This window comes from Adiantum capillus-veneris, chromosome 11, assembly GCF_014529385.1.
Source record: "Adiantum capillus-veneris isolate H3 chromosome 11, ASM1452938v2, whole genome shotgun sequence".
NCBI lineage: Eukaryota > Viridiplantae > Streptophyta > Polypodiopsida > Polypodiales > Pteridaceae > Adiantum > Adiantum capillus-veneris.
In genome coordinates, this window is record NC_140941.1 from 135681271 (window position 1) to 135753359 (window position 72089).

Here is a 72089-nt window from a genome sequence, read left to right on the forward strand (position 1 = left end):
TGGGAAAGCAGCCACTCAATGGCTTTAGTACTTCAAAACAAGAAGTAGGTTACAAAGGTATTATACCCTTTTGGAGCTCCTGCCTTGCTTCACTCTCACCACCTCACACCCACCTTGCTGCATCAACTTCACACTATGAAATGTGTGTAGAAATGGCCTCCTTTTATAGGCCAAAAGGGTTGCCCTCTCTCATGAGAGGCAGCCATGTGTAGCCGCCCTTGTGTAGAATAAGTCCAAATCGGACCCTCCAATCCACCCATGTGTGGCCGCCCTTGAGAAGACAAGTCCGCTTTTGAATTCGGCCACCAGCCACCGGCCATTGACTTTCGACCACCGGCCACTAGTCAATCGGCCAACCGATCAATCGTTTTTCGACCACTTTCCGGCCGCCGTCTAACCATATTATTCCGGCAAAAAGGAATATTCCGGCGAGGCCATGAAAATTATGGTTTTCGGAGAGTGATTTTATTTTCTGGTGAGTTATTTTTCTTCACGCACGATGGCTTCTCCTCATAATGGGGGCCTTACAAATGTGCACTTTTAACACACAAAATTACAAGGGGTAAATCACGCTCCATACTTAACAACAATTTCCTTTGTGATTCCACTTTGACTTTTTGCCCCTGTTGGTCAGTAATTTGGGCTGATCCATCGTCTTTAATTGTAGACAGTAGCTCATAGGCTTTCTGGTAATCTACTATGCACAGTTCCTGGTCGTAGAATTCCCTCAGGCCTAGCCTTCTGTTAGCTTCCTTTATGTCTGGCGTGGTAGCTACATCATATATTTCTTTTGGTAGTATTTGCAGCTCCACTTGGTGTCCTTCTTCACTCTTAAACCTGCCAGTGAAAACTATTGTATTGTTTTCCTCAAGCTGTTCTCTTGACAAGTACGTTGCTTTTGCCTTTCACTGAACTTGGGTCCAGTTGGTAGGGTGGCAACTCTTGCAACTTTTCTTTTTGGGATACCCTTTTCTTGGCCTTTTCCCTAGCTTGCATTGCTCTTCGCATGTCTCATGTGAGACCGTGTTGTAAACGGGCGACTGTGGACTCCGCGAATCACGCATGAAGAAGGTTGAGAGCTCTCTTCTCCAAGGGCAACTAGTGGAAATGAGGTGATTTTAGACTACCTTGGATATCTATACTCGGACTTTCCAAACCACTTTTTCCCAAATTTCCCTGTTAGTCCTACTAGGCCGTGAAATCTATGTTAGACTCAAAAATTTCCTCAATCGGATTCCGGTAGCTCATTCTGCAAGAATTTACGAAAGTAGGTCTTGGCAGCCTAATTTAGGTTTCCTGCTTCCATCTGCCGATTTGATTGAATTTTTTTGTGCCTATCCGCCCTGTCCTTCTAATCATTAGCGTATCTTCAGTTTTTTCATTTAAGCTCATTTGCTATTTATTATTAATTTTTAACCTACTTATTTAAAAAATCAAAGAAAATAACAAAATGAGCTAAAAAAGCAAAGTGAAAATCCAATAATTAGAAACATCCATTAAAAAACATAGCTTTATTGTTTTTTGGTGGATTTCGCCATTTTTAAGTCCCAATATCAAGAAAAATGATGAAAAATTAAAAAAAGACCATTTTTTGATGATTTTCTAATAGTATATACACTATTTACTCTCATCAAGGAGATGTTATCAATTAAAATTCCCCTGTTGATGACTTCTTAAGAACATTATTGGGTAATTTTGCAAAAATCACACGTTAACATCAAACTTTTTCCTCCCTCTTCAAACATTGCCCTTAATTACTTAGTTCCCTTCCACCCCTCCTAGATAGCGTAATCCGGGACGACTGTATGCATAGGTTGAAAAATTGTGTCTATGCATAGCCTTGGTTGGCTCTACCATGCTTTGAAAATCAATGCAGTTAATACCAGTATGTTGTGCAAGAGTTGAGTCTTGATGAATTAACTCAAGGGTTTTTGATGTCGAGGTTTCTTTTTGTTGTCTTCCAAAGAGCAAATATTGTAGCTTGTGTGCTCTTTTGCTTGATTGTACCATCAGGATGCTTTGGCCCTTTAATTTCCTGAGCTACTGGTATCACTAATGGTTGTTGTTGAGCTTTTACCCACCATTGGTATCTTGGTTTGTCTTGGTCAAACTGTTGTGGTTGAGTCTTTTGAAACTTAACTCTCCATTACTTTATCGGTTTTACAGTTTGAGGAGAAGATATGTGCTCTTTTTTCTTCCAAATCCACTTCGTGTTGGGTTCCTTGCTCGGATATGCTCCTCTTTGTGTTTTGACCCTTGGATCTATCTTTGGTACAGTAGATGATGTTTTGGGAAACCCAATTTGAATCGATTTGTCCTTAAGGTGTGCTTTTGGTACCATAATTTGCCTGACTCCTTGCATGCTACTTGTAGCGTTTTCTTGTCTATAGGATGGAGAAGATTGAATGCTTTTTAGTTTTCTCTGCTGGTAACCTCCTTTCCATTCCTCTTTGCTTGGTGCAATTGAAACAATGAGTTGTCCACCTTTAGGTGATAGCTTGAGCTGATTGGTCTCCCAATCTGGTATTGCCTTATAAGTTTGCATCCATGAGATTCCAACAATCATTGTTTCATTCATGCGCTCATCTGGTAAGCATATAAACTGATGAGGGCATGAACATCCATGCAATATCACATTTAAATTGACTACTCCCAATGTCGGTGTTGGGTTCTTGTTGCATGCTTTAATAGTCGATATTCTTGCTGTCAAAGACTAACTTGTTGCTTTCTTGTACGTGGAACAACTCATTGCATTTACTCAAGCTCTTGTATCGACCAATGCATTTGTGCTATGATTATTCAGCTGTACTTTGATGCGAAGGTCCATTCCATCTAACCACTCATCATCCGTTGACACTGCATCTTTCGGTAATTCCCATAGTCGGTCATCTAGTTCCAGAGTGTTGATGGGAATAGGTATTTGTTGATTTTTGAGAGAATATTTCCTTTTGAGTACTCAAAGCCGAGCTTCCTCTGGGCTTCATCAATAACCTCCTGTCATTTTATCTTTCTTTACTTTGTTGTATGAATCTTTTCTAGCAATTCATTGGTTAGTGGCAAATTGTACTTCTTTAAACGGCAGCCACTAATCCAATTAGCTATTGGTTTTCCATCTAGGGTGGAAAACTCAATTGCTCCATTTGGAGATACATATTCAATGATAAACGGTTTGTTTTCCTTTTTCTTAAACTTGGGAATGTGTTTCTTAAGGGAATAGACTAACACTAAGTCCTCTTTTCTGAAGATTTTTGTTGCTAGATGGGAATCACAAAACTGTTTTTGTTTCCGCTTTTGTGCATAGATGTGAGCTACAGTAGCTAGCCTTTTCTCATCAAGCTTTTCTAAATATTCAAGTCTCTCTGACAATTCATTTCCAATACACTCAAGATCCTTAGCTACCCTTAGTGTCAGCAATAGAAATTCTATCGGCAGTATGGCATCAAGACCATAAACAAGGTTAAAGGGTGTAGTATTTAAGGTTGTCTTGAATGAAACTCTATAAGCCCATAGAGCAGCATGGAGATTCATTTCCCAATGTATCTGTCCTGAACTAACCACTTTAGTAAATACCGAGCTAAGAATTTTATTTGTATGCTTAGCTTGTCCATTTGCTTGTGGGTGATAGGGAGCTGATTTGTTATGGATGACCATAAATTCATTAAGCAGATACTCAATTACCTCATTGAGGAAGTGACTTTCCCTATCACTGACAAATTCTATTGGTAGTCCATATCTTGTAAACACGTACTCATATAAGAATGCGACTGTCATTCTGGAATCATTCTTTTGAGTTGCTTTAGCCTCGGCCCACTTGGTCAAATAGTCCGTAGCTACAATGATATATTGAGCTTGGGCTCTATAAGCAGGTGGTTGAATTGGCCCAACAAAGTCTATACCCCATTTTGCAAAAGCTCTTGCCCCCATCATTAGTCTTAAGGGCATGCTATCGACACGGGTTGGCATTTTTTCTTGTTGACATGCATCACAACTTCGAACATATTCTTTGGCATCTGCAAAAAGTATTGGCCACCATATGCCTGCCATTAAGATTGCTCTTGTGGTGGTCTCACTAGAAAAGTGGCCTCCAGCTAATCCAGCATGTGCTTGTTCTATAATGGGAATATATTCGTCTTCATTTGCACAAAGATATAGATTGATCTTTACCTCTCCGATACAATTAGTTTCCAATAAGAGCATAGTCTCTTGATTCTGTTTCAATTTCTCTTTGACAAAATTTACTCATATCCTCAGGAAATGTTCGGCTTGATAAGTAAGTAGCTAGATAGTTACTCCACTTAGGAACAAATGATATTTGGAACAATGTCACATGAGGTATGGGTGCTTGTTTTTGACATTGAGGACATTGTTTTACAAATGAGTGAACATCCCTCCTCATAGTTGGTCAAAATACTCAAAGTCTCAAGATTCGTCGCATAGTTTTGTCTTCTATAAAGTAAAGTCCTACTATAGTAATATGTGCTTGACTTAGGTATTGGGTTTTCTCCTCAGGATTAATACATAAAAGCAATATTTCATCTCGATCTCTTTTGTACAACCTTTCTGCTAGTAATTGATACATAGACAATTGCTCAATTAATCCAATTGTAATAGGAAGTGGTATGTGCGAGTCCACTTGAGCTATGGTCATCAATGATACCATGTTTTCCAACCATCGAGGTATCATTTCAACGAAGAACAGATATGCATTTGGTAGATCATCGTCTACTCCCTTTGGTGGTTCTCCTGAAACAATCCTTGACAAATGATTGATTTTTGATGAGTGGTGCCCTTTTTCACAACTATAGTGAAATCAAATTCCAAAAGAATGATGAACCATCTCACTATTCTTCCTGTGCATGGCTTGTTGACCAAGTACAATAAGGCTTGGTGGTCCACAATGAGCACAAATTTGTTATCTAATAGGTAATGTATATACTTTTTCACGGCATATATCATTCCTAATCCTTCTCTTTTGGTGTGGTTGTATAGTTTTTCTATGCCATATTCAATTGTCAACTAGCATAAGAAATAGGAAAATCAATTTTCCCGTCTCTTGGTTGAGCTAGGATACGCCCAATGGAAAAATTAGAAGCATCTATATGTATGTGGAATATCTTATCCCAATCTGGAGCTTTCAATATTGGAGCTGAAGTGAGAGCTTGCTTAAGCTTCATGAATGATTCTTCACACTCATCAGCCCATTCAAAGAGTGTAATCAAGCTATACATGGGTTTTGCAATTATAGCGTACATGTAAATGAACCGTCTGTAATATTCAATATGTCCCATGAAGGCTTGAACCCCTTTGCCTATCATTGGTCTAGGCAAATCAGCAATAACATGAATTTTATCCATATGGTAGCTATGCCATTTTTTGACACTATATGTCCAAGAAATGTTGTTTGTCTACCCATAAATGTTCACTTTTTAGGATTTAAGCAAATCCTATAAAGTCTACATTTTTCAAATACCTTTTTGAGGTGTTCAGAATGATCAGCCCGGATTGATGAATGTACACATAGATCATCCATTTTGAGAATATTCTTTAAAAGCATGGCTCATCAATATTTGAAAGTTGGCAGGAGCATTAGTTAACCCAAAATGCATGACCCAATAGGAAAAAATACCCCATTCAGTTGCACAAGCAATTTTATGATGATCTTTGGGATCAACCAAAAGTTGATTGTATCCCGAAAATCCATCTAAAATGCTGTAAGTCTCTTTTCCTACAATTTGTTCTAAAACATGCTCAGTGATTAGAAGAGGAAAGTTGTGTCTAATGGTAGTTGTATTAACTTTTTCAAGATTGACACACACTCTTAATTTTCCATTTTTCTTGGGTACTACCACAATGGAGACACCCAATCCATGTGTTCAGTTTCATAAATGAATTCAGCTTCCTTTAGCTTTTCTATCTCTTCTTTGATCTTCTTGGAAAATGTTTCATTATAAGTGTATGGCCTTTGTCTACTTGGTTTTGCATCATCTCTCATGGGTATGGTATGTTGAAAGATTTCTGGATCAACACCCTTGAGATCCTTATAAGACTAAGCAAAGATATCTCGGTATTCTTTCAGTAAGCTTAACAAAATCTCTTCTTCTTCTTCCGTCAGGTCATTTGCAATGTAGGCAGTTCTAGGCTCTTCTCCCTGTTCTGTCATATCTATCTTTTTTACATTTTTAGGTCCTTCGTAGGACTCATCGTGTTTTTGTAGTTCCCTGTCTGGTTTTTTGACTATGAGAGTATATTTCTTGTAATGGTATGGAACTCATCACATCTTTACCTCCCTCCTCAGTGGTTTCCATTTCAGTTGTATATATCTCCTTTAGAGCATTTTTCAACTCTTGATATTTCTTTCTCTGTTTAACTCGTGTCATGGTTGGATCCTTGTCCTGGTATTTAGGATATCCTCATCCTCGTCTTTCTCTTTTTTCTCAATTTTTGTATATTTCTTGCTTTTTGCTTAAAGGATATCTACCAATGATTTTGTCCTTGACACAATCACGTGCGTCGATGTGCATAGAAATTGTGTTCTACTGAAGACTGATGGCATAGGTCTAGTTTTCAAGTTTCTCGTGTCTCTTTTTCTTCTATAGTATTTCTGTCTTCTTGGTTTCTGGTTTGGAAAGTCAAAGAACTTTTCCTCCCCTCCTTTGATGAGTAGTTTAGCTCTCACATGTTCTTTTTCTGACCCCGAATAACCTGAGGTAGCTGAATGTTCTTCTAACTCATGTGTTGCATCATAGTAGAGGTCTGAAAAGACTTGTTGAGCTTTCATAAAGTCCTTGGATTCTTGAATTTTGTCTTCAATGTGAACGGTTGAGATCATCTGTATGGGAATTATGTCATAGCCATCCTCATTGCAAAATTGAGCAGGCATAGATGTATTTACACATATATCCATTGTTGCCAAAATTTGAGTCAATTCAAATGGCTCAAACAAATGCTCTAGAAAGGGTTCAGGTACATAGGCTTCATCAGTGCAATCCCTTTCTAAGATACATTTTTCTCGTTTCAAGCTTCCGTTATTTGAGGCTCCGCACATCCAAATAGGTGTGTCTTTGTTCAACCACAATGGAAGCTTAGTTGCAGCCAAAGAGACTGAGTCAAATTCTTGTATGGACGTTTTCATGACATCTCTATAAGTGTGATCTTTTAGATTAACTCTTGTTATTGATCCCACTTGCTTCAAGTATAAATAATTGTTTCCCCAATCATGGATGAGTTGTATCGATTAATATAAAATTTGTTCTGTCGTAAAACTTGAAATATTACCTAGAGTTGTTGCTTGTGTTCGTCTAATGAATTAGATTAGATGATTATATCATCAAAAAACACTTCAGTAAAGGTTCAGTGAGGCCTAAATAGCTTCTCCGTGAAGTTGTTAAATGTGGCTGGTACATTGGTCAAGCCAAAAGGCATGACAATGTACTCGTAAAGTCCAAACCTAGCAAAATGTGATCTTTACAATGTCTTGATCAACTATCCTTATTTGATGGTAGCCACTTTTCAGGTCAATCCTATTGAAGTAGATCGACCCTTGTAGCTTATCAAATAGGTCTTCTACCCATGGAACGAGATACCTATTCTTGATAGTGATCCTATTTAATGCTCTATAGGCGACACACATACGATATGTGCCATCTTTCTTTTGCACTAATAACACTGGTGAACAAAATGGAGATGAGCTAGAACTAACCATGCTTGAGAGGAGAGATAAAGAAATCCTCCAAGTCCACATAGCTTTGGACATGGAGCCTCAATTTCCCAATTAAGGGAGTGAATGAGGCTTCTTGCCCCTTGAAAGCACCATCGACATGTAGGACATCTCCCATCTCATAGGCTTGGATGCCAAGCTTGGTAGACAACTATGTGGATATGAAATTGTGAGTAGAACCAGGGTCAAAGCGAATAAAAACATCATGTGTTATCTTATCTTTCCCCAAGCATGGCATAGAGGATATCCTTTGAGATGAGCATCCTCTTCGTGAATTTCAACCAAGGTAGCTCTAGGAGGCTCATTATGTGTATTCTTGTGGGGGCAAGCACGATAGGCATGCCCTTGCTTCCCGCACTTGAAACAATGGTTATCTTTTTGATAACACTCTAGCTCTTCAGGAGAGAGTTTATTTTTGCCTTTATAAACTCCCTTCTCCTTAGCTTTGTTGTTGTTGTTGTTGGTGTTGCCTTTGGGAGACTTTTGGACATTGTCCTTCCCCTTAGGCTCGTTACGGTACTTGTTTTCCGTGGGCTTAAGATTTCTCTTAGCCCCTTGTTGGAAATTGATTCATGAAGCCACCATGGTATGGTGTATGACCGCATATATGGTGTGTGGCCGTTGGGAGTTAACATACTCCACCATATCCTCAGTTTAACTTGCACAAAATTGTTGTTTTTTTTCTTTAAATCCATCCTTTTTAAGACAGTGGCTTTGAGATGTAAATCCCAAAACTTGTCTACATATTTGTGGATAGTTTCTTAGGGAGAGATCTTCAAGCTTTGCCATTGGGTGAGTATTTTGTCTTTGGCATTGGTAGCCAAAAACTGCTTCATAATCGAAGCTTTTAAAGCTTTCCATCTTCGTGGTGCTTCACCATTTGCTCGTAGGCTACACCACCACTGCCTTGCGGAGTTTTGAAAATGCATAGCTACATGGTGTGGCTTAGAGGACTCTGTGAAGCCCACAACTCCAAACGCCGCATCGAATTGTTGGATAAAGGCCAAGACTTTGTTTGTAACACCAAAAGTGCCATCGTACGTAAGGAAAAGATGTTCTTTCCTTCCTCTTTGAAATTTTTGAGCTTGGATGACCTCTTCCAGGCGGCATAGGATTTCCTATGGCCTCTTCTTTTAGGTGGTTCAAGAGCTGCACCATCACTTCCGTCAAAAGAGGAAGAGTATGAGGAGGATGGAGAAGAGGGTGACCTCTTTCTCGCCTTTTTCTTCCCTTGTTCCTCCTTGTCTACACCATCACTTTCTTCAAAATGGAAGAGGATGAAGAAGATGGAGAAGAGGGTGACCTATTTCTTGCCTTTTTCTTCTCTTGTTTTCTCTCGTCCCTCTTTGAATTATGGTGTAGAGAAGTATGCGATGGTGTTGTCCGTTTAGGGAGTGTTGGAGAGCATTTTGTCTGTCGTCTTCGTGGAGCCATCTCCATCGAGGTGGCAGGAGACTCACTTATTTCTTGTTCTTTTGGTGGGGGCTTTACCGTTGAAACTTGGGTTCTCCTTTGGGAAGGAGATGTGTCATGGAGTAGTAGATTTTGAGCCCTTCGTACAGATCCTCTTCTTCTTCCCTTATCAGAGAGAGTCCTCTTTTGGAAATCTCACTAGGAGACTTACTAGTTACTCTCTCTTCTTGGTGGGGAGTTTGGAGAATACCATGGTCCACAATTGCTATAGCACTTCACCTTGGAGGAATGGGTTGCCCAAGGCTTGTTGTAGCCTAGAAACAAGATATTTTACAAGCATAGGGGCATCATTAGTTTCTCTTTCATTAGAAAAATCAAAGCTATCAACATTCATTTTAATCTCTTTTCCTTTGTCTGGCATACTAGCAAATTTAGAGGTAGACTTTTACTTGTACTTTGGCACTTCAAGCCTTGGTTGCTACTCCTCTTTACCTTCAAAGAGAAGCACTCAAGCATCTATACCCATGGCTCAAATATTATTAATTGCAAGGAATAGAAGAGAGGGTTCAACAGAGCCAAGAGTGCACCGGTTCTTGTCAAGTTTCTAATAGCTCAATAATGGTTAAGTCATAAGCAAGCCCATAGGACTCCATTATTAAGACCATAGCTCTGGACGGTGTCCTCGTTAACTGCATAAATCAGGCATGCTTCAAGGATGAAAAATCCCTATTCTAATTACTCTTTTGCAAGTAATAACACCAACCATTTATAGCAAGCTTGAGGACCTCTCTTTTTGAGCAAGAAAAGAGACACCAATAGCTATAAAACCAATGTAGCTTTTAAGCACTAGTAACTTGTGTGTAGTGGAAATTGATAACATAGTGAGCATTTCATTAAGAACAAGTTCCTAATGAGCATCGATAGAGTACTTTATTTGAAAAAGCAACATAGAAATTTACACCTAGCTAATTTGGCATTGACAAGACTTGAAAAGAGAGAGAAATAGAACAATTGTCAACAATTGAGGACCGGATTTACATGGAGCCGGTCCCCCCTCCATAAAGGCTTTGTATTACAGCTTCTCCCATTAAAGGAGACTTTTGTACAATACAATCTTTGTGTACCTTGATAAAACTAGTTGGTATAATGAAGATGGAAGCTTCATACACCAAATTATACTTGAAACAACACCTAGTATCCCTAGCCTCAGTCCCAAGACCTCACCCACCTTCAAAAATGGTGAGAGCTAGCAAGGAATGAGGATAGATTGAGAGTTGGGAAGAGGTATCTTACAAGAAATAAGTATTCTCCTCACATAATCACTCTAATAGCATAGCTTAGCTTAGTAATTAGCATGGTAGAGGAGATGAGCATGCCATTGAAGCTTGTCTCTTGGTTGGATTTGCATTCCATAGCCAAGAGTTATTGGTGTAGGCCTCTACTTCTCAATGCTTGGAGAAGGAGACGGAGTTCTTCTTGCACACTTGTGTGTGAGTGTAGCATTGTGATAGAGTAAAATACAGTCCCTTCTCTCATCTTGCACACTTGTGTGTGTGTGTGTGTGTGTGTGTGTGTGTGTGTGAGTGTAGCATTGTGATAGAGTAAAATACAGTCCCTTCTCTCATCTTGGTCGACCCCTCTTGTGCTAAATGCTCATGCCAGCCTCCCATTGGCTCCTGTAAAGCTTACCCAATCACAAACTAAAAGCATAATTGATAGCCTTTTGACAAGTTTCCCCCTTCCCCTTTTGTGAGAGCTTAGGTATTTAAATAATTCATCCAAACTCTCATTGGACCTTTTTGTCTTCTGGCCAATATGAATCAGGCAAGCCATTGGGCTGGTGGATGCTCATTGAACCCCTTGGTAGACTATCCAATAGTCTTTTAGGGAGTTTAATTTCTATTGGTTCTTTTATCAAGCATTCTTAAATTGATTAAACTAATTTTACTCTAGCCTATTGGTCCACCTCTATGGCCATCAAATAGAATTTGAGGGAAAGTTGGGGGCTATTGGCCTAGCAGCCTAACATGTGTCCAGTATTCCCTTTGTGTTAAGGGGGAGCTTTGGAGTGTGTGTGTGTATGTGTGTGTGTGTGTGTTTCTCTCTCATCCCCTACTCTCATGGATCGCCCCCTCGTTGATAGGGATGTGGGAAGACTTTTTAGTCTTCCCATGACCATCCAATTTTCCTCTACATTAGCCTTTGGACAATTGAATAAAAGATTAGGAACCTTAGCCTATGGAAGTTTTAATGGAGTTGAACCTTAGGTCTTTTAAGCCCCATTGAAGCACATTGCTCTTTTGCAAACTGTCCCTCTTTGGATCCCTATTTTCTCTCCTTTGGATCCCTATTTTCTCTCCTTTGGATCCCTGACAGAGATCGGTCTGACAGTCTTACGAATATTCTAGCTTTTACTCCCCTGGTACTTCCCCATATTAAATGATCAGTTTAACATGAAAAAATCATTTGGGAGTATTAGATATATATTTTTATGACATTACCTCTCTCTTGAAATCATAGTCGTCCTCGACTATGAAGTAGAGAAGATAAAGCCTATTCACTCATTAGTCCATTTGCTAGCGGGTAGAGGACCCCTATTGTACCCTAAGACATCATCCCAGAATGGATGACTAGTCCATTTGGTGCTTGAGAGCGTTAGCTACCACAAGCATGTCTGCACAACATACCTATCGCATGAAAGGTCTTCCCAAAATGATTTCGTAATTAATTTTCTTTCCAAAGTCTACTATGGCAAAAGTGTGTTGATATTCAATCCCACAAGAATTAACTGTCACTTTTTTAAGCAGTCCTAAGGGTCTTTCAATGTGTCCATTAGCCAATTGCAATTTCATTTGAGTTTGTCTAATGATTGGTTGCCCCCATGATTCCCATACTGCTTTTGTGGCTATGGCTATGCCTGCCCCACTATCCAGTATTGCCATGGTTTCAATATCATTATATCTCACCCGAAAGGGTTGTGTTTCCTTCTTCCCCTTCGTAGTATTCTCCGACTTTGTTCATTGGAATAGATCTAATCTCTTTGTTATCCATTTCGTGCTTCCATTTTCCCAATTTTTTTGAGATTAGCCCTGTTATCACCACCCTCTCTAGAGTTTTCTGTACATCATTCCATAAATATGGTCTGAATTTAAACAGTTCACCTAAAGTAAGAGTGCATTGAATGGGTGTAGACATGATTAAATGGATGTTGTCTACTTCTAGGGTCTGTTCCACTCTCTTCATCTGAGTGGTTTTACACACTACGGATTCATCTTTGTTATCTCCTAAGTAAGAGGGTAATGTTTTTAAAGTCAATGGTTTAGACATTCCTGAAGCTTCAAAACCGCAATCCCCATACAAGGATTGTACATCCATGTCCATATCACGAGGTAGATTGTCTAACCAAACTTCCTCTATGGGAGTTGACTTCTGAGTTAGGCTCCCATCATGAATCTCTCTAAATTTTTTCCATAAGTGTCCAGGCCAGTCTTCTTCTACGAATGGAATTCCATCTAAGGCATCTTCGCTGTCTGGCACTATAAGTTCTAGCTCTTTTGTTTCCAGGTGAGATTCTACACCACATTAGATCTCTCTTTATTGGTTCCTACCACAAGCTCCTCAGGTTTTGCCATACTCTCTAGCTTTGGTTTTTGTTTTTCTAGCACCTCTTGAGTAATTCTTACCAAATTTTGATAAGATTCAAGCTTAGCTGCTTCCATATCTGGAGAAGGATAATTTTTCCATTTTTTTTTCATGTTTTGGCCTGCTTTAAGTCCCGCTTGGTAAGCTTCCAACGCTACATTAATTGGCTCAAAAATTTTGTCTACCAAAATTGATCCTCCAGATTTCACGGTGGTTTCCTTGATTTCGCTCCCAGTTTCTTTCACTTATTCTCGGAATAATTACTTTTCTTTCTCCTCGATTTCATCCCATTGTTTCTGTTTTCTCATCTCATACCTTTGTTTCTGCTTCTATCGGTCTTTTGAGAGGAAATTTTAGTATTCTCCGAATCATCAGAGGAGTTATGTTTCTTTTTCTTAGCCTGAACTCTAGTGATCACCTTGATTGGAACAATCGGTTCACTCTCAGATGAGCTACTAGGTATCACTTGGACTACGTTCACTACTGCTTTACCCTTGTTTAAAGGATTTTTTGGACTATATTCAGGGAAGTGTCCTCCATTTTTGTAACATTGTATGCAATAAGCTTCAACTGGCTTAAGGTTCTTGTCAGGCTCTGGTCTAACATTTTTCCAATGATCATTTGCACCACAGTTATGATAGTTTCCAGTTCTTGGATTAATCATGGGTCCTACCATAAGAGGTCTAACACCTTGATTAGCTACATAGTACATTGGTGCACGCTCTAGTGTAGTATAAGTCACAGGTTCCTCTATTGGTGGTGGATGTGAATTATACCAATCTCCTTCTACCATTGTAGATGGACTAGACTCAACATACGGGATAACATGCACTAGTGCTTGTTCATCTATGAATCCCTCTGAATGCATGTACTTTATAGGCACTACATTATGTCCAAGATATAGACGTTGTTGACCCAACACGGGTTGAGGTATTTCCATACCCATTGGTGGTCTTTGAGCTGGGGCCATATTAGACTGATATCTATACATGGATTGTCCATGTGGCCTCATAGCCACGTATTGAACATTCGCATCATACTTCAGTCAGTAATAGCACTCATTAGTCTCATGGTTGGTCCCTTTAACCTCGATTGCACACCATTTCTGTGGCCTAATTGGTTGTATCTGTTGAGGTATCTCTTGTCCTAGTCCCCTCATAGGTGCTTTTTGCATGTTATTCATCATGTCATTCATCCTTTTGAGCATGTCTTATATGGCTAAAAGTGGTGTTTCAACAATCATTCCCACTTGTGCTGGTTTGGTGGATGCTGTTTTCTTACTTTGATTATCCTTAGGGACATCTTCTTCATTGAAAACATCACAATTGTCAAGTCAATAGCATCTGACACACACTCTTCTAGGGTCATATGATTCTTGCTATACAATATAGCATGAAGTTCTTTGTTTAGCAGTCCCTCTAGAAACAATGATACTAATATTTCTTCTGTAGGTATTTCTAGCTTTGGGCATCTTGCAACGTATTGCTTCATTCTAGTTGCACAATCCCTAACAAACTCACCTTGTTTCTGTTTGAAAGTGATTTTCCTTCTAATGAGAGGCTTCAAATCAACTTGATTGTATCCCTCAAATTCTAAAGTTGGTGGTCCTTCTTTTGTTGCCATATATAGAATTATGGTATTTACTTCTAACCCCCATTTTTCTATCACGTTAGGGTTTTCAACTTGTAATTACTGAGTTCCATTTTTATCCATGTACGTTTTTCCTTGTTTGTTTGCCCTGATTTCCTCTTCAAACTCTATGTCATGGTCATCAATGCGAATGACATACTCTTCATTAGGATCCAGGTAAACCTGAGCTCCATGGCGATTAGTCTTATAAAAGTAAAGTATATGCTTATATCGCACTGTCGTTCCGATTTCTAAATGAGTCGAATAGGAAGACATTTCAGATGTTGATTCTGAAAAAGTGTGAGACTTCTTCAAAGATAGTGTCCAAGTGTTCTCCTTGATTCACACTTTCTTCGATAGATACTCTACTAGGGTCTCGCCAAATATGCCTTGATTTGCTAGTATACAACCAGAGTTTAAGGTGCATATAGACTCGTGAAGCCCTGGATAGCGTACTTACCGTCGGATTGACTTTCTGTCAACTTCTTCCACTTGACTTGATTGCAACTTCTGTCAAGCTTTGAATTCCTTGTATGCAACCTGATTCCTGTATCAATTTTAATCAAGTAAGCTAATCTTTCACAAAGACTGTATAATTCTTGCTAGCTATTGCCGTTGGTCTATGTGTATCACTTCAAATTGAGCTAAGTGAATCAGTACTTGAGACTTTCATATTCTACTTTTGCAAAAATCCAAAGGACTAATCTGAAACCTGCAGACTGAGTGGACATGTACCAATTTAGATCCGATTGAACCCAAAAGTGCCTAGTGACCTTGTATTATGTTGGTCTAACACTGTACAAGTTTAAAAGTCAAAAAGACTCTCTCTGTGTATCAGTAGTAGAAAATAGTTTCACTAAGTTTGAACAAAATTTGTTCAAGTTATCAACTGTTTCGTGTCCGCAGACTCAATTTTCAAGAATCTTTCTTAAGTCTCACTTTTGTGATCCAATTCTCACCAAAATTGATTTGTGTGGTCTACTTGATATGCCTGACCTTGTGGTATACTCAAATGTGCGAAAATATCCAATTTTGTAGCAGATGCAATGATTATTTACTTCTGCTATTTTTGTGCACTTTTTTGCAACAATCTTGACACAAATTTGTTAAGCAGCTTAACTTAAGCTCCCTAGCAAAGTTACATCAAGTTTGGATAATTTTTGTTCAAATGGTCAACAATTCTGTATCTGTAGACTGACTTTGCAAATTTGGCCACAATTTTCAATCCAATGATCCAAATCTTACCAAACTTGATTTGTAGGCTTATTATAACATGCTGACTTGGTCAAAAAAGTTGAAAAATAGGACAAAAGTAAATAACCACGATTATTTAGATTGGTAAATTTTTCCATCTTTTTTATCAAATGAGCATGTACACTTGTTTATCACCTCAGTATAAGCCTCTGAGTCAAGTTTCACTGAGTTTGAACAAAATTTTTCCAATTTACACTCAAGTTCTCAACAGTCAGTACAGATTTCAGTTTCTACTAAGTTTTTGGTCAGTTTGGTGATTCAAATCAAGCTCCCATGTTAGAGTCTTGGACAAGTTGTGTGGGGAAAGTGGGAGTATTTGGTGTCCAACTACTTGCATCAACCTACTTTTGCAGTCGAGTCTAACTGCTTGCAATTGAGTTTGTATTAAAACTTTCTTCCATGGAGACTTGGGGGTTAATGGGACTAAAGTAGTCGAATGCATGGGAGGATTGGCATATTGGTGGCTCTTGCCACCCCTTTGTCCTCTATAGGGTTCAACCCTACTTCTCTTTTGGCCTCTCCCTCTAGGTTGCAAGTCACTAGCAAGGGTGATGATATTTTTGATGAATGCATTCAACTCAATAGAGCTGTTGAAGGAGGGTGCTTGCTACCCAAAGAGCATGAAATTCTTGATGGATTCCTTTAGCTTATTGTTGTAATATATGTGTTTTAGGAGAGCCTTTATCCCTTCTTGGGCTTCTATGAAAATTTGTGGTCTTTTTAAGAGATGATGAAGGAAAGGACACTTACAAATTATACATCATGAGCCATTATACATGGTTAAACCACTAGATATTCCCATCCTTGGAAAATTTCTCCCTCACATATGTGCTCATGACCAAAGTTGATGAACGTTCTATGAGAACTTCATAGTTGTGTTCTAAATGTGGGATCGGACATGGTTTGTGGTTGAATTAAATCCCTTAACATACTAAAAGGGAAAGAAATCAAGTAGGACTCAATGGTTACTAAAACCATTTTCTTCCAATATTTGTTGTAGCCTCACTTCTAGTGCCTCTATTCATTTCTTGATGAGAGTGAAGAGTATTCTTTCATTAAGGTGATCCATCAAGAAGATGTTTCCAAAAGCCCAACACTTATGCAAAGATGCTCCAAATTATTGTTCCAAGACTTTTTGGTATAAATGGATCTATGTAGGTCTATAGGGGTTTCCTAGCTGATGCCTATGGTCAAGTTGTTTTTAAAGAAGTGTTGATTGGCAATGGTAGCTCCCTCATCATCTAGTTCATAATGGATCAATAGAGGTGTAAAAGAGGTGAGTGAGGATAGCATGAGTATCTGGGGCCTTGTAGTAGGTTATCTCTCACACGAATGAGTTATTTTTAAAATTTCTCCCATGAATCTTCTCATGAGAGGGAGAGAAATCTCCAACTAGCTTCTATGTTGTTTGCCATCACGTTGTTGTGGTAGAACAATGGTAATGTAGGATGGGACAAGGTCCTAGGAAGGTACTAAGCCTAGGGGTCTCATAAATTTCCCAAGAAAATAGTCACCTAGGGAATTTTGAAGAGGGTATCATGCCCTACCACTCAAAATAAGGGTAGGCAAAGAGAAAACCCAATGACAAAATCACTAGCTTGATCAGATTGGCCGGCATGGCACAACTTCTCTTAATTGTTTTCTAATTTTGCACCTTGTGAGGTTTTTTGAGTTTTTCTTTTTTTTGAAAATTTGAGATTTTTAAAATTAAAAAATTTGAGCATTTCTCTAAGTTTATATTGCAAGAGCTACTTATTTCCTTCTAGGATCATTTAATATGACTATCGAGGCTTCCACATGTATCATAAAAGCTCTACTGATGTTCTATGATAAAAGTTGGTCTTTTGTGACCAAGTTATCTGTTGGGGTTTGAATCAACACATGAACCTCTCTCTCACGCATGCTCTCAAACAGAGAACATATACTCACTCCATGATCAGACTCGGCAGAAGACACATTCAGATAACTTCAGAGTCAACAAATTGAACATAGAGAAAACATCAGACAGAGCAAAGAACACCATGACTAAAGCTTCTCTCTCATTCCCCTACTCAAAACGCGTCCAAAATACAACTGCAAGATGATAGTTATAACTTTGCAACAACAAGATCTTGGCATAAATATCAGAGTCAACAAAATCCGACCTAGCAGAAGTCTGATTCAACAAATATTCCGATGCATGAGTGTTTTGACTCAGCAAACATCAGACTCAACATCTGATTCAACAATATCTGGATTAGAAATATCTGACTTAGTAAAAATGTGACTCGACAAAACTATAACTCGATAAATCTAGCTCAACAATATCAAACTCAGTAATATTCAGATTCAGCAATATTCAGAGTCAATAATATTCAAAGTCATTATTCTAACTTCAGACCCAACAATATTCAGACCTAGCATATCTGCTAAATTTGGCTCAGCAATAATTGCTAAATTTGACTCAACATCACTATTAGACTCATCATATAATATCTAGTCAACACATGGCACGTCTCGATGGTGGATTTCAAAGAGATTTGACTCAAATCCAGACATCCCTTGATCAAAGTCAAATGCATTTTCCTATTTTCCCAAAAATCCCTAGTTATACTATATAGCATAAAGTATAGTGTCTGGAACCTAATTCAAGATATACAAATACACCATACAGCACTATGACAAACTCAATGCTAGAATCTTCATATGAAGCAAAGTGTAGTGCCTAGTACTTAAACCAAGGTACGCAAAATACATGATAGAGAGAAACTAAACATCGCCCAAACATTCCCCAAAGGATTATATCATGTAAGAGGTCATAGAAAATGAACTTATGAAACCAAAATTGAATAAGTATGTCCATTATCCAGGAGAATGAAGTAAACATTAGCAAAATCAGCATCTGCAACCTCTAAAACATGAGAATCTGACTCTAAAAATCAGGTTTTTGCAATCCAGGCACCAAACCCTGAATATCCTCTTGTATCTTCAAACCTCCTTGAATTTGAAAATCTTCATATTTAGCCTTCGAAAACATGTGCATAAAGACATAATGCTCCCAACATCCAAATAAAACATGATCCACATGATCCATAAATATTTTTTCTTCAAAATCAAGCAGTTTAGGTAAATCGTATGAAAAAACAATTGCTTCCATATGAAACAATCATTTCACTCTGAAAACTCTGTAATTTTTTCATTAAAAACATCCAAAATATCAGATTCCTTTGAGTTCCACTTGAATTTTGCAAATTTAGAGAAAAAACCCTCTTTGCTTGATCACATCAATTTGTGAAATATGATTTATATGAAATACGGATCACTGAGTCATCAAAGGAAACATCTTGCATCTGCAAAATTTGTTTTGCAAGTTTTGCATTAAGAAAATCAGCAATATGACTTAAAAATTTGATCTCAAAAAACTTCAAAATCTTGAATATTTGCAACTTTTGAGTTTGAGAATAAGCTCATATAACTGGTATGCATCTCCATAATCAACCTTAGCCACCAATTTGAAGCAAATAACTCTTCCGACAAATCAGATTTCACATGATAGTGACCTAGAATTGGTTCAAGATGAAAAAATCTCTTTGAAACCATCAAGCAATGCTTCTTCATCTTTGCAACATCTAAGGACATTGATACTTTTCTTCAAAATCTAATTTAGGCTCCAAAAACCCACTTTCTTGATTTTGCGAATTCAAGAAACAATCAATCTAATCTTCCTTTGGTTCAATCTGAATTGATTCATAGCTGTAAAATAGAGTATTAGCATTCTCTTCACACAAATTTTGTAGATCTTTATTAATTTGCTCAAGTTCCTCCTCAAAAACATCATAAAAATCTGAGTTTGGCTGCAAAACAAATAAATCAATAAACTCCTCCTCAATCTGAGCACTTTCAAGATCATTTTCAGTTGTTTGCGAGGAACACCATAAACACTTCAAAAATTTATGAATGAACGCCTTGCATCTCATCTTGCTCTTGTTTGCATTCACGAAAATATGCTTGATCTTCCATTTGAGAGAAAAAAACTTCAAAATCAGCGAACCTAACTTCATTTGGTTTACTATTTTGAACTTGTATTGCAAAATAAAGAAATTTTCAAAAAGAATGGATTTTTGAACATCAAGGTATTCCAATCCTCCTTTGCTGAATTTCAGGTTGAGATGTTTTGCTTGCTAAAAATTTAGATTTCTGCATTTCTGATGAAAGTGTATTACATTTACACACATTCAAAGCATCATTGAGGTTGTAGAATTGAAGAAACTTCTCTTTTGGGTAGTTGCTTGATTTTGGTGTGGGGGTTTCCATGGGATTTTGGTGGCTTCTTTGGCTCACACCCATGTGCACTCCCTCTCCCTTAATCGTGAACACTCCCATTGGATAACTCCACTCCTCTTTGTCATCATCACTACTCTCATCAAACCCAAACTCCTCTTTAAGTTTCCCTATCAAATGCAAACATGCCTTTTGCAAACATCTCATTCCCTTCTTGGTAGAGCAAGATTTCAGTCTTCTACCCTTGTGTTCAAAAAGATACTCCAATGCATCTTCAAGTAGACATTCCAAATCATGGAACTTCTCCTTGGCTACATGAAACTTCCCCCTTGATGATGCTTTATGAAAACGCTTGAAAACTTTCAAGACCTTTGTGCACAAATTTGCCATGCAAAAATACTTGCAAACATCTCTTTTTAGACAAACTTGAGACACCAACAGACAATCATCTCGAATCAGATAAACATCATAATTTTCTTGTTCTTCTTCTTACTAATTTTAGAAAAAGAATCACATAACAAGTTAGCCCTCATATTCAGTGAACCACACCAAACTGATACTACATGTAATCCTGAAGTGGAGAGCATAGGATACGATACCTAGATCCACTCCCATCTTGGCATATAGTTGATTAATCATGTTATACAACTTATAAAATCAGAAATCTAGGTAAACTTTGTGCAAAATTTGAAATAAATCTTACTTGAAACACTCTGAACTCCTCAAAGATTCAAAATTGGATCAATTTTGAGGTTGTAGCCTTCAGAAATACCACATCGAACACTTCCACTTCCTCTTCCATTTAGCATTCAGATACACTTCCACTTCAAAGTTTAGGTAGATTCCTGCTTCAAATTTTGGGTTGAAATTGATTTTTTGATTTCAGTGGCACAAACATATTCTAATTTATCAGCTTCAACTTCTGATTCAACAACATCAAGATGAATACACAGGTTCAAATTCAACAAACTACATGTTCAAATTCAACAAGTTGTAGGCTCAAATTCAGCATACTGCATCTTTAGATTCAACAAAGTGTACGTTTTGATTCTCTCTTTGCTTCCAAGTAACCACATCATCCACCATTTTCTCTCCAACTGCAATCTGTCATGTTGTTCATGGCCCTAAATTTCAGAATACACACATCACTATATCCACTCTTAATCCTCCATTACAGTGAATGCTACAGTTCGGGGGCAGTCTCTTGATTCTCTAAAATTGACAAAAATCTGAATCTGTAGGTGAACTTGCACATTGTTTCATGCCAAGGCTGCTATCAGCAAGAAGATGAATTCCAAAGCAAGTTTACTTTTTCATCTATTGGGGAATACTCCTGCAAAGGGAAAAGAAAAGAACATGCATATTTCTCCAAATTCATCAGTTCTAGGATCACTCCAATGAAATCACAAAGATTGCAGCCTAACAAAGATGTAAACACAACAAGATCTCCAAATGTATTGGGGTTTGAATCAACACATGAACCTCTCTCTCACACATGCTCTCAAGCAGAGAGCACTCCATGAACAGACTCAACAAAAGATACATTCAGATAACTTCAGAGTCAATAAATAGAACATAGAGAAAACATCAGACAGATCAAAGAACACCATGGCTAAAGATTCTCTCTCATTCCCCTACTCAAAACTCATCCAAAATATAACTACAAGATGATAGTTATAACTTTGCAACAAGATCTTCTTGGCATAAAATATCAGAGTCAGCAAAATCCGACCTAACAAAAATCCGACTCAACAAATATTTCGACCCATCAATGTTCTAACTCAATAAACATCAGACTAAACATCTGATTCAAGAGTATCTAGGTCAGCAATATCTAACTCAGTAAAAATATGACTCGGCAGAAATATAACTCAGCAGGTCTAGCTCAACAATATCAGACTCAATAATATTTAGATTCAACAATATTCAGAGTCAGCATCCAACTTCAGACCCAAAAATATTCAAACTCAGCATATCTGCTAAATTTTGCTCAATAATAATTGCTAAATTTGACTCACCACATCACTCTTAAACTCAACATATAATATATAGTCAACATTATCCTCTACACAGAGTTGGTGCATGGAGACTCTAAGGTAGATATAAGTTTGTTGCTCAAGTTTACAAAATAGATTATAACAAGAACATAGATTTTTGCATGCAAGTCATTATTTGGATGGCACCATTGATACTTTCTATCTTGTTTGAGATTGAGGTTTTGGAATAATTTTGACTAGAACATACAAATTCAATCTTGTCATACATGGATATGGTATGGACATTTGTTCAAGGGATATGGTATGGACATTTGTTCAATTTTGGAATCACGTAGGTTATGACCAAGTAAACCACAATGTGGCATTGCGTTAGCACCCCTAGACCACATGGGGGTGTAACAAAAAGTTTCTATGAAAAAGTATATGGGGATTGTAATTTTTTAATGAGATTTTGATTTAGAGAATTTGATGATAGTTTAGAAATTTCAAGGAGAACTTAGAGCTTTTTTGTTTGGAATATAGTGAAGGCTTGCCATTATAGCAAGCACTCTGTGGCTACAAACTAAAAGTGAAATTGATCACACATGCACGCATAGATTGCATGGAAACTAGATTGGAGTTGGTTGAGGGGAAGTGTGGCCGTTTTGCAGGGAGAGAAAGAACTGGAGCCAAAAAGCATGCAGAGAACTTGAGCCATAAAGCAGTGCAAGTTGCACTTGGCAGGCAACTAGGGCCAAAAGGGCGTAGGTAGAAAAAAACAATTGCGGTGGCAATGGGGTCCACTAGAGTAGGCTACCTTTACTTCAGAACCTCTACATGGCAGTCCAAAAGAAGGGGCTGCTTCCACTCTGCATGGACGAGGGGGTTGGTGGGTGGTGAGGGTTACGTGAGACGATAGATAGAGACTGTTTTGGGCGGTTCTGAGAGAAGAGTCAGAGGATTTTAATGGTTGAAGTGTTCACCAGTCAACGAGTGATTCCACACAATCTCTCTCTGTACATGTTGTGAGGGAAGGAGAGAGTGTTGGGCGGCGGTTTGTCCAGTTAGCACCTACGACACAGATTGTGTTGGCATTGGACAACAGTTGTTGCTACCGCTTTGGCCCGTGCCTGCTAGTGGGTGCCGCACGTGCAGAGGTGAGGTATGTTTGTCATGTGTGGAGTAAAGGGTGGCGAGATGGGAAAGGAGTCCAATAGAGGAGGGATCATGCATTCTAGGAAGGTCAGGGTCACCATGACTGCCATAGGTTTGCTGCTTCCTGCTCGCATGTTGGTCGCAGCAAATAATAATGTAGGATTAGTTTGTTTTAATAATCTCTTGTGTTGGTTCTCACCACAACCAATAGCTGATGTTGGTAGCTCTATTAGGAAGAGATCATGAGTGCATTGCACACAAATAGCTATGAGTAGCCTTTGCAGGTCATATACCTTCAAGGCTTAAGGATCAATCCTGATTAATGTAATTGCAGGAGGTTCTTTTTCCTCGTTCTTTTTTTTATATTAATAAATAGCTCCTCTAATGCAGTAGGCCAGTATGGTCTCTCTGGGGAGTTCACATTCATCGGCCACTTCTTGATTCTTCTTCCCCTTCCTACTGGCAATAGAGATCGTCAAGGTCTATTAGAAAAATAAAAATAAAAATTGAACCTTATTTCATCCTCCTACTACCTCCCATGCTCTGTACTCTATAAGCAAGCGTATTATACAGGATTAACAATTATTGTAAACAATCATCTTACAAAGCTTGCTAATAAAAAAAAATAATCATATAGAGCTTGTATGGATTCATTTGACTTGTAATTTAACAGATTCGCATTCCAAGCATCTTTTCCAACAAAATATACACATGCATCCCTATATATTGAAAGAAAGAGTTCAAATAACTTAACTGTATTCATCATAGCTCTTCTTCTCTTGGTAATCATGCTTCCTTGGTAGTAATTGCAATTCCAAGATAGTTTCCATTGCTCTAATACCACTTCTACAAATGGGAGCACGGTGGCCCTGCAAAATACCCCAAATAGCACACTACAAGCCATAAACGAACAAATCTGCATACATGATGACTCGCACAAATCCATGGTCGAGCTAAACGCGAGCAGTGAGACAAACAACAAGATAGAGTGAGAGAGAGAGAGAGCGTGCAGGCACACCTCCTAGAGTAGAGTGCTACATCGGCACGGCGAGAGAGGAGAGAGGAGAGAAGATAAGAAGAAAAAATCACTGGGTGCAATCTCCCCCCGTGCAAGAGTGACCATTTCCCTCTTGCCCGTATTTACTTTATAGATTTCTTGAATGGTTAAAGTGAGTACAAACTGGCCGACCGGTCATAAATGGCCAAAGCTCATAAAAGAGCACTTGAATAATAGAATGTACATAAAATATATATTTTCTTTCACATAGGCATAGATCGGTCAATCCTTTTCCACATGTCAGCTGCAATAAACAGTAAAATATCAATTCTATAATAGTTGCATCGTAAGCTAAGCACACAGCACCTCCCCGACAGTGGCGCCAAAATTGTCATGTTGTTGGGGACTTGCTGTGTGATGCATGTGTGAGCCAGTAAGGTTGGAATATGCAACCTGTGAGTAGGGAAGTGCGGGAATGAAAATGGTGTGTCACTCACCTGTGTCTTCCTTTCATCGCAGGAATCTGGCATTGCCAAGAAGAGGGAGTCCGCCGTCGCCACTGCTCAACCATCTCGCCGTCGTCGATGATGTTGCAAGGCTCAATCTCTCTCTCTCTCTCTCTCTCTCTCTCTCTCTCTCTCTCTCTCTCTCTCTCTCACGCGTACACACGCATACACACATGTTAGGGAATGGGACGTAGCTAAGTAGATAATTGAGCTTACTTAATGGAGAGAGACAAACTTTTACACACAAAAGATTATAGAGTAGAGAGAGAGAGAGAGAGAGAGAGAGAGAGAGAGAGAGAGAGAGAGAGAGAGAAAGAGAGCACAATATACGTGGTCACCCAATGTTGGCTACATCGACGGGAAAGTAGCCACTCAATGGCTTTAGTACTTCAAACAAGAAGTAGTTTACAAAGGGATTATACCCTTAATAGAGCTCCCACCTTGCTTCACTCTCACCACCTCACACCCACCTTGTTGCATCAACTTCACACTTCAAAATGTGTGTAAAAATGGCCTCCTTTTATAGGCTAAAAGGGCTACCATCTCTCATGAGAGGCAGCCGTGCGTAGCCGCCCTTGTGTAGACAAGTCCAAATTGGACTCTCCGATCCGCCCATGTGTGGCCGCCCTTGAGAAGACAAGTTCGCCTTTGAAATCAGCCACTGGCCACTAGACATTGACTTTTGACCACCGGCCACCGGCCATTGACTACCGACCACCGGGTAACTGACTAACCATTTTCCAACAACTTTTCGAACGTCATCCGGCCATAATATTTCGGCGAAAAGGAATATTCTGACTTGTTGTGAAAATTTTGTTTTTTGGCAAGTGATTTTTCTTCACACACAATAGCTTCTCCTCATAACATACTTAACAATCTCCCACTTGGAGACTGATCTCCAAACCAAACCTGTGATTGATTTCCATCCTTGCTTCTTATTCTTGAATGCCAATTGAAGATGATGAGGAGCTCAACTTATCCTTGTTGATCACCTATGTAAACATGTCTGCAGGATTTTCACTTGTATGCACCTTTCCTAGTTTTACCTGTCCCTCTTCCAAATGTGTGCATATGAAGTGATATCTCACCTCAATGTGCTTTGTCCTTGAATGAAAGGCTGAGTTATTCACAAGATGGATAGCGCTTTGGCTATCACTGTACAAGACACAATTGTCTTGTTTGAATCCAAGCTCTTCTAAGAATCTGTGAAGCCACACATTTTCTTTTCTTGCCTCTATCATTGCTACATACTCTGCTTCTGTGGTAGAAAGTGAGACCACTTTCTGCAGCTTTGAAGCCCAGCACACTGTTGTGCCTCCAACCATGAAGACATAGCCAGTAGTGCTCCTTTGACTATCTTTGTCACCTGCCATATCTGCATCAAAATAACCTTGAAGAAAAATATTAGTTCCTACAAAATACAAAACATTTTTTGTTGTCCCTTTCAGATACAACACCAATTTCAGGAATTTTGGGAATCATTCAAGTCCCATTTTACAAAAGTGCAACTTGAATCTTAGCAATGTTAAGCATATTGGGGTATGTTGGATTTCAATCAGGTGCATTTTTAAACCATTGGTCTATGTAAGCTCATTTATTATTCATTAAAGTAAAGGTCATTTTAGAGCATATTTATCTTCGACTTGTGGAGAATTTGAACAAATTACATTGGATATAGTGGTGAGAATTTAAGCATTTACAATAAATCCTTGCATTAACATACAAGTTCTCATCCCTTTCATGACTTCATTATCAATCAAAACTTAGTCCAAATCTAGAGCTCCATCAACCTTGATCCCTAGATCCAATAACCTGTATACCACCAATTCTCACTTCAAGCATACTCACAATGCATGGAGCCTAAAACAAGGATCACAATTAGCTATAAAATGATATACCACCAATTCTCACTTCAAGCATACTCACAATGCATGGAGCCTAGAACAAGGACCACAATTACGAGGACATAACTTGAGATTCCTTTTCTTATTTTTGCAAAAAACCACAAAAGTGAGTGATGTTATATTAAACATATCAAAACATCACAATACTATACCTGCTCACAATCCAATCCAGGTCACCCATAGGACCATAGAGATACATGAGACATCATAGGGTTCAAAGAGAAGCCAACAAAGCAAGCCACAGACTTAGATTAGCCCTAAACTAACGAAACAACATTGATGCCACAATACCATTTGTCAAGGTCCTTTATTTACCAATTGATACAATCAATTCCCTGCTTTCTTGCATGATCTCAAAAATTACCACAAGAGAGACAATTCTTGAAGACCCAACAATTCATGCCCTTCCATACTTGCTTGATCTAGAAAGATCTAACAATTTGCATGCAAATTACTAGCACATGGATTTTCATCCCCATCCCTCCAAGGAGTAGGTTGTTCTTGAAGAACCCTATCTTCTAGGTCTTTTGTACCAATTTGCACGTCTTCCTAGCTAGCCCCACTTATAGTCGGGCAATTATTGAAGAGGTGAACAAGGTTCTCACTAGCATTTTTCTATAATGCCAAACATCTATTATATCCAATCCCTCTAGTAGAGATCTGTACTCCCAACGGCAAGGCCCCCCTATAGCACTTTCCATAGAAAGATCTTCATCGTCAGAGGCCAGTGTGTCTTTCGAATGTTATTTATGACAACCATTCACCTTGCCTTTGGCCATTATTTTCCCTAGAGCTTGTTTAGGGGACATAACCAATAAGATGAGACCAAAAAAATGTGGTAGATGTCTTTGGTCTTTGGTTAAATTGCAAAAATGTCTATCCTTGGGCCACCGTCAAGCCTTTCATTTGAACACAAACTCACACATTGGCATACAATAATTTTCTAGCCCATCCAAAACTTTGTTGGCTAGTATTCTTTCAATCCCATTGAGGTGGAATCGTGTGGCTAGGTGGTCTATCCCTTTTTACCTCCTGTTAATGTTGTCCAAGAAATGGCCCAAATGTCAGAGTCCTTTGTTGTTAATATTTTTAGCCATTTTTTCTCCAAAAGGTGTTAAGCTATATCCTTCCAACTTTAGAGAGCCAAGGGAACCAATGATTTTGGAAGAACCTTGCTCCTCTTCCCATTTTAGGTCCTCTGTAGCTCTTGTACACTTTCATACGATCTCGCCGGTTGTTCCTCCTAGTCTTAAGCTGGAAATAACACTTTGAGCCTCCTCTTACTCCAAGGAAAGGTCAAGCACTCAAGGATCAAGCTTAATTCTGGGTCCTCCACCCCATTCAAGAGAAAAGTATTGTTAGGTCCATCTCAGAGTTTATGGCCAAGCAATGGCTTCAACATAAGTGCGAGCCATTGCCCAATTCATAGCAATAAAATTGATGGCTCCACCGATCCCAAGGAGCACATGTCCAACACTTGAGGCTCGAAATTAAGTTTGAGGGCCTCCACCCTGTTCAAGAAAAAAAGATGTGGCTCCATTGATCCTAGGGGGTAGATCAACGAGTGTTGGATGTTGGAACTTAAGTTCACACCTCCAACTCATTTTGACAAAAACATCATGTGGCTCTGGAAAAAACTTAGGGGGCCAATCGATCATGGAGGCTCAAACATTAGTGCAATCCTCAATCCCATTCAAGACTCGCACTTATGGGTAAGAGAGCAATAATCAAGCCTTAAGACTCAAAATTCACATGTGATTCTAATTTCATTTTGGGCCTCCTATGATCCCAAGGGAAGATCAATCAGTGAAGGATCAAGCTTAAATTTGGTTCCTCCACCCATTAAGTGGAGGGCCAACCAATGGCTTGAAATTAAGTTTGAGCCTTTGCCCCATTCATAGAAAAAACATTGATGGCTTCATTGATGCCAAGAAACATATATCAAGCACTAGAAGCTCAAACTTAAACTTAGGTTCCAGCCTCCACCCTATTAAAGAAAAAAATAATGTGCCTCTACTAATCATAGGGGTAGATCATTATTGGAGGCTCGAACTTAAGTTCGAGCCTCCAACCTATTTTGGCAAAAAAATTATGTGGCTCTGGACCAAACACAGGGGGCTAGCCGAGCATGAAGATGCAAACATCAGTGCAAGCCTCCACCCCATTAGAGGCTCACACTTATGGGTAAGAGATGTAGTACTCAAGCCTTAAGGCTCAAACCACCCGAGATTCCAATTTCATTTTTGGCCTCCTTTGATCCCAAGGTAAGGTTAAGCAACAAAGGATCAACCTTAAATTTGGGTCCTCTATCTTATTTAGAAGAAAAACATTGTTAGGTTCCATCTTAATTCGAGGGCCAAGCAATGGCTCGAACTTAAGTGCGAGCCTCTTCCTCAATTACAACAAAAAAATCAATGGCTCCACCTATTCCAAGGATCATATGTCAAGCACTTGAGGCTCGAACTTAAGTTCGAGCCTTCACCCTATTCAAGAAGACAATTATGTGGCTCCATTAAGTTTGAACTCCACCCTATTCGAGAAAACAATTATGTGGCTCCACTGATCCTAGGGGGTAGATCAACAAGTATTTGAGGCTCGAACTTAAGTTCGAGCCTCTAGCCCATTTTGACCAAAAAATCATGTGCTCAAGACCAAATTTAGAGGGTCAGTAGATCAGAGATATTCAAACATTAGTGCAAACCTCCACCCAATTAGAGGCTTGCACTTATGGGTAAGAGAGGCAATACTCAATCATTAAGACTCAAACCTCACTTTGAGACTCATGTGAACTGATATTGTTGCGGTTGGAACACGCGAGTTTGCTATAACAGCAAAACTCATCGCTAGAAATCCTCATATAAAAATCTTTTACAGCTAAGGTCAAGTTCAGACGAGCCCAACATCAAAGAGTGGCCTTTACATCATCCTTCTCCCCCCTCATTCACAAGAGGAGGTAGCAACATATGCTGTGTATTTTTTTGTTTTGTTATGAGCTAGAGCGCAATGGTGGGTCCAAGCCTTTGCACGCATTGGCATCAATTCAATGCATATGTAGTGCATCTCATGCTAGAAAATAGGCAGTAGCGAAGGTCTTTCCAGGGGGGGGGGGGGGGGGGGGGGGGGGGGGGGAGATGGCGCCAATTTTAAAGTGGGTCCAAAAATGAGCCATCAATGTCAAATAAAACTCTCCACAAAAGACTCACGTCCCTTTTGTTTTTCCTGCCGCTGCCTCATTTGAGCTTGAGAGCAAAAAAAGCCTTGCTATCAACCTACACATTACTAGAAGGGCAAATTGAGCATCTCAAGTAGCAAGAAGGACTACACCATTATCCTCTTCGATCTTCTTCTCCCCAATCTTAGAGAAGATTTTAAAAAGATGAAACGACGAGAAGAGTTTCCGGGGGGTGGGAGAGGGGGGAATGAGGGAATCACCTTCAAAGATTTTTAAAAATCTACCAAAATTCTGGACTCCAGCAAAGGCCTTCGGGCAGAAGCACGAAGAGAGGGTTGTCAAGAGAAGCGAGAAGACCCAAATCCAGCAAGGATTGTCGCGAGCTTTGAGATATTCCTCGACCTGCATTGACGTGACATGTTCCACTTCAACCCGGTTGTCATGGCGGCCTTGCTACGCTTAAACCATGCCTTCTCTCTCTCTCTCTCTCTCTCTCTCTCTCTCTCTCTCTCTCTCTCTCTCTCTCTCTCTCTCTCTCTCTCTCTCTCTCTCTTTCTTGCTGCAACAGATTGAGTATGAGCCGAACGGTATCGGCCTTAGCTACTGTACGTTTTCCTTCTCATGCCTCTGAGTGTTGTGTTGTATTGTTGAGTATGAGCCGAATGGTGCCGGCCTTAGCTGCTGTACGCTTTCCTTCTCATGCGTCTCAGTGTTGTGTTGTGGTTCTGCAAGCACTCTATGTGAGATGCATCATAGCAAGAACATGTTGCCATGGTGTGCAGGTTTAAGATGGAGTATTTGACGATAGACCTTTATTTTGAATTCAAATTTAACGTTGACGATTTGCGCCGTCAAGTTCAAGAGGCCCAATGAGAACTGTGAAAATCTTGATATTTTTTCATAAAGCTGTTTTCAAACTCAAGTTCGAGCCTTTGAGAAGATCCACATCTTGACACATCTTGATTTTATTTTTATTCACCATTGTTTCCACAAGATGTTCTTCATTCACTAGTCCTCCCATATTAGCTCGTGTTCAGTTTTATTAGCTCAAATCTCTAGAGATTTCCTTGCTTGCAACAATACGTGGAGTTAAAAACTGCCCAAATAGTGTGGGAGTCGAACTTGAGTGTGTGATACTCATGTCAAGCTTGTTGGGGTATCGCCTAGCCAACCTCTCTCGCTTAATCTTGCCACATATCTAGCTCTCAAGTCCCTGCCTTGGTATCGCAACACTAGGGAGATAATAGTACCGTAGAATGAGGGCCAACAGAAATTTGATTCCAGTCAAGTTGGGGGTCATGGGATGAGAAGAGTGTAGAGGGGAAGGTTGGCAAATTTTTGACGGTTCATTACCAGCCTCGCATCAAAAGGAGAAGTGAAGCTTAGTCAACTTCATGGGTTGTGTCATAATAATCAATATCTAATTCTCCTAAATGATTTTCTCATATTAAACTGATCATTTAATGTGGGGAAGTGCCAAGGGAGAAAAAGCTAGAATATTGGTTAAGCTAGCAGACTGGCCACAGTAGGGATCCAAAGGAGGGAAAATAGGGATCCAAAGGGGGGGCCATCTGCAAAAGAGCCATGTGAAACAATGGGCCAAAAAGACCCTAAGGTTCAGCCCATTAAGACTTCCAAAATGCTCAGGTTCCAAAATTCAAAGGTTGTGTCCAAAGGTCAACCCTAGGGAAAATTGGATGCTTAGTGTGTGCCCTAAAAGTCTTTTCACATCCCTACATGGGAGGGGGCGAGCCCCAAAGGTAGGGGATGAGAGAGAAAGCCACACACACACACACAGGCTCCCTTTACACAAAGGGAATGAGGGACACATGTCAGCTCCCTAGGCCAGATGCCCACAAGGTGTGCCCAATTCCTATTGGAAGACCCTTGAAGTGGACCAATGAGAATTAATCTAGAGTAAATGTAGTTTAATTAATTTAAAAACATTTAATAAAAGAAACCAATGAGAATTAAGTCTCCTAGAAGACTATTGGGCAGTCTCCCAAAGGGTCCAATGAGCATTCAGAAGCCTCATGGCTTGCCTGATTTCTATTGGCCAGGAGACAAAGGGGTCCAATGAGAGTTTTGTTTAATTATTTAATTACCTAAAGCTCTCACAAAAGGGGAAAGGGGGACACATGTCAGAAGGCTATCACTTATGCTGCTTAATTCCTATTGGTTTGACCTGGGGAGGTCCAATGAGGCAAAAGCCAGACCTAATTAGCAGCTAGGGCTCGCCCAAGAGAGAGGGAGGGCTGATTTTTGCTTGGCATTGACACACACACACTCACACTTGACCATGTGTGAAGGAAGAATACTCTATCTCCTCCCAAGCTTTAATGGAGAGCTCATCACCTACTCCAAGCTTGTGAGATAGAAGCCTACATCAACACTCTCTTGGCATGTGGATGCAAATCCAACCAAGAGCCAAGCTTCAATGCATGCTCATCTTCTCTACCAAGCTAATTACTAAGCTAAGCTATGCTAATATGAGTGATAATGTGAGGAGATGTACATCTTTCTCGTAAGATACTCCTTCTTCCTCTCAATCTACTCTCATACCCTGCTAGCTCTCACCATCTTCGAAGGTGTGTGAGGTCTTGGGTCTGAGAACGGGGATAATTCAAGTTGTGTTTGATTTAGTGTTTTGCTTAGTGTATGAAGCTTCCATCTTCATTGCACTAGCTAGTCTTGAAGGAACACAAAGAATTGTATTGTACAATGTCTCTCTTGATGGGAGAAACTATAATACAAAGCCTTTTGGAGGGGGGACCGGCTCCATGCAAATCCGGTCCTCAACTGTTGTCAATAGCTTAATTTCTCTCTCTTTTGAAAGTATTGTCGATGCTATCTAATTAGGTGTTATGCTTTTTGTTGCTCTCTCCACCCAAGCACTCTTGTAATTCTCATTAGGAATCTATTCTAATGAAATGCCCACTATGTTCATGCTGATTTCCGCTACACAAAAGTTATTAGGCCATTAAATGTTACATTGGTATCAGAGCACAAGGTTTCTCTTTTCTTGCTCAAGAAGGGAGGTCCTCAAGCTAGCTACAAATGGTTGGTATTATTAATTGCCTGTGAGTAAGTAGAATAGGGATTTTTCAGCCTTGCAGTGCGCCTGCCTTTGTGCAGTTAACGGGGCATCACCGTCGAGAGCTATGGTCTTAATAGTGGAGTCCTACGGGGCTTGCCTACGGCTTAACCACTATTGAGCTATTAGAAGCTTGACAGGAGCCGGTGCTGTTTGGTGTCGAAAGACCCTCTCTTCTATTCCTTGCAATTAATGGTATTCGAGCCGCGGGTACAGTAGCTTGAGTGCTTTTCCTAAAGGGGTAAAGAGGAGTAGCAACTAGGGCTTGAAGTGCCAAAGTACACCTAAAAGTTGTTAGAATGGCTGACAATAGTAAAGAGAGTGAAATTAATGTTGATAACTTTGATTTTGCTCATGAGCAAGCTACTAATGATGCTTCAATGCTTGTTAACTATCTTGTTTCTAGGCTTCAACAAGCCATGGGCAATCCATCTCTCCAAAGTGAAGTGCAACGGCAGCTCCGTGCTCACGGGATTCTCCAAGCTCATCACCATGACGAGAGAACACCTAGGAAGCCTCCTTGTGAGACTACCAAAAGAGGTCTCTCTCCGATTTGGGAAGAAGAAGAGAATCCATATGAAGGGCTCAAGAATTTACTTCTTGATGATGCATCTCCTTCTCAAAGGAGAACTCAAGAGCCTCCATCGAAGGAACGAGAAAGAAGCGAGTCTCCCGCCACCTCGGCGGAGATGGCTCCACGAAGACGGCGGGCTAAACGCTCTCCATCACCACCAAAGCGGAGAAGACCATCACACTCTTCTCCACGCCATAATTCAAAGAGGGATGATAAAAAACAAGAGAAGAAAAAGGCGAGAAAGAGGACACCCTCTTCTCCATCTTCTTCATCCTCTTCCTCTTATGAAAGCTATGGTGAAGACGACAAAGATCAAGACAAGAAAAAGGCGAGAAAGAGGTCACCCTCTTCTCCACCTTCTTCAAATTCTTCACCTTCTGAAGAAAGTGATGGTGCAACTTTTGAACCATCAAAAAGAAGAGGCCATAGGAAATCCTATGCCGCATGGAAGAGGTCGTCCAAGCTGAAGAAATTCAAAGAGGGAGGGAAGAGCATCTCTTTCCTTACCTATGATGGCACCTTCGGTGCTACAGACAAAGTTTTGGCCTTTATCCAGCAATTCAATGCGGCGTTTGGAGATGAGGGCTTCACGGAGTCCTCTAAGCTACGCCATGTAGCTATGCACTTTCAAAAGTCCGCCAGACAATGGTGGTCTAGCCTACGAGCCAACGGTGAAGCTCCACGAACATGGAAGGCTTTAAGAGCTTCCATTATGAAGCAGTTTTTGGCCACCGATGCCAAAGACAAAGTACTCACCGAATGGCGAAGCTTAAAGCTCTCTCCCAATGAATCCATCCACAAATATGTAGACAAGTTTTGGGACCTACAACTCAAAGCCACTGTCTTCAAAAAGTTGGATTTTGGAGAGCAAAAGCAACAATTTTGTGCGGGCTTAACCGAAGAAATGGCGGAGTATGTCAACTCCCAAAGGCCACGTACCATATCGGCGGTAATACACCATACTATGGTGGCCTCGCGAATCAATTTCCAAACGGGGGGTAAAAGAAATAATAAGCCCCCGGAAAACAAGGGTTCCAATGAGCCTAAGGGGAAGGACAATGTCCAAAAGTCTCCTAAGGGTAATTCCAACAAAGCTAAAGAGAAGGGATGTTACAAAGGAAAGAATAAACTCTCTCCTGAAGAGCTTGAGCGTTATCGTAAGGATAACCGGTGTTTCAAGTGCGGCGAACAAGGGCATGCGTACCGCGCTTGTCCCCAAAAGAACAACCGCCAAGATCCTCCTAGAGCTTCTTTGGTTGAAATCCAAGAGGAGGAGATTCACCAAACTCACCACAAAGGATCTCCTCTATGCCATGCTTGGGGAAAGGTAAGAGAACATGATGCTTTTATTCTCTTTGACCCTGGTTCTACTCACAATTTCATATCTATGGAGTTAGCCACCAAGCTAGGCATACAATCCTACGAGATGGGAGATATCCTACCCGCAGACAGTGCCTTCAAGGGGCAAGAAGCTTCAGTCACTCCCTTAATCGGGAAATTGAGGCTTCATGTCCAAGGCTATGTGGACAAAGAGGACTTCTTTATCTCTCCTCTCAAGCATGAGGATGTAATCCTAGGGGCACCATGGTTTGACCGCCTGGCTGCCGATGTTAAATTTCCTGAAAGGAGAATCTCCTTTAAGTTCAGGGAAAAGGACATGTATATAGATGCTAAGGAGATGGGTAACACCATCCCCATTGTACATACACCAGCTTTCAACAAGTCAATAAAGAGCTCTATTTCCGTGTACATGATTTTTGTTAAAGATTCTCAAAATGAACCTAATGCTTTAGCAAAAGAAAATAAAAGCAACCAAAAGGAATTAGAGTTATCCAATTTTCTCAAGGGGTTTCAAGATGTTTTTATTGACGACATCCCTTGTGAGCTACCTCCTAAACGAGGTAATGACGACCATGCAATTGAACTTCTTCCAGGAAGTTCACCGCCTAACAAACCTCCTTATAGAGTTTCTCAAGCTCAACAAGAGGAGATTATGCGGCAAGTGCATGAGTTAGTTGAGAAGGGCATGGTTAGGCCTAGCTCATCTCCATTTTGCTCACCTGTGCTATTAGTGCAAAAGAAAGACGGCACATATCGTATGTGTGTCGACTATAGAGCACTAAATAGGATCACTATCAAGAATAGGTTTCCCGTTCCACGGGTAGAAGACCTATTTGATAAGCTACAAGGATCGACCTACTTCAGTAGGATTGACCTAAAAAGTGGCTATCATCAAATAAGGATAGTTGATCAAGACATTGTAAAGACCGCATTTCGTACTACATTTGGTCTTTACGAATACATTGTCATGCCTTTTGGCTTGACTAATGCACCAGCCACATTCAACCGCTTGATGGAGAAGCTGTTCAGGCCTCATCGAACCTTCACTGGAGTGTTCTTTGATGATATTATCATCTACTCTAATTCATTGGAGGAACACAAGCAACACCTCCAGGTAATATTTCAAGTTTTAAGAGAGAATAAACTTTATGTTAATCGAAAGAAAAGTGAATTTTTCTTGCAAGAGATTCAATATTTAGGTCACATTATCTCTCAAGATGGAATCCAAATGGATCCATCCAAGTTAGAGGTAATAAAAGGATGGCCTAAACCAAGGAATCTTCATGAACTAAGAAGCTTTATAGGTATGTGTGCATACTATAGACGCTTCATAGAAAAGTTCTCACAAATTGCGGGACCATTACATGACCTAACAAAGAAAAATGTTAGGTATACGTGGTCTGCTAAGGAGAACAATGCTTTCGAAAAGCTTAAAGAAAAGCTTATCTCTCAACCTGTGCTTACACTACCGGATCTCTCAAAACCATTTGAGGTCCAATGTGATGCTTGTGGTGATTGCCTTGGGGCTGTTCTGCTCCAAGAAGGGCACGCCATAGGCTATGAGAGTCGAAGGCTCGACCCTGTTGAGCAAGCTCTAGGCATATACGAAAAAGAACTCCTTGCAGTTCTACATGCCTTAGACTCATGGAAGCACTATTTATTGGGGACTCCTTTCATTCTGCGAACGGATCACCAAAGTCTTAAGTACTTCATGACGCAAACCAAGCTTTCCGACAAACAAATGAGGTGGGAAAATTTCCTTTCGCAATTTCATTTTCATATTGCTCACATTGCTGGCAAGCATAATCAAGTAGCCGATGCACTCTCAAGACGACCGAGAGTGAATGCGGTTTCCATAGCAACTCACAATGATCTATCTTCAATGATAGATGAGTATGCTATTGATCCCGATTTTAGAGATGTGATTTCAGCCCTTGCATTAGGGAAGAAAGAAGAACCATTTACTTTACAAGATGGTTATCTTCTCTATGGCAATAGACTATGCGTTACTAACTCACTACGTGAGAAAGTAATGTATGAATCTCATGCTCCCCCATATGCGGGGCATAGAGGGATTCAGTCTACCCTAAAGGGAATTGAAACATATTTCTATTGGCCTACCATGAAAGTGAACATACACGAGTATGTTTCCAAATGTGTGGTATGTCAAAAGACAAAATTTGATAGAGGGAAGCAACTTGGATTGCTTCAACCCTTGCCAATCCCTAATTCACCGTGGGAGAGCATATCCATGGATTTTATCTTTGGATTGCCTAAGTCTATCCATGGGGGAATTAGTAGACAGGTTCAGTAAACAAGCTCATTTTATACCTGTCAAAAAGACTATCAAAGCCCATCAAATGGCAACCCTCTTCATTTCACAAATTTTCAAGTACCATGGCTTGCCAATGTCCATAGTGTCGGATAGAGATCCTAGAATGACCAGTAATTTCTGGAAGGGTCTCTTTGAGAATTTAGGAACAAGGCTAAACTTCTCTTCGGCCTATCATCCACAAACTGATGGCCAAAGTGAAATAGCTAACCTAACCATTCTTGATCTACTAAAAGCCTATGTAACGGAAGTAGATCAAAGATCCCAATGGGAGAAGTACTTACCTTTAGTAGAGTATGCTTACAATAACACTGTACATACTTCCACAGGAAAAGCACCTTTCGAGGTAATTGAGGGAAGATCAAAAAGTCCCTTGCTACTTAAGGTACATGGGAAGATCTTCGCTGCAGATGAGTATAGCCGAGACCTACAAGAATCTTTCCAAAAGATTAAGGATGCTATCTCTATCTCACAGCAAAGGCAAAAGGCTGCTGCTGACAAGCACAGAAGAGCCCAAGCCTTTAAAGAAAACGATTGGGTCTTGTTAAAGTTTCCCAAGGCTCGATTAAGGCACACGACGGGCAAGAATCCTACGGGCCACCAAAAGTACTATGCTAAACTAGCAAAAAGGTACTATGGTCCCTTCCAGATTCTTAGGCCAATCAATGAGATGGCCTATTTAATTCGAGGGAAGCAATGGCTAACTTAAGTGCGAGCTTACCTCAATTACAAAAAAATCAATGGCTCCACCTATTCAAGGATCATCTTGTCAAGCACTTGGAGGTCGAAACTTAAGTTCGAGCCTTTCACCTATTCAAGAAGGACAATTATGTGGCTCCATTAAGTTTGAAACTCCACCCTATTCGAGAAACACCATTATGTGGCTCCATTGATCCTAGGGGGTAGATCAACAAGTATTTGAGGCTCGAACTTAAGTTCGAGCCTCTAGCCCATTTTGACCAAAAAATCATTAGTGCAAACCTCCACCCAATTAGAGGCTTGCACTTATGGGTAAGAGAGGCAATACTCAATCATTAAGACTCAAACCTCACTTTGAGACTCATGTGAACTGATATTGTTGCGGTTGGAAACACACGAGTTTGCTATAACAGCAAAACTCATCGCTAGAAATCCTCATATAAAAATCTTTTACAGCTAAGGTCAAGTTCAGACGAGCCCAACATCAAAGAGTGGCCTTTACATCATCCTTCTCCCCCCTCATTCACAAGAGGAGGTAGCAACATATGCTGTGTATTTTTTTGTTTTGTTATGAGCTAGAGCGCAATGGTGGGTCCAAGCCTTTGCACGCATTGGCATCAATTCAATGCATATGTAGTGCATCTCATGCTAGAAAATAGGCAGTAGCGAAGGTCTTTCCCGGGGGGTGGGGGGGGGGGGGGGGGAGATGGCGCCAATTTTAAAGTGGGTCCAAAAATGAGCCATCAATGTCAAATAAAATTCTCCACAAAAGACTCACGTCCCTTTCGTTTTTCCTGCCGCTGCCTCATTTGAACTTGAGAGCAAAAAAAGCCTTGCTATCAACCTACACATTACTAGAAGGGCAAATTGAGCATCTCAAGTAGCAAGAAGGACTACACCATTATCCTCTTCGATCTTCTTCTCCCCAATCTTAGAGAAGATTTTAAAAAGATGAAACGACGAGAAGAGTTTCCGGGGGGTGGGAGAGGGGGGAATGGGGGAATCACCTTCAAAGATTTTTAAAAATCTACCAAAATTTTGGACTCCAGCAAAGGCCTTCGGGCAGAAGCACGAAGAGAGGGTTGTCAAGAGAAGCGAGAAGACCCAAATCCAGCAAGGACTGTCGCGAGCTCTGAGATATTCCTCGAACTGCATTGACGTGACATGTTCCACTTCAACCCGGTTGTCATGGCGGCCTTGCTACGCTTAAACCATGCCTTTCTCTCTCTCTCTCTCTCTCTCTCTCTCTCTCTCTCTCTCTCTCTCTCTTCTCTCTCTCTCTCTCTCTCTCTCTCTCTCTCTTTCTCTCTCTCTCTCTCTCTTTCTTGCTGCAACAGATTGAGTATGAGCCGAACGGTATCGGCCTTAGCTACTGTACGTTTTCCTTCTCATGCCTCTGAGTGTTGTGTTGTGTTGTTGAGTATGAGCCGAATGGTGCCGGCCTTAGCTGCTGTACGCTTTCCTTCTCATGCGTCTCAGTGTTGTGTTGTGGTTCTGCAAGCACTCTATGTGAGATGCATCATAGCAAGAACATGTTGCCATGGTGTGCAGGTTTAAGATGGAGTATTTGACGATAGACGTTTATTTTGAATTCAAATTTAACGTTGACGATTTGCGCCGTCAAGTTCAAGAGGCCTAATGAGAACTGTGAAAATCTTGATATTTTTTCATAAAGCTGTTTTCAAACTCAAGTTCGAGCCTTTGAGCAGATCCACATCTTGACACATCTTGATTTTATTTTTATTCACCATTGTTTCCACAAGATGTTCTTCATTCACTAGTCCTCGCATATTAGCTCGTGTTCAATTTTATTAGCTCAAATCTCTAGAGATTTCCTTGCTTGCAACAACACGTGGAGTTAAAAACTGCCCAAATAGTGTGGGAGTCGAACTTGAGTGTGTGATACTCATGTCAAGCTTGTTGGGGTATCGCCTGGCCAACCTCTCTCGCTTAATCTTTCCACATATCTAGCTCTCAAGTCCCTGCCTTGGTATCGCAACACTAGGGAGATAATAGTACGTAGAATGAGGGCCAACAGAAATTTGATTCCAGTCAAGTTGGGGGTCATGGGATGAGAAGAGTGTAGAGGGGAAGGTTGGCAAATTTTTGACGGTTCATTAGCAGCCTGGCATCAAAAGGAGCAGTGAAGCTTAGTCGACTTCATGGGTTGGACAAGGTTATGGAAAATGCACCCAATTCAAAGAGCAGAGGGGAAGGCTAGCAAATAGTCAAGGTTTCTTAGCGGCTTGACATCAAAAGGAGCGGTGGATCTTAGTCGTCTTCATGGTCTGCAGAATGTTATGAAAACTACACCCAATTTAGAAGAGCATAATGAGGAAGAGGAAGATGAAGAGGACGAGCATGATAGTGATGATTCTAAGGGGATTCAAAGCCAAGAAGCCCATGTCCTTGCCCAACACCTGCCATCTACAATGCCTTCCAATCTTTTACTCAAGAATCCCTAAAGATTCACAAGAGCATAATGAGGAAGAGGAAGATGTACAGGACGGGCATGATATCAAAGATTATGGGGGATTCAAGAATCAAAGCTGGTGAGCGAGCATCCTTGCCCAACACCTACCATCCATGTTTCCTTTTGATCTTTTACTCCCCAAGGCATCCTTGAAGATTCGCTTTTATAAAGGAATTAATAGAATCATTTCCACATACTGGCTCATCTTCACAACTATTTTGTTAGTCATGAATATCCCACCTCATTTTTGATGCTCTTTTCACCTCTAAAAAGGTTGAGTGAACAACAATAGGTAGTAATTGAGCTTTTCACTTTTTGATTCGGGCATAGGTCTTTCACATACACCACCACAATTTGAGAGCCAATCCATTGAGGGTATGAATATGCCACTTTAAAAAACTCTCCTATGCACCTCCTCACGATGTGGCTCCCTCGTCAAGTCCTCCACTTCACGTAGTGTTATTTGCTTGGCTTCATTGTTAGCTACTTGTTGCTCCTCCATCCCACCATCTGCTTTCTTGGCTTCATTGTTAGGCCCACAAGCACCCTTTAACTTTTCTTCATTTGTAATGGGTATCCCCTGGGATATGCACTAATGAACTATTTTCCAAAATGTGTACGAGGTACTTGCTACAAGCTCATGAAGTTGGTCACGCTTTATCATAGTTCTTGGGTTGGTTGTTGGGATGATTGGGACAGCATAGAGATCTAAGCATTGGTTGGATTGAAATAAGAACCTATAGATCTCTCTTTCAAGTAACTAAGAAGAGTTTAGGAATGATGAGCAACTTATAGCTACATTCAAACTAGTATAAGTCACATGTATTGAAGTCTATACTTGGCCTAGTTACTTCATATTGGTTGATACAACTTCTTCATAATGATATTGTCTCTAAAATTGTGTATCCATGAAATATCCAAAATCCATTTTCAATTTTAAGTTTCAAACAAGCTATGAAATTTCTTTATCTTAAAATCTCTCCACTCCTAGTTTCAAGACGTGATGAAATCTCTAACTTCTCAACTAAGAAAAATTGTCCCAAAATTGTGCATCTTTCCCCAAATTCCTAAATAGGTCTTATACCTAAGTATCCACTTCAGATTGACAGTGCTCTTTACCTGGGTTGTCCATGAACCTACTTACAACTCCCACTGCATGTGCAATGTATGGCCTTGTCCATACCATAGTATACATAAGAGAACCTACTGCTACAGCATATGGAACTTTAGACAGATAGGCTATCTCTTGTGTCTTTGGACACATATCCTTGGTTAGTTTAAAGTGACCAACCAAAGGTGTAGAAACCGTTTTTACATTTTGCATTGCAAACCCTTTTAGTGTGACCTTCTTGATGTAATCCTCTCAAGATACCTTTATTGTCTTCCTCATCCTGTCCCTTGATATCTTCATACTGAATATGGCTTTGTGCACCTATAAAGATTGACCTCTCTGTCATCAATGTATCTATATAGTCCTTCATTCTCGTGATTTTTCATCCAAAATCTATCAGCAAGATTGGTCTTTATGAATTGCAAGTTTGGAAGATCCATTGAGAGCTAAGAGCTCTAGCTTGATGCAAGTAGACTTAGTCCACTGTTCAAGTACTTTGGTTAGGGAAAAGTCAAAACTATGTCCAAAACCGTGATCGTTTTCTCAAAATTCTCACTTTTGGACACCCCTAACTTGCGAATGTATTTTGAGCTTTAAACGACGTTTTTTTTAATCCGATACCGAAAGCTCAAGTTACGGTCAAAACGTTTTTTTCTGACTCAACCTATGCCTAGAGACTTTATATGAGTATAATGTCTTTTGACTCAGATTTACTCCAAACTTAAACTGTAGACTTCCCTTGATGTCTTCTACCCATTGCAAGTCTTATTTTGTGATTCTGACATTTATTTTTGACACTTGAGACATTATATGTGTATAATGTCTTTTGTGGAAGAATGACGTGACTTTCATTCCAATGATTCCTTATGACTCAAGTAACTCTCAGCAACTTTCAGAATTCAATTTGGACATTTTTTGTGCAAGTTATGGTCACTACAAGCAGAACCTTATCCAATTTTTTTCTTTTGGCCTTTGCAAGCTCAAATGTGCTCCAAATTCAATGAAATTTTGGCTAGGGACTTCTTTTATGCTCTAGGACACTGAGGTATGCCCAATGTTTGTTTTGACCTAGATCTGGCCACTAAGACATTATACGCGTATAATGTCTTTTGGCTCAAAATGACATGAAATTTTGTGAACAGACTTAAAACATCATATACAACCCTCCTATGTGATCAAAAGTGAAATTTGATTTTCAGATATTGGCATGAGACATTATACGCGTATAATGTCTATGTGGTCAGATTTTGACAAAATTTGGTATGTGAGCTTGTCTTGTGGTGCTTAACACCCTGGTATGCTCAGATCTCAGTTTTGGTCTCTAAAAGTGTCATTTAGACATTATACGCGTATAATGTCTAGCTAGTCAGAATAAAGTACATTTCACTCCAAAGGTTCCTCTCTATACTCACAACTCACAGCAAGTTTCAAAACTAAATTTTGACACTTTTTAAGCAAGTTATGATCACTTTGGTCTTTGAAAGCTCAAAATTGCTTCAAATTGGAATAAATTTGGCCCATATGCTTCCTACATGCTGTAGATGACAAGGGTGCCAAACTTTGACCTCAGATCTATCCTTATACGCGTATAATGTCCAGGTGCTCAGAATGGACTTCTATTTCTACCCTAGGTGCTCCTTGATGCATCCAACAAGAATATGTGATCACAGTAGATTTTTGGATGTCAAAATTGCTCAAAATCACCACTTTTTGACAAGGAAATCCCCTGAAAAAGTAACTTCCCCTTAACTCTCAATCTATATGTTCAAATGACATGAAATTTGGTGGGTGTGCTCACAACATGCAGAAGATGGATATAATGTCAAAAGTTCAAATTTGCTTTCAGAATCACCCTTCAGACATCATATGCTTATGATGTCTGCTGATGAATTTTTGGAAAGAATTCATTCACAGGCATCCCCAAGTCTCTAGCACTGGTTTTTAAGTGCTTCTACCAATTTTCATGCAAAAATGTGCTCAGAATCTCAAGTTTCTCTTTTTCCCATTTTCGACACTCCATCTTTTGTCTTTTGGGTGTCCAAAGTTGGTCAAAACTTTAGTTTCAATGTGCACTAAGGGTACAACCCCCCTTTTGAACACACTGGTGGAGTCATATTTTTCAAATTTGGTCTCCAAATGCCCCTTGAGACATTATACGTGTATGATGTCCAGGCTTACAGAATTGCAGTTTTTGTTCACAGAACCCTTGCACATGCCCTCTTATATGCTCATCATCAATCAGTCACGCAAAAATGTCAACAAAAGCATTTTTCCAAAAAAGAAAACTTTTCGAAGATTCTAAACATAAACGATCACTTCAACAAATAAATCAGTGAAATGAATAAATCAAAATCAGATCACTGACCTAAAGCTACTCCTACACATCATATGGGGTTTTGCATCTATGAGTAGAAACACTTCAAGGCCACACACGCACTAGCAAACAAACAATTTACTTAATCTACAAATCTAACTAGATCTACCTAGTCGCAGACCATCGATAGACACATGCTTCTTGCTATCCACTTGATCTCCGAATAACCTCTTCGGATCGACTTAAGAATAATGATTTCTTTAGCCAAAACTAAATCAAGCAACCATCACATGAGTGTTAATAGGAATACCTACCTAAGTCCTTGTATCCCCGGCAACTACGCCAATGTTGAACGGAGAAAACCAACATAAGTGTAATGCTTAAGCTTGACTTTGAGTGGGAAGGTTGGGGATTGGTATAGGACCTTCAGGATGGAAGAGAACCTAGATCAAGATAATGTCAATTGAGGACACAAATGAAACATAAGGCACACAGAGGAAATCTCTTTAGCTTGTCAGGTTGAGACCATCCTATACATACAACACTCTTGAAGGCCAACTAAACCACATTCTAGAATCTCACTACTCTCAACTACACCACCTACCCACATACACACAAAGGAAGGAAACCCATCAAATCATTCTAGAGTCATTGAAAATTAAGGAACACCATCCCCTCACTAGGAAACACGTGTCCCAAAGCCTCTACACTTAAAACCCTCGCTCTAAACCCATCTACAAAGAACACATATAAAGACAGAGAAAAATTCTTGAATGTGCAAAATTGACATCTATGAGTACCTATGCTAGCTTATGTCGCCATGATTCTAATGACTACTTGCACATAGAAAATAGACATTGTTTGATACACTTACGACCACAAATAGCTCATAGGTATGTCAACAAGTGTGGTTCGTCTCGTATGGAATGCTTGCAATTGTCGTACGTAGCTCTCCTCGAGCCTACATCAATGGTGCAGTCAGATCTCCAATGCGATGAGTGAGCTGGGCGTAGCGTGAGGATGAAGATCACACTTACTCTCTTTCTCTCTCACACACAGTAGACGTCAACGCTAAACTTCAATTATGATTAAGTGTATTTACAAAAGTGACCTAGGTATCTTATATACTAAGGCTACCTTAGGTTAACCAAAAATAAAGTTTGAGGGGTCAAATGGCTTGGTATTTACCCGGGGAGTCCACTATGTAAAAACTGCATATAGCACATGCGAACAAGAGATATTTAAATCATCCCGTACTTGTATATTTCAAGTATTATATGTACCCCTTATGTATGCTTTTTTGTTAAAAAATTAGCTCTTAAGTATGAAAATTTTCACTTTCTCAATTAAAAAACCCTTTATGCAAGTACATTTTTTTGTAAATGTACCTAACTATAAATCCCTTATTTTGTTTGCACGTGCTATCTTACATATTTCCTAGTGGACGCTCCGGGGTATTTACAATCTGAAAGTTCCATTGCACCCTGACTTCTGCAAGTAGACTAACTACTAATTACAAATGATGTTTATAGCCATGCATCATTTCATAACTCGCAAAAGATAAGACTTTGGTAGGGAAGTTGAGTTATACACTCAAAAGGACTACGAGCCTAGTCACATGTGCTTCCATCTAGCTTCTGAGTCAATTACCAATATGTAGCTTAGGGAGAAAGAATGCAATCACATCACCTTATGTTTGGGCTTTGTAAGCTACAAGGTATGCAATCACTGCCTCAAAAGAAGTGAGATTCTCACTAAATAAGAGCAGGCATCCCATTCATGGAACTCCCTCTCTTTCACAATGCTCCCTTTGAAAACTTGCCCCACCTTTTTTACCCAATCATTGTATTTCCCCTTGATCACTAATTGGGTAGCATGATTGTGAAATAGAGTCATGCGACTAGGCCTATACTAATTTCTAAGGCAGTGGGGATACGTGCAGATACTTGACAAGGACGTAGTAATTAGTTTACATATAATCTTCTAGTCTCTCTTGCACAACCCTTCCTTGGGTTAAAGAAATGATCGGAAAATCTTTTTTACCAAAAGCTTGGGAAAATCAACATATGAGAAATTGACTATATTTAAGGATTTTTCCTCTATATTTCTCAAAACTTTGTAGGTTTTCTCACTTGCAAATTTGAAATTGAGAAGTAAATTTAAAAATTTGTAGGTGGGATCACACTAAAGTTTTCGCAGTGGTCAAAGTGAGGGCCGCTGCCTCCAAATGGGATCATGTATGCACGTGCTAATAATAAGATCTATACAAAGCCAACAAGGTACATGTTGATACTTGAGAAGGACGAAGTTTAAGTGTCGTCCAAGTGTTGAGCTTTAGGTTGTGGATGTTCTCTGGGGATGCCTATTTTCTAAGGTCAATGTGAGGATTTCTTTGTAAAGCTTTGGTCGACATGCGTGCCGATATGCTTTTTCAATCACATGAAGAAGCTTCAAGTTTAAAATATGATCCCTTCCAAGAAAATTTTTTGACTGTACGATACCCAACAATGATAGTGCTTGAGAAGAACATTAGGGCTAGGAAAGCCAATGTCTTTTTATTTTTTTGCAAATGCGACATAAGGGTTGATCCTACAATTGTAGCTTGAATAAGGCATGTGACAATATGAAAGGTGTTAAAATTGGTGAATGTATGTGTGTAATAGTTTTGAAAGTGAATATAGATGCCCAATAGGAAAAGGGTAAGGTTGTTATCAATGAATTTAAAGTGAGGGTATTTTTGAAATGTAAAATTTGTATTGGTCAATATGTTTCAATAAAAAGTATTTATCAAAGCCCAACAATACCTAAAGAGCTTTTGGTTTGCATCAAACTTTGATCAAGAGTGCTTGCATGAACCTTTTAGTATGCCCATGCTTGCATTTTGAAGGCATGAGTCATTATGCTACAAGAGGTTAATCTCAGCAATAAAATGAACATGATTCAATTGTTAGTTTGAGACTCTAGAAATCACCATGATTGGCATGTATGTCAATCATGGTGAAAGCATGTTTTCATAAGCTTTTTGTTTGGGATGCGATCTGTTGGAGTGTATGGTATAGTGGATTGTTTCTAGAAAATGTAGAGCCAAAGTTTCTCTCCATAAGTGATCATCTATGCTTGCATGTTGAAGACATGTGGCATTGTGCAAGATATTGACATACGTAAACATAATCATCATGACACTACTATTAAAATTGCGTGCTTGGTGAATCTTTGATTTGCATTAGGATCATCCATAAACTTTGTAAGCTATAAGCTTTGAATTCTACTCTTCAACGGTTGTGTAAGTCGGACACAAAACACACTACCTTGACCTCTTGAGTTATCCTGGTTGAAGCATACATGACTACGGTCAAGAAGTATTGGTAGTATGATTCTAGGTCTCTAGTCCTTTAAGTACAATCAAGAAACTTTTTCATACAGTCAGAGTCATATGCATTGTTTACATAATTCTTTAAATAAATTCTCAATAGGATGGTTAGTCATGGGTCATTAAAAGACAACTTTGTGCTTGGTAGTGCTTTCTTGATGTATATGGCAACTGTAGTGTACCTTTGAAAGGATAAGCTCCTAAAATTTTGATAGCATGATAAGTTCTTAATTGGATTTCTTCTCGAGATGATGTATCTTGGACTACACTTCTCATAGCATATATCAAAAAGAGGCAGCCAAGAAGCTCTAATTTGGTTTTAGCGAATGTGAAGGCATTGCTTCTCTCCAAGTCCAATCATCACGCTTTTGTTTTGAAAACATGTTCCATACTGCAAGAAGTTGACATGGATACACTTTTTTGGATGAGATTTATAATCAAAGGCACTTGGAAAAATGGGTCATGCTTTGTGGAGATTCGATCAACATGTATGTCAACTCTATTCTCTTCACAGATCTTTGCAAGCCATTTGTCCACTGCATCCTTGTGGCTACAATCCCTTGTATATCAAACTTCATCATGTTTGTCATGATATCTTCATCTTGCATACTTATCTCATGTCAATCATGTCACTCCATCTTCATGTCAGCATATTGCAAGATATGACATATGGATTCAAGATGGAAGCAAAGCCTTCAAGACCAAAGAATAGGTGGTTTCAGTTGGAGAGACATCCTCACTTTGCATCTGTTGAAAACTGCCCACAACTTCTTGCGACCTTGCCCTTCTCTTGTTTTGCATATCTTGCAATGAGTACGTTCCAAGAGTGGACATTCCATACAAGCAACTCCTTAAGCACTTTTCTCCCAATGTAGAAAATAAGATGATTGGTTGTGAGAATGAGATCTGAATCACATCTAAAGTCCCAATGTAAGGGGGAGGTGTGAACCAATCCTAAATGATTTTTCTAAAAGTAAAGAACACCGCTTCAAATATATTAGTTATTTTTTCGAGCAATGGTTTTAGACTTTAATGTTACCTTATGTAAGGTTTCTAGTTTTTGAAACCTTAAAGATTGCATAAAGCTTAATCAAACTAATATGATTATTGAAAAAGCAATGTAAAGTTGTCGGACCGTCGCAAATATTGGCATTTTTGGAATCTTAAGCACAGCAACCGCGGGCCAGAAATTTTCAGAACAAAATTCGATAAAATTTGGAAAAGTTACGGGCTCTGAAAGATTACACTAGGAATTTAATTAGTTAAGTAAAATTGGATGGTTTCAGTAATTATTATCAATAAAGAATTTCTTATCCTAAGGTTCTAGAAATTACTGATATTTTTAATTTTCATCATTAAAAATCAGTGAAAATAGTAAAAATCGATTCTGGAAGCTGAGGGGGACTGTGTGGGTAATGATGAACTTTCTCAGACTAGATTTAGCAGCAGGGGGCATTTTTTGACCTGCAGGGCTGCTTGGGATGCAAGATACTGCCATTTTCCAGCCTGTGAGTTCCCAGAAACCTATAAATATGACCCTTGCTTCACAATTTAAAACAGACTCGGAGCCTTGACACACTCTCTCTCATCTAGAGAGAACGCTACACAAAAATCACTAGAGATTAAGCTCTGGTCGATTAACCTGAACGATAATTAGTCTAATCCTTCTTAATTAGCAAGGTTAGATTAATCTATTTTGTTAATAAATCAAAGATAAGGCCTATGTATACTTATAAATCCTATCTTAATTAAATACTCTCTGTTGATTGTTGTAATTAAGCTTGGAAATGTAAGCTAATTAATTATCCTATCATATTAGGGCTGAAATTAGCCAAATTAATCATAAATTAATGGGAAATATATTAATTAATCTTAGATTAAGTTGAGTTAATTATCAAAGTTTCAATAGACAATTATTAGACTAGTAAAATTATCTTATAATTTTTTAAGTAATTTTCATAATTAATTAGGCAGAATTACACAGTTTTTTAGAGAAAATTAAAGGGGAAAATAATCAAATTGATTCAAAATGACTTGAGTTATTTATCAGAGGTTAATTATATGTTAGGAAACCCGTCATAGTTTTGTGAAGCTCAGATAATTAATTTACCTAGTTACTTTAGCAGAATTACTCTATTTTTAGGACAAATTAAAAGGGGGAATGATCAAATTGATTCAAAATGTCTTGAGTTATTTATCAGAGGTTAATTATACCTTAGGGAACTCATGATAATTATGTTACCCTCAGATAATTAGTTTATCTAATTATCCCAATAAAATTATATTATTTCTAGGAAAAAATAAAAAAGGGAAATATAGTAAATTAATCCAAAAACCTTTGATATAAATATCAGAGGTAGAACACACCTTGGAAAATCCATGATAAATACTCCAAACCTCAGATAGATAGTTTAGGTATTTATCTTCAATAAAAGTAACCGATTTTGCGTATAAAATAGTTAAGGAAAATTAGTAAATGAATTTATATAATTACCAAATAAATACCTGAGGTCCAAAATAAAATCCATGATAAATTACTCCAATAACCTCAGATAGATAGTTTAGGTATTTATCTTCAATAAAAGTAACGATTTTGCGTATAAAATAGTTAAGGAAAATTAGTAAATGAATTTATCTAATTACCAAATAAATACCTGAGGTCCAAAATCACTATTAAAGGTTGGGAAAATTACCTCGGCATAAATGGATGGTATAACAAGTTACTATCAGTAAAATCTTACCTAATTTAGACCATAAGTATAGGAGGGAAAGGTTATAAATCAAATTTATGAAAACTCCTAAAGATAGAACATATTCAATTACAATTTAGGGAGAGTAATCCATTAGCCCATAGAAATTTATAAATTACTAAGGTTAAAATGGAAAATAGACTAAGGAGAAACCTAGAAAAAGGGCTTCCAAATTAAACGATAATTATGGAAAATTACTTATAGCATAAATAAGTTACCGGAGGAATATCTCATCAAATTGACTATTAAAGATACCTACTTACTCCAAAAATCCTTATTTTTGGGTAAAAAAGGAAAAAGAAGATTATTCAATTAAACTTCTAATGGATTAAGTCTTTTTATAAGGCAGCCGACATGGCTCCAAAGAGAACCAGGAAAAATCCTCTTACCGAGGAAGAGGATGTTAGCAACAAAAGAAATAAAGTCACTAATGACCATGAGACTGGGCCTAGCCATAGGCCGACGGAGAAAAGTCTACGGGCTCCCGCCCAACAGCACATGGACGAGCAGTCCAAGGTGGATTTCAATTATGTTCACTTAAAATCTTTTAAAGTTCATTTTTAAGTTAGCATTGCATACGTAAGATTAGGAAGGATAAACTAGATGAAAACGAAAGGTAACTTCCAATGTGCATTTGTTTATAATGTAGGAAAGAATTGTTTGGGTTAAAACTGGTTGAATTAGGAAAGATATGATTGATCATCCTTAAGACGGCTTGTCTCAAGACACCTCTGACTCCTTAGTATAAATTGATGATAATGATTGGCTTTCTAGCCACAAATAAGTCGGCTACCCCCATGAATGTTGAGTTTCTACTCCGTGTCACGTCTTGATGTTTCTACATAAGTTAGGATACCGTTTTTTATCCTAGGGGAGCCGCCCGGTTGTATGGGCAATTGGTTTGGTGTATGGGCACCCGGAACCTTGGGTGGGGGTTCATCCACTCCGGATTATGAATAAGGAATGGGTGCCGTTTTTTCACCCTTAGGTGATCTTGAGACAAGAAGAGTACTGGTCATGGTTATTATGGACAATGTTTTGATTGACAGTGCCCTGTCTTAAGTTTAAAGATGTCTGTTTGGTTTAGAAAACTTCCTCACTTGGAAGAGGAGTCCACCAGCGGTGCTGTGCCCTCACATCTATTAGGGGGGAAAAAGTGTTGGTTGAGGATACCTTAGCCCAATTGTGGAAATTATAGGGCCGTAACAGTTTTTTTGGACTTTTAATACGTTGTCCCGTTTCCGCTCTACGAGATAGGACTAGGTCTTCTTCTAAGGCTATAGACCCAAGCCATTGTCTCACTGGTAAAGGTCTATTCCTTGGATTTTTCTTGTTTAGAGACTTTGATTGTTATCAGACCTAGAGACCTGTCAAGGATCCCATCCCGATCTTGGTATAGGCGGGTTGGGGACCTTACACCTTATCTTTAGATATTTCTAGGTAAGATGATTTGTTGGGATCTTGGCGAGGTAATCTAGTAGAGTAGACCACAAGGTTGCAAGGTAGTAGCAAGCTCATGCATCATCATGGGTTATCCAGCAATAGAACTCGACGACTTATGAAAGGTGGGTACATGAAGCACCAAAGGCCTGTAGCGCTTGGAGGGGATGGGTAGTTGGGTGAGTTGAAGAGGATAAAAAACAATTAAAATGCTTGTAGATTGCTAAATTAGACACAAACGAGCTTTGGCATCACAGGTGATTACTAACATTACCAATCGCAGATAGCACGTGGATGACAAGTGTACGTGCAAGTATGTGATGGCCACAGAAGATTGTTGTAGATGGTAGATTGGATGTAATGCAGATTGCATTGAGGGTGATGAGCATTGGAGTGTCAAGAAACTCTAAAAATCCCTTTGTAGGTAGCTTAAATAGGCCCTAAAAAGCACTATGCAGATTATATGGGAGGTTATGACATGGTTAGTTCATAGATCTAGGTTGAAAAGCTATGTGTGTGAGAGAATCTCAAGCGTTTAGAGCTCTTTTGAATCCAATGGCTACAGGGTAAGTTACATGGATGATGAGGAAGGCTCATTTTAAAAAAAAAGCATTGGGCCAACAAAGTAACAAGTAAACATGCCAATAAGGGTAGGTCAAGAAGCACAATGGAAGCATTGTGCTATTTTCAAACAAATGCAGAGTCACAATTTCTCTCTAGCTGTGCAATTACCTATGCTTGCCTCTTAAAGGCATGTGGCATCATGAAAGAAGTTGACATGGGCAAACAAGTTCATGATAAAATTGCTCATTTGGGGCTATCAAAAAGAAAAAAAATTGATCTTTGTATTGCTTTGGTTGAAAGGTACTTCAAGTTTGTTCACAAAATCACATAATATTAATTGAGCCAATGTCAGTTAATAGAATCTACTAAAGAATGCGACTACACATCATGAATGAATACAAAGAAGCAGTGCAGATTGGAATTACAAAGTTTCCTAAAATGGCCATCTATTCTAATTTCCCCATTTATTTCAATCCATTGTAATAATTGCAAGGTGTTACGGGCTCAATGAGACTTCCAAGCGGTAAAGAATATGTCAATTAGTGCACTTAAGCTACATATACAATAAGTTTTGGAGCCCTTAAGGGCAAGGCACCCGGACATTGCACATTTTAAAACCCTATGGCTAAGATATAAAAACCAACTTTGTAATGATTTTGGAAGCTTTGAATAATAAGTGTTCTACAAAACATTGTGTACTCTCCTTTTTTTTAAAGCTCATAAGTCCCTCGGTGAGCTGATGAGATTTGTTTACAGTGTCGTAGTTAGCATGCCAAATTTTGCCTTAGAAACTTGGAAACTAAACCAAACTCCATAAAACTTGATTTGTGACTTGTTTATAGTGTGAACATCCATTTTCTTTAAAAAATTCCTTCATTTTTGACATGAGAGAAGCGGGCTTATTATCTCCTACCCTAAAAATTAAAATTTTTGATTTTTTTCTCAAAGGGGATTAGATTTTGGGTAGTAATAGACTGCTTGTGTGAAGTAAGTGATTTGGACATCATTTGACTTGCATGACCACTAGAGTTGCATCCCAAACTGCTAGACTCGGAAACTACTAGGAGATTGACCTAAACTTGTCCAAAATTTGTAAAACCTCATTCAAACCTTATTGAATATACCCTTGACTAGTGGAAACCATCAAAAGTTGTAAAATCTTGCAAATTTGGGCATGGAGATAATAAGTGTGCTTATTATTGTGGTCTTTAAAACTGCAAAATCTTAATCAACTCAGCATACCACATGTTAAATCATTTGTGTATTGAGCTTATGTATCAAATTTGTTGTCATTTAGAGCTATTGAGAGATGATTGTGCCAAAATTTCTCCGAAATCCAACAATAGTTATAGAAAGGGAGCTAAACACTTGAAAATTGTTCCAAATCTTGTGAAACTCTCCAAGTGACCTATCCATAGTGTGTGTAACTAATATGGGTCAAGACACTTTGAAAAAAAATTCATTTTGGGCCAAAAGATAATAAGCGCTTTTTTGGCAAGATAATAAGCGTGATTTTTCAAGTGCTCCAAAGCTCATGAAACTTGCCAAGTGAGCTATTCATGGTGTCAACAATTAGTGTATCACAAGAAATTTGACAAAAAATCTTTATATTACGCCAAGAGATAGTAGGCGGGCTTATTATCTCTTGCTTAAAACCAAGGTTTTGAACTTTTCTTGAAAGGATCTTGATCTACGATAGTAATAGATTGCATATGCCAAATTTCAAGTGATTTGGAGTAGTTTTGATTGAGATTGATAGGTATTTTGTATCAGAGTATGCAAATCACTAAAACTGGTCAAATATCTACAATAATTATCCAAATTTGTTGAAAAATAATTTAGAGCTCTTTGGTGATATGATTAATCAGTGTGCATTGTCAAAAATACAAAATAGTATATTTTTGACTTAGTAGATAATAAGCGTGCTTATTATCTCCTACTAGCCAGAGAGTTCATTTTTGACATTTTCTAGTTCCCAAGCTTAGTAGACTTATCATAAAGATAGCTTGAAAGACATTTGGACATTGTTTGCTACTAGAAATTGGGTTTTTAGGAGTTGAAGATTGCAGAAATGTCCTTTGGTTACCTTTGCAAAAGTGACACCGAAAATTGAGAAACTGTCAAAATTGGATCATAATCTCCTTAGCTAGCAAAAATATCCTTATTCTAGTCCCATTCAAAAATTTGTGCCACTGTGCATGAATGTCGCACATGTCAATGCAAGGAACTTGCCGATACACCGTGTGCGAGCCACAAATGGCTCCAAGCACACAACAAGCCTAAACTAGTAAGCTCAAAGATGACGATGGTAAAAAATTAAACAACTCTGGGGTCGTTAATTTAACGATCGAAAGGCACTAAAGATTGACTATTAATACCATGGATAAGCTTCTTTATTTTCTCTGGTCAATTAAGTTGTTTAATCGGTGAGAGCCAAGTATTTCATGTTCAAGGGCTGACTAGAGGCTATACCTAGAAGACCTTGTAGTTAAGCTACGATAAAAGGAATTTCTCATGAAATCATCGTCTGACTGATTACCTTTTCTCTGACCCCCCAAAGTCTTTTCACAGTGATTCAATTTTGATGTGTGTGCTTATTTTGTATGCCTTGGGTTTTTTGCTTTTCAAGGAAAAGCGCCCACACTGGGAACCTCTAGGGCTCTAGTACCACTTGGGTTTTTTGCTTTTCAAGGAAAAGCGCCCACACTGGGAACCTCTAGGGCTCTAGTACCATAGGCGATACATGTGAGTGAAGTACCAAACCACGATCAGATTTCTCTTCCAGCTTAAGATTTTACATTGTGGCACTTTGATTTTTTGTTTGTTCATTTTCAACATTTTAATTTTGTAACTTTGGGGGGGTCATATAACACTTACACCTCCCCAGGCTCATCACACTAGTAAACTCCCATTATGATACTTAAGCTAAAGGTCAATAGGGACTAAGCCCACTAGAAAGCCCTAGTACATTTCACACAATGCTGCCTAAATCGGATTAAGAACCTAAGTAACCATTGGTTATCAGGAAGGCATTCCCCATGGTATTAAGAGAAGATCTCTAACACCTAGCTTGGTCAAACTAGCTTAGTTGGACTGCTTGATTTTTAAACCTAGACAAGTGATTATGACAAAAATTACATTGAATTTAATGTTTGATACTAAACAAAGGCACTAAATATTATGCTACCAATCACAAGTAAAGCAGACAAACATGGATGCAAAAAGATAAGGGGCAATGTTAATGGACAAGAAACACCTGTTTGTGTTGATGATTGCACTTGGTTTTAAGAGTAACTCGAGAGAAATATTCCATGAAGGTCCAAATCCTAACAACAGTAACACGTTCTTGTACGCACTAGGAAACACAAAGAATACCTCTAGGAGGCACATCAGTGGGAAAAAGGAACTTTACTAATCACTCAACTCTAAAACAGAAACACTCCTATTGTACTAATTCTACCAACCCTCCATCACCCGAGTGATGAGGATCAAAGGTGTTTGATGACATAGGTTTCTGTTTCAGTGTACCAGATATGAATGTGTAGGTTTGGGTCAATGTTTTGACTTTTATTGTGCATACTCGTTTACTGTTTCAGTGTTTGATGACATAGTTTCTGTTTCAGTGTACCAGATATGAATGTGTAGGTTTGGGTCAATGTTTTGACTTTTATTGTGCATACTCGTTTGCTAATTGCTCTTGCTCTTTATTATTTTTGTTTTTTGTGAGTATAAGGCTATATATATACATTCCCTAAGATTGGGAGATTGAGATGTCAGGGAGGAAGGTTGAGAGGGGAGTGAGTGAATGATGACTGTCAGCAAATACTCCCCCCTTCCTTGGGTAGATCATACCGCTTGAAATGATCTTGTCACCCTTTGAAACCAATTCATTAGGAAAAGTTTGGACTCAAAAATGGGCCTTGTAAGAATTGTTGATGTGGCATAGCTTTCAAAAAGTGGGGATCGGTAATTTTTTTGCAAATAAGATCCAAACTTGTCGGAGATTGGATATTTAGAATCTACTCTTCAAATGATATCTACTGATATATAGCATGCATGTATCGGACATTGCCTTCATGTAGATCTAGAAAAAGGTGATTTTAGATTACCGTAACGGTAACAAAACTTGGCTGATTGAAAAAACATGGCATAACTTTCATAGAAGTCATCCAAACTTTTCGGACTTTGGCTCTTTAGAATCCATTTTTCAAGAACTTTCCAATGATGGGTCATATCATGGGGTTCTAAGCAATATTTAGAGGGGTCTACCGGGTTGCTTTCTTTTGTACAACTTTGATGATGTGGCACTCTTAAAAGGCCCAAAAATGAGTTCAAAATTTTCCTAACGGTTCCAATTGGTAATAGGTGAGGATTTTTGCCAGTAGTTTTCTATTACCTTAGGTGCCTCGTCGAGTTCCAAGGGTGGTAAGGTACTCTCCCAGGATCAAACTTGAAGTGGTTCAGTAGTTGATTCTTGAAAATTGGGAGGTGTGGATTCATTTGTAGCTTTATGGAGATCCACTATTGTAGGTGGAGGCTGTGTTGAAGCTTCTATTTTCGTATAGGAACTACACGAAGAGCAAGAAGCTTCATCTGATTTCGTTGTTCCTGAGCTAGGTGGAACAAATCATTCTTTCTTTGGTACCCAAACTAGATCTAGAGCAGGTGTGTAGCATTCTGTGATGTTTTTCTTTCCGTGATGTCGATTCATTTTGGAGCTACGAGATTAGGCTCACATGGGTCAGGTGACAAGTAAGAACACAATCTACATTTTGGCACCCAGATTTGATCATTTCCTTGATAGTAGCCTTGGGCTTTCAATAGTTTTTTAGGAATCCAACGCAACGTTTCTTTACATTTCTTGGGGCGAGTGGGACGTTTCTTACAAGGCTTCTGTTTTTTAGCACTAGCTATGATCGCTAAAGAAGCTTTAGGAACCCACTTGTATGTTTTCTTTGTTATATGAGGATGAGTCTTGACAGAAGCTATATGCATTGCTTGTAGCATATTTAAGGGTACGGACATTTCATCCCCTCAGGTGTTACCCAGGTTGTTCCCCTGTTTCCTCAAGTGTCTATGGTTGCTACTAGGTGGACCCAATCCACATTGTCCGACTCAGCCATCCCAGGTAGTACATCCATATAAGGAGAATCTTCCCCAACATCAATGTTCGCTTTACACGTGTAACAATACTGCAATGGGGCCGAGTGAACTGTGGTGTCAAATCTATGATCAATTATAAACCTGTTTCCTAGGGGATGTGCTCGACCAGTCACAAGGTCCACTCGAATGACAAAATCTTGGAGCTGCAAGTAGACATGGTTTTTAAACCAGTCATGCACGATTTTTGCTTCCCTCATGAAAGGACATCCTAAGATCATCTCCGATGCCATAGTGTGTTTGGAGAAATCCATAAAAATAAAGGTAATCCTTATTTATGTCCAAAGACCTTGATCTTGAGATCTTCTAGCATCCCAATAGGTTTAACAATAGACCCATTGGCCATCTTCACTACTATGGTTGTGGTCGCAAGGTGAGGTCTTCCCATAGTTTCCCAGCAATTTTTAGTCACAATGCTAACCCCAGCGCCACCATCAAGGATTCCCTTCACAGTTAATCCCTTAGTAGTGATTGGTATGGTCGCATTGGATTTATCACCCTCAAATTATTGTCCCAATTTGTTAGCAAGTATTTCTATAACAAGGTTCTCATCTAGGTTGGGTTGTGGATCTAAGTGTTCCTTGTCTATTGGCATCTCCCCAGCTCCATCCATCTGTGAAAATTGTGGTAGCCCAAACTTTAGTTCTGCATTGAGGAAGGCTCGAAGAGCTGAGACTAGCTCACGGTCTCTATATAGTTTGGACATGATGGTGGTTCTAGCTTCTGAACACATGAAATCCATCAATTTGGCAATGTTTAACGACACCTTTTGGACTTCAGTCCCTTGACATGGGGAAGATGGAATCTCCATTTCTTCGATAGGATCAAGTAGTCCCTCTGTAAACTTTTTTTTATATCAAGAAGTGAGTACGCCCACTTTCCCATGACTTTAAGTCACTTTCTTCTTGGATGACACTAGGTGCTAAGGGTCTATGCACTTGGTGAGTTTGTTGTTGCGTAGGGAACACGGTGTCTATAATCTGGATCTGCCTAGGTGCTGGTTCTAGATCCCTTTGGGTATCTTCTACCAAACTCCTTAATTGCTTGACTCGCTCAATCTCCTCTGTAGGGTTTGGATAAGTTCCTATCTTCTTCTTGGATCCCTGCCATTGTGGCTCATGAAGATCTTCCTTGTTCGTTTCTATCTTAGTGGTCGTTTTGGTCTCCATGGTTTCTCCTGAATCAGAATCCTCTTTAGCATCATTCATATATACAGGGTCGTCACTAGACCCTATGTTGGTCTTTGAACTGGGGTCTGACTTCGCTGTTTTTTGCAATCTCTTTCTTCGTGTTTGGATTTACAATAATGGCAATGCATCTTCTTTTTGACCTTATCATCAGAATTTCCAGACGAATTGATTCCAGCAAAAGCACTAGGAATAGGTAATTTTCCACTCGTAGAAGAACCATAAGAAGTGGCTGCATCGCTGTTACCACCCTTTCTTTTAGAAGAAATAAAAGACTTTTCAATTGCACGTTGTTTAGTCCTGTTTTTTCTAGAACGGAGGAACTTTCCTAATTGCCTTCTATTCTCCTCATGAACAATAGAGTTACACCATATGATTTTCATTTTGCACAACGCATCAGAATTGCAACAATAATGTGCATAATGCATCAAACTTGACAACTTCAGGATTTCCTTGGGTCATAAGTCTCCAAGTACTAGCAAATGTTTGGTAAGAATCTGGTAAGAATCTGGCAAGGCATCAAGAATAGTCTGCACAAGGGAACTGTCTGAAATGACTTCACCTACAGAAATAATTTGCTCATTGATATCCTTGACACCATCAAGGAAAGTGTCCATATCTTCTTCCTCATGCATAATATTCGACTCCAGTTCTTTACGCAGCAATTAAATTTTTGCCTCATTGCGACTTGCATAAAGACCATCCAGAATATGCCAAGCCTGTTTTGTAGATTTTGCTGAGCAAATGTGAGGATTAATGGTGCACTTCACAGACAACACAATCAATGAATGAGCCTGCACATCCTTTACATCCCAATGAGCTTGTTCTATCATAGGAAAAACAACTCTAACAGTAGCAATCCTTGTAGCAAGACCTACAAAATCCTCAACATCGCCTACATCCTCAAAACTAGGACGTACATCAATGCCTTGCAAAATATTCCAGACACCCTTTGACACAAGAACATGCTGCATCATGTAAGCCCACATAGGCTAATTGTCCTCATCCAATCTGTCCTAGCAGCAGCAGCAAGCATCTTGAACACATTTGTGTTGTTGTTAGCCATGGTAAATGTTGCACTTGATGATGTGAAAACTGCTCGAAAATAGGAGAAAAAAAGCGGGAACAATACGTGCTATATAGCACAAACTGTAGAAGACTGTAAGGAACTTGTTATGCAAAAAACGGCACTGACAAAATTTTTGCACAAAATGACAAAAAAGCACGTGCAGTACTGCTGCTTGTAGTGGAAATGGAGGCCAAAATGAGCCTAAATCAGAAATCTGAGTAGACTAAGCTCTATGAGCTATCCCAAAAAAAAAATTTGACCTATGAACACTCACCAAAGCTCACTAAAATTGAAGAAAGTGAGCAGGCGTGTGTTGGAGCTGCTGGCAACTTAGCTCGGGAGGATGCAACCTGCTCTGATACCAATTGTTGGAATTAGGGTTGCAGGAAAACACACATAGCTTGGAGAAGAGGAAGGAAGCTCAAGGCACACAATAGAGAGTGTATTACTTAGTGTGCAATGGAAAAAGATATAGCCCTAGAGTGATGGGCGTATATACAACGCATAGGGGAAAAACCTCCTACAGAGGGAAAAAATGCCTCGGCGGTCCTAAGTGTGTTCAGACACATCACTACCCCATGTATATGGTAAAACTTAGGATTCAAAGCCAACAAGTGACCAAAAGTTATGTTAGCCTTTTGGTTCTGCACATCAATTACCAAATCACATTCGGGTAGCAATTACCAAATCATATTTGGGTAGCTGTGCCCTAGCTAATAAACATCTGCTTACTCAATATTGCGACGCCTTCTCTTCTTGCTAGTTTTTGGCTGCTCCCTCTCCTCATACACTTTCTCTTTTCCTCTACGGGCTCTAGTTTCTCACTCAATTTTTGTTTCTCTTTCCATTCTTGCACTTTTGTTGGCCAAAATTTCAACATCCTGCTTATCTACACGAACGATGTTCACCTTGCACTGGATTCTCAACCACCTGCTCTCTCGGGCCATTCACTTGTGCTTGACCTCTCCCTCTACCAAACAATGAGTAGATACCACCTCTTTTCCTTGGTAGGTGAGGAAAATTTGGCACATAATGCCCTTATTCAGTGCATTGTAGCACTTTCTAGGCAGCGGCCTTGCCCCTCTTGGCTGCCCTCTATCCATCACACTTAGCCGCAATTTCTGCATTTGTTTGGACAAATCTTGCATAGTTTGCACCCAATTTTGTGGCACAACTGGCACACCTTGGTTCCCATGGTTCTCATGAGTAGTATCCCTAGGACCCTGTGGTTGAGTAAGAACCACCGCTTCATAGCTTGACACTCCCTGCTCAATTTTCTTTTTGATTTTTCTACTCTTTTCCTTTGCAATTGCTACTGCTCCATTATAGTTTTTTGGGCTTTCAAAATATACCTTTTCCCTCACTTTAGGATGTAGGCACACCATTAATTTATCCAGTTTAAAGTAATAACCATTGTCCAACTGCATGGTTGCCGCTAACTCTACCCAACAAGCTTCAAAGCGATCCAAAAACAAACCAAACTCCTCTTCTACATCTTGCTTTAGCACCTTCAATTTGGCATCCATTTCAATTGGGGAATCTTACTTACAAAAGTCATGCAAGAACCGCACCCGTAGAGCAGGAAAAACAATCCTCAGCTCACCTTCCAACACTTTGTACCAAACCTTTGCTTTGCCACACAGCATCAATGGAAAATTTTCATCCTGCTATCCTCATTTGGCATCCATAGTGACAGAATATACAACTCAAAATCTTCAATCCATTCATTAGGACTCTCATCACCTGTGAAAATCAGACCATAGCCTTGAGATGCCATCTTTACCAAAGTAAAAACCTATTTTCTATGCACCAACGAGAGATATCAGTGTGCTCCTCACTGGGGGTACGAGAAGATGGAAAAGGGGAAGTGGGTACACACCCAAAGCACAAAATGTGCGCCTCTCTACAACTCAAGGTAAACACAATACCCCAATCCATTGGAATTCATCTTGAAAATCCGCAAAAATTCACCTATACTCGCTCAGTTTTCCACACCAGTATGCACACACACGGTTTACGGAAGCTCCAACACCTGTTACATTTCCAACACTTCAATTCCACACTGTAAACTTCCACAAACCTCTCTCTCTCTCTCTCTCTCTCTCTCTCTCTCTCTCTCTCTCTCTCTCTCTCTCTCTCTCTCTCTCTCTCTCTCTCTCTCTCTCTCTCTCTCTCTCTCTCTGTCTCTGGCTCCTTCTCTTCTTTACACTCTAGGGGGCCCTTCAATTTTTTTCAAAAAAAGGGGGGTGGGGGGGGGGGGGGGGGGGGGGGGGGCTCCTTCTCTTCTTTACACTCTAGGGGGCCCTTCAATTTTTTTCAAAAAAAGGGGGGGGGGGGGGGGGGGGGGGGGGGGGGGGTTTACATTTCAAAAAAAAAAACCAAAAAGTGGGGTTTCTTTTTTGTCCTTGGACTCCTCCAACTCATTGAGCTCTCTTTGACCCCTTATATGTTCACTTTTAGGATATATTATAGTTTAATGATAGCTTGGCAAGGCCCTTCAAGCCACCGACATGTGAAGCACCTCCTTGAGCTCCTCTTTGTTGTCACGGTAGTCTGACAACCCAAGAAAGAGCATTTCTCTTCAATAAGAAATTTCGGGCCTTTGAGGCCATAAGCACCGCCTCTAGCTAGACGAGCCGCGTCAGTACCATCACTACCCGAGCATCGCTACCATTAGATTCCCACATGCACCACTAACCAACAGTGCCTGTCGCGTTGTGCTAAACCAACACCATTACCGCCTCGGGCAGCGCTCGTGAGTGTGCGCCATGGCTAGGGAGCTCCCACTGAGCTCTCTCTCCTCAACTCAATACCCTAATGGGTCATGCCAAGGCCCAAATACCCTACTTCCCCATCTGCTCATTGTTCATGTGGGTTCATGGGTCTACCACATGGCGGTTCTCCCTTGATTGCACGCCTTAGGGGCTCCTATCTTTCAAAGTGTCCCCCAACTCCATAAAAAATTTCAAAGCGAACCCTATTTTGGGTCTTCCTTCTTGGTCTTGCCATTTCTTCCTCGATGATCAAGCTTCCAAGCCTTCAAGCCACGCTTATAGACATAATCCTTGGACACCATTTGTGAAAATCCTGATACAATTTGATCTCCTCAAGCCTGCCAACCAAAGCTTTCAAAAACTAAAAAAGTCATTTGGTGCCACATTGCCATCTTTTGCTATTAGCTCCAGGCCAACTGCAATACCGTGGCCTTCGAGATCTTGTATGACAAGCCCTTGATTTTGACTAACCCCATATAGTGCATATGACACTCAAGAACACCCAGCTGCAGCCTTAAAAACCCCAGTTGGCACATTTTCCGAAGCGGGGAAATTGGTCCACATTTGACCCCTAGCAAACATTCAACTGGCCATAACTTTCTCTCTAGAGCGCTGATTGATAATCCGAGAAGGTTGCATGCTCCATAACTTGAGCTCTTGTCATAAAATCTAATATCTAACCAACCTAAATTATTTTCTCATATTAAACTGATCATTTAATGTGGGAGAATAAACAAGAACAAGGGTTAAGATATAGACACGTGCTTATAGATCTATCTCAACACGGGGCCAATGGTAAAGGGACCCAAATAAGAGATGGTCTATCAAAGAGCATGGCTAACCAATGGAGCATAAGACCTTAGGATTAGCTTCATTGAAGACCTCCAATAATTAGTGTAAAAGTCCTTTGACCTTAGGTAAGCTAAGGCTGATCTTGAGGTGCATTCCATCGAAGAGCAAGGCTAACCAATGGAGCATAAGACCTTAGAGTTAGCATCATTGAAGACCGCCAATAATTAGTGTAAAAGTACTTTGACCTTAGGTAAGCTAGGGTTGAGCTTGAGGTGGGAACCTGGCCCAAGCTTAAGGTGCTTGAGGTGCCTGATGACTGATATTCTTGAGATGCTTGAGGTGCTTGATGATTGAGATGCTTGTCATGCTTGAGATGTTAGGGCTGTACTTGAGAGGTGAGAACCCATCCCAAGATTGAGGGGCTTAAGGGACAAGCTTGTAGTGAGAACTAGGCCCAAGGTTGAGTGGCTTGATGTGTATAAAATTCAAGATTCAATCCCTACAAGGAGGGGGTGATCCCTACAAGAGGGGGGATGAGAAAGAACACACACACTCACACAAGGCATGCTTGGTACAAAGAAAGCAAATGGGACACTTGTCAACTTCCTCCTCATGTTGCCCTCATGGTGTGCCTGAAGCCTATTGGTTGGCCATCCAAGGGGTCCAATGATAATTTAGGAGATTTAATTAATTGATTTTGCATTTATAAGAAAGTCCTCTCTCTCAAAAGGAAAGGGGTACACTTGTCCCAAGGCTACCCTTGTTGCTTGGTATGACTCCTGCTTGTGATTGGCTAGGCCTGGAGGGGTCCAATGAGCTTCAAGTATGAGCTACAAGGGGGGTCGACCAAGGAATCTAGGAGCTTGCTTAGGGGGTATACTCTCCCACACACACTCTCATTGTGTGAAGTGCAAACTACAAGAGCTCACTTTCCTTCTCCAAGCAAGTAGAGAGGTTGAGAGCCTCCACCAACACTCTTGAATATGGAATGCAAATCCAACCAAGAGCCATGCTTCAATGCTTAAACTTTCCATCTTGTCCACCTTTATTACTATGCTATTATGTATGCTAGCAAGAAGAGTAATGATAAGTGAGGAACTAATTCTTTCTCCTATGAAATGTTTCTTCTTCCGCTTCCCTAACCTCATTCCCTACTAGCTCTCTTTACCTTCAAAGGTGTTTGAGGTCTTGGGACTGAGTCTTTGGATAGTTAAAGCTTTCCTCAAAGTTTATGTTATGCTCGTGATGCATGAAGCTTTCCATGTTCATTGCATCACCTACGTCACAAGGAACACAAAGATTGTATTGTAATAAGTCTCTCTTGATGGGAGAAATTATAATACAAATGTCTATTGGAGGGGGGACCGGCTCCACATAAATCCGATCCTCAAATGTTGTCATGTTCTCTAAATTCTCTCTCTTGCAAAAGTATTGTTTGTGCCAAGTTAACTAAATGCTATGTTTATGTTGCTACCATCAATTATGTTCACCCGCTATGCTCACAAAGTGATTTCACAAAAGTACTCTCCCTAATTTTCGCTACTCTCGAGTTAATAGGCCAATTCCATTACATTGGTATTAGAGCATTTGGTTTCTCTTTTATTGCGTAAGAAGAGAGGTCCTTAAGTAGCATATAAATGGTTGATGTTATTAATTATATTAGGGTAAGTGGAACTCGAATCTATTATTGGTTTTTTTGAGCCCACTATGTGGGATATGGTGCACACCTCGGGAGTTTTGGACTTAATAATGGAGTCTTTTTAGACTTGCCTACGGCTTTACCATTATTGAGCCATAAGACGTCTGAAAGGAGCCAGCCCTCGGCATGTCTGCTATGTTAGACCTACTCAATCTCTAAGCTTGGAAATGGTCACTCTCCACTTCTTAAACTAGGCTATGCAACCTTGGTTATATGCCCCAATCCTTTATAGATTTGGGTGAGACATAAAAAGGATCATAAAAGAATATCCCTTTTTTGCTAGAGGACTATGTGTTCTCCCTTTGTAAATAGCTTTACCAATGGGTCCATATCTGACATCTAAAATATCTATTACACACTCCACTGGTTTCTATTCCTCTATGCTTGAGGGATACATGTCTGCTCGCAAAGGGGGGGGGGGGGGGGGGGGGGGGGGGGGTCACTTAATAATTATGTGACTATCATGTGAGTGCATAAGAAGTGGTTATTAAATTTTAGTTTATCTCACATTTTCACATACAGAAGGGTACCATAAGATGGAAGTGGGAAAAAATTTACAGATTAAATAGAAAAAGGGTCTATTTTATTTGTCAAAAATTCACAAATATAAGGAGTTTAAAATTAGTCCTTGAATGCACACGATATACATATTTTATACATAGTGACTCTCCCGAGTAAGTCTGTAATGAGCATAGTAGAGAACCACAAACCAAAATTATAACAATCAAGTATAGAAGATAATCTAATGTGTACATCTGAACAACAAACAAGAAGAGAACCAACCATAAATAGGAAGAGAAGTGTGAAACACTAATAGTTAGCTCTATAGAGAGGAATATTTGAGATTTTTGATTGTAGGCCAAGCTCCTTGTGCATGTAAACATGCTGCATCAAAACCTATTTCACTATCTTCTTGGCTCCAACAAGTCAAAAATCTTTCACTCTCCCTTTCCAGCATCACAAGAGTGGGTTCTTGGATAAGGATTTTCTTCTCCTTCTCTGTTGCATTATAATCCAGCTACCCTTGGTTATAGATCTTGGGCTCCATTGGTTGTGCTCATCTAATGTGGAATAAGTGGTGATAGACTCAATGGATGTGCTAGGGCATTTGGACCAAGTGGACTCCATTGCTTAAGGAGAATAAGATGAGGGTGAAGAGAGGACGGTAGGAAGAGGAAGTAAGAGGAGAGAAGGGGAGGCGAGACAAAGAGGGGTGGGAAAAGAAGATCGTGAGAAGATTTAAAGATCTTTGGGGTTGGTGAAAGAGACCTTTTTGAGGTAAAAGGCATATGTACTTGAGAGCTACCTCAAATTGTGCCTAAACAAATTTTCATTCTAGGAAATTAGATGCAATTTCTAAAAAGAATATTTTGTAACAAAAGCCCTCACCTCATTGGCTTAGAGTACGCTCTCTCTTTAAATGTTAAATGCCAAAAAAGAGACCTCAACCTTCCCCTAATGGTACAACACCACAAACAAACCTCATCAATTCACAAAGAAAATGAGATCTAAACAATATCAAAATTGTAGGACGCGTTGACAACATCTAAAGGCACATGCTTGAACCCTTAAATCCCCCTTTTGATCACTTTCCAAAAGCAGGCTTATTATCTACAGGGCAGATTTGACCTAATCGTTTTCAACCCCGAATGCACTCTAGAGTTTAGCAATGATGCCACTACACCCCTGCAATGTATAAAATGCAATTTTGCTATATAAATCTATAGTTACAAGAAGCAGATTAAGGAGTAGATGATCAAGAGAAAAAAAAAATCTTATCGTGATAAAAGCACAATGTTACAAAGAGTTTTCACCTATGAATGCAATGAAGTAGATGACACTTCAAACAGACACTTCACGAGGGAGTTATGAGCTTGAGAAAGAAGAAGGAGAGTACATAGTGCTCTGCAATACCATCGTAACACTTATTATCCAAAACTTCAAAAATCCTTACAAATGTTGGCTTTTATATCTTAGCCATAGGGTTTTAAAATGTGCAATTTCCGGGTGCCCAAGACCTTTAGGAACCCTCATTGAGCTCATAACACCTTACAATTATTACAATGGCTCAAAATAAATCAGGAAATTACAATACATGGCCATTTTAGGAAAATGTGAAAATGTGTAATTCCAATCTTCATTGATTCTTTGTATTTGTCCTTGATGTATAGTCACTAGGCTTGGTTCTATAACATATTTTGTTAGTTGAAATCGGCTCAATTAACAGCCCCCCTTCCAATTTTAGTTCCCATCCTCAGGCACCATTGAGAAGTTCTTGTGGAGGCTGGAAGGTTTTTGACTGGTTGTTGATGGGCTGATTGTTTTCATTGGTCGATGAATTTGTTGATTGATGAGGTTTATTCTATTGTAGCATCTTGAATGTCCAAATTTGTCTCTGGTGTGGGAGATGATGGTGCATTGTCCATTGCTAAGAAGTATAACAGTAAGGTTTTCTATTTATTTATTAAGAGTATGTACAAGAGTATTAAGAGTATGATGGTGCATTGTCCATTGCTAAGCAGTATAAGAGCGAGGTTTGCTATTTATTTATTAAGAGTATGTACAAGAGAAGTAGAATGGTGAGGTTCTAAATTAGGGTCTAATACCTAGATGACCAAAGAGGGAAAAACCTAGTGGGAAAAAAGTGTCTTTTATGATACACGAATTATTGGAGTACTTATTAGAATGGAATTATTTGATGAGATGAAAATAAAAATAGCAATATGGAAATTTGGTTTGCATGTTGTAGTCCACTCAAAGTGCATAGGTATAAGCAGAAAAGAGTGTCTAATGCATACGTCCAATGATGGGGCACCCTATATGCATGACAAACAATATGTTATGCAAGAAAGTCTTTAGAAAGAAGGTGTAGCTATAAAAGCATATGACATGGCTTTACAAGCTAGCACCCCGTTAAGAAGGGTTCTGGTTGTCGAGGATAGTTTCTCTCATCTTACTGTGCACTCTACATGAGTGTTCTACTGTACGTCACTCCACCATGATGACGTTAATAGGCTTTGACTCTTATACTCATCTCATCTTATCTAGCATGAGCAACACGACTTGGATATACTTATCTCATCTAGCATGAGCAACACAACTTAGATATGCTCAACTCTTCTAGCTTGAGAGTAATCCTAACAACTACAACTCTTAGCACAAAGTTTATTAAGACTTGAAGCTTTGGGACTATCACCTTGCTCATTTCACACTTAGCAATCTGACTTTCTTTGACTATGCCAAAGAATGTTTTTTGCACCCTAGTGACTTGGATTTCTAAACTCTCATGCTTACTAACAAAATTTATTCTAGTAAAAGTAAGCTTAAATCCTCCAAAAGTGGATTATTGAAGGACCAAGTTGACATTGATAGTTTCTTTTTCCATACTATTTAATCACCTTTGAATTTGCATGTATGTCAATTGGATTGTCCTTCTTTGTTCGTGAAAACTCCATTGTTTGTTTGGTTCTCTAGCTAGGCACGTTGTAAGGAGTTTTTGATGTTGTTGTAGACCTGTGTTGTCTTTTGGCATCCGACTTTTGACTAGGAGCATTTGGAAAACTTAGGAATTCAAATCCCTTTATCACCTTTGTCACTTCCTTGGTGACTTTGTCTAGCTCGAGGTCTTATTGAGCTCATGATATCTTCATGCAGTTCTATCTCAATCACAACTGATCTTTGATTGACTGGTTGCCAAATATTTGTAGAGCATGTGTAGAGCCTTTGTCCAAGAAGAAGATTATTTAAAATCCATTTTTGGTTTGGATCTTCTTGAGGGTTGTGGTTGACTTTAGCAGCATGTGTTGTTTTCCTTTTGTACCATCTCTTCTTAGGTATCTTGGGATAGTGGCAATACCTATTTGGCCTTATTCATTGGGAGAGTCTTGATTGTACTTCATATGCTTTGATCTTTGGTTTTGGTACCCATATGTTTCTATTACCTTTGTAGTAATCTTGTTTTCAAAACTGCATTGTGATGCTATCCATCCCATGTGTTTGTATTTTTGTGTTGATCTTCCATCTTCAATCCACACTAGATCCCTGACTCCTACTAGAGTGCTGCAAAAAAACACTTTCTTGACTTTATTTTTCTTTAATGAGTACTTGGGTTGATACACCTTTGCTTTTTTGGGTGGTTCCGTAGAGGTTTTTTTTTGGTGAGCAAATGATTGGGGCTTTCTAAAGCTTTAATTTCTTGAAGAAGCTGATCCATGAGGGTTCGTAATGTAGAGGCATATGGTGTCACACCACTTTAGTTTTAACTTTGTCTGTAATTTGTGTCCTTGATTCTTGCAACTTTTGCAACTCTAAATCCAGCATTAGCACTACCTGTAACACTCTCTTGCTAGCACTTGGAAAGGAGACTAATATCATTGTATCTTGTTTGTAGGCCTTGTGTTGGTCTAACCGTTGCTGTCCAATGATGACATTTGCAGGGATTTCTTTTGAAGGATTTACTTGAAACTTTACATGTTCTTCGTGCTTCCAGATGCTAAGAGTAGCAACCATTTCTCTTTGACTTGTAGCCGTACTTAGCATTGCTTTGCTATCCTGTTTGTTTGGAGTAATTGCTATCTAAAACCATATTACACTTTATCTAGTAGAGCATTGCATCTGACACTAGATCCTTTTGCACTCTTGAGGACTATAGATATTATCATTGGTGGTTCTATTGAAGATCCTTGTCCTTCTTTTGCCATAGTCCCATCCTAATCTAGTTGGGCCTCTATGGAAGGCGATTTTGGACGTTTTTTTCCATTAGGACTTCCATATGTTGATTCAATTGACAAGGAGTGATCGATCTTTGGATTTCCAATTACTTCCATGTTGTCTCTAGCTTCAATCTCCTTGACCTCCTGTCTTGAAGGTGATTTTTTCTCATTGGATCTTGTGGTTGATACCTTCTCTTGAAATGCACTTGCTTTTGCCTGATCTACTTTAACTTTTTCTTGGTTTTTACTAGTTGGAGATGAATCATCTTCAATAAGCTCTACTTTGGCATTGGTCTCCACTTGAATTGTACTCATGGACTTTGTGATGTCTTCCATGGTGACCAATTTCGGTCTTCATTCTTGGTGAAGACTGCATCTTGTTTGAACTCCATATTTCTAGAATCTTTTGGGCCAGCATGAAATTGAGCTATGAGGGTTTGTGAATCTATTTGAATGGAGGTGGAAATGATTCCCCATCATTTTTCTTGTTTGTTTCCAAATATGCTCACAAATTTAGGAGCATCTTCTAGCTGTGGTTGGTCGCATTTTTTCCAAGTACAAAAAGGACATGAGGTTCTTGTCTAGCTGAAAATCTAGCTTTACTTTTCTTGTAGCTTTCCTTCATGTTCATCAATAATGTTGCACTTGATCCTCTAGAGATTTCTTTCTGTACTGACTGCTTTTGTTGTGGCGGTGTCTCTAGATTGAACTTTTTTTGCATCTTCTTGGCTTTGACCATCTACTTTAGTTGATGTTGGCATGGTTGGCTATGTTGATGCACCTTTTTTCTTGCATAGCTATTGTGCATTATCTTCCTGCATTTGGGATACTTTTGATATCATAAGATCCATTGTACTCTTGCAAAATTTGTCTCTTTGGAGGAGATTTTAGTGGTCACTTTTGTGTATCTTGCTAAGATTTAGCTTTTGCCGATTTTGGGCTATTGATCACATGTTCTAGTAGCTTGAGGTTTTGCATCAACTTCAAATAATCTTTGACTTCAGTCTGGCCATCCATAGGGACTTATACAAGGTGATGAACTTATTGGTATTTCTTGTTGTTTGCATCTCTATATGCATATGTGAGCTTAATCACATGCAATTGCTTGAATAGTACTAGATTTGTCGATGTTTGACTTTGACTTGTGCAAGTCAACTAGAACCTTTGTCCTTGATGATCTTGATATAAGCATTTTCTAGCAGACTATGAGAAAATATAGGTCAATTGGAAATGTTTGGAGGTGATAACTACATACAAGTGCCCACCTATCCAAGGCGCCCGTTGGGTCACCCGGCCAAAGTTTTGATGTGGTCACATTATTTTTCCGATGTTTAATACATCAAACCCTCTAAAAGCCTAATGTCAATCGTCTATGTCAAGTCTGAGTCAAAGATGTAATTTTTCCAATGATGTATGTAAAGGTCCATGAGAAGTTGGCCGCCCGTCGGCCACTTTAGAAAGCCCTAGGTATATAATACACTAAGGTTAGTGTGAAAAGGAGATTATTTTTTGAAGATAAGTGACTATTGCGTTACGCACAGAGAGATACCTCTTTGCTCCAACTTGTAATCATCACTTTTGTGGCTACGGTAATCCAAATTCAGTTTTGTTTCTTGCATTGTGTTCCTCTTACTCTGCTCTTTCATTCAAGTGTAAGCTTTCAAGATTCGGTGAATGTTTCAACCGCATCCGTTTAGGCCTTGAATCGTTGTTTTGAGTGTTTATATGCATATTTTATGTTGTTTTGACCCTAGGAGAGGCTTTAGGGACCCTAAAACGACCCTTTATGATCATCTGTTTATTGTTTTTGCGTACTATGGGACGAACAATCGTGATCGTTGTACCTCTCCAGAATGCTGTGACAGTGATAGGATATGTTCCTGATAGTCCCCTGTAGCTTCCCTTCAAGTTTGGTGCGAATCTGATATGATTTTCATGGTGAACAGGCGTGATGACTGTAGAGCTATGTAGAAGGACATAGGCAAATTACTTGGCTTTAGTGTGATTGATTTGCTTGTAGAGTTAGTATTTGCATCTCTTCGAGTTCACTTCATTAGGATTGACAACCTAATGAGTTTCCATGCCTCGTCCGAGTCGCTTCCCCTGTATCGATAAATTTATGTTGATGCTTGAGAGCTATGCTATGGACGTCCGTTGCGGTGACCCGCAAACATTGGCGCCATTGCCGGGGAATGAATCTTAGGTGATGAGTGATCGAGTGCATATTCAGAGTTTTCTTATTCTTCCAAAAGATAATTTCCATTCCATTTACATTTCAGTGAAGCATCTAGACAGGGGTTTAATGCTTAGTGGAGTCTAGGGTCGGTGGGCTGGCTAAATCTACTCTTGAGAGATATAGGGAGTTGTAAGTGAGGTTGCTTTAATCATTTTTTCTCTTCAAATTTCTTTGTATCGATTGAGTACTGATCCATCATCTTTTTTTTATCATGTTTGTTTTGTTTGATTCATTTTCTTATGTTCTTTCATTTCTGTGCTTAGGAGTAGGATAAGTAAATCACATTCCAGTCAGATTTGGGGCAAAAGTTAGAGTCCAGAAACCAGAAAACCATAACTTTGGCAAAAAGGCCATAAGACTCAAGTGGTAGCACCAAACACTGGGAAACACTTGTCAGACGGAGCAGACAAAATTTCATCAGATTTGGCCCAGGTACTACGATCGTGATCGGTGTACCTCAGTGTCAGAATTGTACAAGATTTGACATGTGCCATCCTGATAAGATTCTAAACAAGTTTTTCTAAAGCAACCACACCCAAAAACATCAAAAATCAAGGAAATCAGTCCACTTGGGTAAAACTAGCCTGACAGACCCAGAAACTGTAAAATCTTGGCTTTTAGTGATCCAAATGCAAAGTGACTTAAGGAATAGCCTTAGAACACATGTGTCTACAAGCACACCAAAATTGGTCTGATTTGGCCTCTGTACTACAATCGCGATCAGTGTACCTCAGTGTCAGAATTGTACAAGATTTGACATGTGCCATCCTGAT